Below are 71,775 nucleotides of genomic sequence, written 5' to 3' on the forward strand. Positions count from 1 at the left end.
AGAGAGCAGCCAGTCAGTTCACATTTTATAGTTTATTTTGGTACCAATTAAATACATTTAAAATTTCAAATGATTTGAAATACAAAAAACCCATAAACACACATATATAAGTAGATAACTGTATGAGAAAATTTCAAAGCCACTTTCATGTAGCTTATGAACTGAGACACGTTAAGCAGTTTTACTCATAGGCCTTTCATCAATGTTTGACCAGATTTTGAATTGCAGATGTCAGAAAAAAACACCACAGGTGATGTGAATGGTTTTGGGAATTTATATCAAATATAAAGCTTGGGTATGAACAGCTGATATGTTTGAACATTAAACCAGATTTTGCGAGGTCCTCTGAGGTTCTGCGCACTTCGTACTGCGTATTTAACGTGCATTTGATATTGATTGTGTTCAGTTAAGTGCCTGCTCTTTTGGGACTGGTAGGTGTGGGTCTTGTCATAAGAAAAGTTAGGATCCAATTGCATAGTAGCAGAGGCGATTCTAGGGTATGTGAGAGCGGGGTGGGCGGCGGAGTTTTCTCCCGTGAGAGCGGGGGAGGCGGCAGACCGAGGGTGGGGTTCCCATTTGCCTAGGATGCCTACCACCTTGCGACGCCCCTGGTTAGTAGTGTAAACCACGTTAAGCTATTCCCACATTCACCCCATTTAACATTAAGCACAATTCACCTTGGTTACAATAGGGATTAACACGTGGTTACGTTTTAACCACCTTAAGCCCTTTCCACATTAAGCGATATTCACATATATGCAGCGCTTAACGTCATACTCGTATTGTGTTACTTAAATACCAGTTTGATGTGCTAAGAACAGCAATCAATAAACTGTCAGACGATCTCAGGTGATGTTAATGGTTTGATGGGAAATTGTGCTTATTGATGAAGTCTGGGATGATGGTCCCAAATCAGTGTTACATTTTCCCTGTTGTCAGACACGCAGCAATGCGCTGTTGAAAGTCGCCCTGGATAAGAGCGTCTGCTATTATTATTTTTTTTATTATTATTTATTTATTTATTGGCAGTCGCCCTTATCCAGGGCGACTTACAACATAAGTGCAAAAATACAGAGAAGTACAAGGCATCAATCATTACAAATTCAAATAATACATTTTACAAATTCCAATTACAATTTACACAAGTACAGTAAGAGACTTCCTACATCCTGGACGGTGAAAGCTAAGTGCTGTCAAGATGTCGGGTCACAGACGAGGGCTACGGAGGGCTACTGGAGGGGATGTATGGAGAGACGAGTGACTGAAGGTATCTTGGTGCAGTGTGGTCGAGACAGCGGTAGGTGAGGGTCAATGTCTTGAACTGAATGCGTGCCGCTATCGGGAGCCAGTGGAGGGAGCGCAGCAGTGGAGTAGCATGTGCGAATCGTGGCAGAGAGACACCAGACGAGCCGCAGAGTTCTGGATGAGCTGGTGCGGCGGGTAGTGGATGCAGGCAGGCCGGCCAGGAGGGAGTTGCAGTAGTCCAGGCGGGAGAGGACCAGTGACTGTACGAGTAGCTGAGTTGAGTAGTCGGTGAAGAAGGGACGGATCCGGCGTATGTTGCTCAGGAAGAATCTGCAGGTGCGCGTCAGCGTGGTGATGTGCTGGGTGTAGGAGAGCGCAGGATCGAGGGTGACTCCTAGATTTTTAGCAGAAGAAGAAGGAGAGAGTGTGGTGGATTCCAAGGGGATCGAGATGGGGAGGTCAGCAGAAGGTGAGGAAGATTGGGTGAAAAAGAGGAGATTCGATTTGGAGAGGTTGAGCTTGAGGTGGTGCGAGTGCATCCAGGCGGAAATGGCAAACAAGCAGGAAGAGATGCGTGAGGGGATGAGAGGGTCAGAAGAGGGAAAAGACAGGAAGATCTGGGCATTATCAGCGTAGAAGTGGTAGGAGAAACCATGGGAAGCAATGAGGGGGCCCAGGGAGCGAGTGTAGAGAGAGAACAGGAGCGGGCCCAGGACGGAGCCTTGGGGAATGTCACTTGGTAGGACCGGTCGCTGAGGTAGGAGGAGAACCAGGTGAGAGCAGTCCCAGAGATTCCAAGGTCAGTGAGGCAGGAGAGGAGGATGGAGTGATCAATGGTGTCAAATGCTGCAGAGAGGTCAAGGAGGATGAGGACTGAGGAGAGGGAGAGCACAGCTGATGGAGTCAGTGACTGCCAAGATAGCCATCTCAGTGGAGTGAGCTGTGCGGAAGCCGGATTGCAGGGGATCAAGGAGTGAGTGTTGGGACAGAAAGTCCGAGAGCTGACGGTGGACCGCCTGCTCGAGAGTCTTGGAGAAGAAGGGAAGTAGGGAGACAGGGCGGTAGTTCTGAGGAGAGGTGGCATCAAGGGTTGGTTTCTTGAGCAGTGGGATGACAGCAGCTTGTTTAAATGCAGAGGGGAAACAGCCAGAGAGGAGTGAGGAGTTGAGGAGGGAGGAGATGAAGGGGAGAAGATCAGGAGCGGTTACTTGGAAGAGACGAGAAGGGAGAGGGTCCAGGTCGCATGTTGTGGGTTTGTGACGTAGGAGGAGAGCAGAAACTTCAGCATCTGAGAGAGGTGAGAATGAAGAAAAGGAAGCTTGGTCGGTGGGAGGTTTCGGTGTGATGGGAGATGAGGGTGGAGTATTGAAGAGCCTGCGGATGTCTGCAATCTTGGAGGAGAAGAAGGAGGCAAAATCAGCAGCAGTGAGAGATGGGGGAGGAGGAGGGGGAGGGGGGGCAAGGAGGGAGGAGAAGGTGGAGAAGAGTTTGCGGGGGTTGTTGATAGTGGATTCGAAGAGAGATTGGAAGTAAGACTTCTTGGCTGAGGTGAGAGAGGACGAGAATGTGGACAGTATGGAGCGGTAGAGTTCGAGGGCGGCTGGGAATTTGGTCCTTTTCCACTTTTGTTCGGCGGCACGCAGACTAGTTCGGGTTGCACGGAGAACAGCAGAGATCCAAGGCTGAGGAGGGGAGGGACGGGCAGGACGAGACGTGAGAGGACAGAGAGAGTTAAGGGAGGAGGTGAGGGAGGAGAACAAAGAGGACGTAGCACAGTTGACAGATAGATTTGAAAAACAATCAATGGAAGGCAAGAGAGTGAGGGCAGTGGAGGCAAGGGTGGAGGGGGAGACAGAGCGGAGATTACGGCGGAAGGTGACAGAGGGAGTGGGTGGAGTGGGGAGGGAGGGAAGGGAAAGGGAGAAGGAAATGAAGTGGTGGTCCGAGATGTCCATGGGTGTCACAGAGAGTGTCGAAGGGGAGCAGCCTCTTGAGAAGATGAGGTCTAGCTGGCGGCCAGCCCTGTGAGTTGGGGGAGATGGGGAGAGAGAGAAGTTAAAGGAGTGAAGGAGAGGAAGAAATCCGGCACAGTGGGAAGGGTTAGAGAGGTGGATGTTGAAGTCTCCCAGGAGGATGGTAGGTGAGGACAGCGAGGGGAGAGAGGAGAGAAGAAAGTCGAGTTCATCCAGGAAGGAGGTGAGTGGACCAGGTGGACAGTAGAGAACTAGAAGGAAGAGGTGAGAGGGAGAGGTGATTTCCACTGCATGGAATTCAAAGCTGTGGGTTGAGATAGAGGAGAGAGAGGGGGGGACAGAGAAGAGGAGAGAAGGGGAGAGCAGGAGCCGTGTTCCTCCTCCCCGCCCAGCAAGACGAGGGGAGTGGGACAGGACAAAGAGAGAGGATAAGGCAGCAGGGGTGGTAGAGTTGTCCGGGGAGATCCATGTCTCGGTGAGAGCGAGGAAATCCAGAGACTGGTGGGAGGCGAAGGCGGAGATGAAGTCGGCCTTATTGGAAGCTGAGTGGCAGTTCCACAGGCCCCCAGAGAGTGGAGTAGAGGAGAGGGAGGAGGACGGGAGAGGCAGAGAGATGAGGTTAGAGGGATTAGGGAAACATCCAGCTGGATAGTGAGTATGGGGCGAAAAGAGCAGGAGAGATGGAAGAGAAACCAGGCAGCAGCGTCATTGTCGCACAATATTGAACATATGTTCAAAAACACTACCAAACAGGGTAAGGTTGTTATATTTACTACCTAACTTAACAGTTGAGATAGCTAATGCTAGCTACGTGCTAGCTAACAGTCGTCAACTCCACGCAGGAGGTAGCTAATGTTTTTACTCATGTGTGTCTGTGTCTGTCAGGATTACACAAAAACTACAAGACTGATTTTCACAAAACTCAGTGGAGGGGTGTAGCATGGGTCACGGAAGAACACAGTGAATTCTGACAATTTTCTGTCCAGTGGAACTAGCTAGCTACAGTGACCAATTCAGAAGGTTTTTACCCTGAATATGTGTGATGTGTGTTCCTCTGTGTGTGTGTGTGTTTGTGTGTGTGCTTGGACTGAAAAAAGTGGTACATGATCTTGGTAAGCAATTTGACAACATTGTATTGTATAACATTAAATATTTTCAGTGCATCAAAAAGCGTGCTCATTAAGATACCAGCAGACAAGCTAATCCAGCAAAAATTAGTGCAAAAAAGTCACCAAAATGAAATATTTGAACCTCATAATTAAACACAAAATGAGGGGAAAAACTGCAAAAAGGTCCACTTTTTGAAAAAAAGAACCCCCCCCCTTCCCCCCCCCTTCCACTAGGCTGGCTATGGGCCTGAGTAATAAATAAATACATAAATAAGAATTTATTTTAACAACAACAGCAATATTAATATTAATAACATTACTATTATTAATAATAATAATAATAATAATAATAATAATAATATGCTTTAAATAAGACCTATGCAATACTTTTCTTGATTGCATTAGGGTTCATTATAAATCACTTCAAAGGACAGGAAAGTACAGGATATATATTTTTTAAAAGAACACATTACACATCTGTAAACATTTAATATAAAAAAATACTGAGAAAACTTCAAATTGTGAGTTTGCACGGCATTTTACACTCCTAAGAGTCTGTATTAACTTCATTGTATCAGTAAATAGGGAAATAAAAAAAGCTACTTTTAAGTGCCTGCTTAATTTGAACGATGACAATACCCACAGTCCACTGCGTCGTGCATCTCATATGCATAATCCCGCACAGTCAAGCGCAACGCGGAGACAGCCCTTCTGGCGGGAGAAAGAGAGGCGGTGCTCTGAGGTAAACTGAGAGCCTGTGTTTTCAACATCAATATGGATTAGGAATCCAGAGCTGAGGAAGAAAATACAGTGTATATAGAGTTTCTTCACTAAAAAGGGAAATTTTAAAACTATATGAGCATGTGTGTTATAGGCTACAGTATATATACGGTTATATTTCAATAAGAAAAGTAACCTAAATTACCATATCAGTAGAAAAGTTAAGTTTAAAATACAATTTTAACATAAAAAATAAATAAGACCCTGTAATACGATATAAATAATATCCTACTTTAGTTGGTTAATTAAACTTGACATCTGAAACCATTTCACCGACTGACATTGAACTTAATAACCATAAATAGTATTAATTATAATGATAATAAGATAACAACACTTTTTTAGTTTCTCCATTTATTTAGTTTTGTTTTAATCATGGTATCTACACCGATGAGCCATAACATTATGAGCACTGACAGGTGAAGTGAATAACACTGATAATCTCGTTATCATACCTGTCAGTGGGTGGGATATATTAGGCAGCAAGTGAACATTTTGTCCTCAAAGTTGATGTGTTAGAAGCAGGAAAAAAGGGCAGCGTAAGGATCTGAGCGACCTTGACAAGGGCCAAATTGTGATGGCTAGACGACTGGGTCAGAGCATCTCCAAAACTGCAGCTCTTGTGGGGTCTTCCTGTGGCTGGCCCGTGTGGTCCGATCCAACAGACGAGCTGCTGTAGCTCAAATTGCTGAAAAAGTGAATGCTGGTTCTGATAGAAAGGCGTCAGAACACACAGTGCATCACAGTTTGTTGCGTATGGGGCTGCGTAGCCGCAGACCAGTCAGGATGCCCATGCTGACCCCTGTCCACTGCCGAAAGCACCTACAATGGGCACAAGAGCATCAGAACTGGACCACGGAGCAATGGAAGAAGGTGGCCTGGTCTGATGAATCACGAGTTCAAGGTGTTGACTTGGCCTCCAAATTCCCCAGATCTCAATCCAATCGAGCATCTGTGGGATGTGCTGGACAAACAAGTCCGATCCATGGAGGCCCCACCTTGCAACTTACAGGACTTAAAGGATCTGCTGCTAACGTCTTGCTGCCAGATACCACAGCACACCTTCAGAGGTCTAGTGGAGTCCATGCCTCGACGGGTCAGGGCTGTTTTTGCGGCAAAACGGGGACCTACACAATATTAGGCAGGTTATGGCTGATCGGTGTATTTTTATTTTGAATACTGTATAGTTTCTTGTAGAGTTGTCTGATGAGCCCTATTAAGCATTATCTTCATTAACAATTGTAAAACAGACTCAAATATAACTGAAGATTATTAATATATTACCAATCTATTTTATGAAGTAATAATGTGGACCCACCTCAGTTGGGACTCTTGTTGTTGTGATGAAGCTTTTCTGTCTCAACAAGGTGAAGCACCTGTCTCCAGGTGTTCAGGGTGCCCTGGCAGCTGAGTGGTTGATGTGGTACCCTATGTTGCTGGGTTTATGGAAAGGGTTCCATAAAGAACCATTTGTTGTATAAAGAACCCTTTATTCACTTATTAAAATAGTTCTATGAAACCATTGAATGTAGCCAAGAACCCTTTAAGAACCTTTTTTTATAAGAGTGTAATACCCATTGATTAACCGATCAAATATTTTAATCGATCGACTGTCAGCCCTAATATATCTATATATGTGTGTGTGTGTGCTATTGTAATGAAATGTATGGTTTGTATTATTATTAATAGCAACTGTATGCTATCCAAAACGGAGACATTGAATGTTTTGCTTTTGACAACTTAAAAAGAAAAAGACGTGAACAAAGACTAATCAAGGCTAACTTGTTCTGGGCCTTGATGCTAATGTTTAAAGAGATAAGTGGCAATACAACATTCCTGTGGTGCTTTATTACAGTTTTTCTTGATTGCTTTAACACTATAACCAGGCTTTTGAACTAAAATTTCAAAATCAGAACACCATTTATCAGAAAGCACACCCATATCCCTAAACTATAAACACTATTCCCCTGTTTTGACACATGAGTCAGATTTGTTGAACTGTCACTGCAAAACTCTACACACAAATCCCTTCATTTCTCATTGCCTACACCATGTGGTCATTTAGAAAGCACTAGCATTCAATATTGTTCACTCAAGTCAGCACAGCTTGAGCACAATTAGCACACAATTACCCAGGTGGAAGCACTAAAAGTCAAAATTGATCACACACCAATCAGAACCTTCAATAGATAGATAAAACAGCCCAAGTCAGTTCATTCAGTTTTGGAACAATGGATCCAGAGAGACGTGAAGGAAGAGGTCGAGGACACCAGAGAGGAGGAGGAAAAGGAGGAAGAGCAGTAGGGAGTGGAGGAAGAGGTGAAGGAAGAGTAGGAGGTGGAGGATGAGTAGGGAGAGGTGGAGGGGGAGTAGGGAGAGGTAGAGGAGGAGAAGGAGGAAGAGCAGTAGGGAGTGGAGGAAGAGGTGAAGGAAGAGGAAGAGTAGGAGGTGGAGGAGGAGTAGAGAGAGGAGGTGGAGGAGGAGGAGGAGGAGGAGGAGGATGACGACAAGGAAGGGGAAGGGCAAGAAGACAAACAGTCATGGTATGTCTATGAGGGAGGCTGAGCAACAAGTACAGCCAAACTTGAGTCGCTTCACCGTCGCCTCGATCATAAGAACCTTCAGGGAGGAAAACAGGTAGGTGAACTTCAGACTGCTCTCTACTTTCTCCAGGGAGTAATAAGTAGAGTAACAACATACGCCGAATCCGCAGCTGCTCGTCCAGTCCCTGGTCCTCTCCCGCCTGGACTACTGCAACTCCCTCCTGGCCGGCCTGCCTGCATCCACTACCCGCCGCTCCAGCTCATCCAGAACTCTGCGGCTCGTCTGGTGTCTCTCTGCCCCGATTCACACGCTACTCCACTGCTCCGCTCCCTCCACTGGCTCCCGATAGCGGCACACATTCAGTTCAAGACTTTGACCCTCACCTACCGCTGTCTCGACCACACTGCACCAAGATACCTTCAGACACTCGTCTCTCCATACATCCCCTCCAGACCACTGCGCTCCTCCAGTGCCAGAAGACTAACTCTGCCTCCTCTCCACTCTCCCTCCTCCAGAGCCGCTCCTTCTCATCCCTGGCCCCTAAATGGTGGAACGACCTGCCCACCGAAGTCAAAACAGCAGCGTCCCTGACCTCATTCCGGCGCTTACTCAAGACACATCTTTTCAGACAGTACTTATAATATTAGTCTTTTTAATCCCTGTTAGGTAGCACTTCACAGAGTTTTATTATGCTTCTTGCGTTATTGATTAATTTCCCTCTTTACTCCCTTTCTCGTAGCCCTTGACTGTACCTTACATCTTGACAGCACTTAGCTTTACTTTCCAGGATGTATGTCTGCACTTACTGTGCTTAACTGTATAAATTGGAAGTTGTAATGTTTGATGCCTTAACTGTATTTTTGCACTTACGTTGTAAGTCGCCCTGGATAATAATAATAATAATAATAATAATAATAATAATAATAATAATTAAGTATTTCATTACTTTTTATATGAGTAAAGAGTAAAATGTAATATATATTTTTTGTGAGTAACGATCCCAACACTGGTGTTGGGTTTAGCATAAACAGATTAATGATTCTGAAATTTGTTTGAGGTGAATAATGGTGAAATAGTCTTTCTTTTGTTACCTAAATAGAGCCAGTTTCTGTGTGTAAATGATTGTGAAAAACTTTGTAAATGTTGACTCAGAAGTAACTTTGTCTTCTGAAATGTGATCAGCTGGAGTTTAGTGATGCACATTGAGGCTTTCCAGGCCCCGTATTTAAATAACCTTTAAATAACATTGGTGTTTCACCATGAGGTGCCAATAAATATTTCAGTGTTTGCTTTTGAGTCAGGAGGTTTATGTGACGAGGCACTTTTACTTTGCAAACTGGGGACAAAATTACGTCAAACTTCGGTTGTCAAACAAAATCTTTGCCAAATGAGCATAATTAAACTTTTTCTGAAATGTATTTTTTCTCCTCCCTCTCCTTCTCCTCAATGTTATTAAGCTTCATATGTAGTATACAGCATTGTTGAATAAGTTACTTTAAATAAGGTCCCATTTTGATATCCAGACAACGTTATTTGGTCAAGAATCTTTTCATATTATGGTTATCAATAAAAACACTAACTTATACATTGAAAAGGCAGAGCATAGATATATTTACTGATCACTTTGTGTTGAATGAATGGCATTCCTCTGTTCTTTGAGTGTTTATCACTACATCTGATTTCATGCGGAAAGTATAAAACTATTCACAGGCAATACCTTGATAGATTCTGCTTTTATCCAGTCATTTCAGATACTTTCATATTGTATTAACTCAAGATGTGTCTCAAAACAGTAAAATGAAGTCCTACAGGATGTTATTAACGCTGGGACATGGATACTGTCTAGTCCTGCATATGTTTATATGTAGTCCTGCACAGCAGCTAATTTAGAGCATCTGACAAGAATCCTTGTGTAAATATGTTGTTCATCAGAGTAAGTCATTGAAACACTGGTGCAATAACATTAGCATGTGCACATGTGTCTAAATACATTTAACATCATGATTTACTGTGGTGGCAAGATATCACACTGTCAGATGTGCTGGTTTTAATGGTGATCAGTATCTAAGATGTCTAAAGTATTCAACTTTTGCAGTACCGTGTGTGTTCCAGGTGTACAGATACATACATAGTGGTAAATGTACATTAAAGATCAAAAGAAGTGAAACACCTTGGTGAGGCATTCATCCACTCTAAAACTGGCTGAGGATCACATTGACAATATATATATATATATATACTGTATATAATTTTAAATACGCAATAACAATGAAAGCTCTTATTAGTTTACAAATATAATCCAGGATTCAGGATTTCCTGGTCCTTATTTATAGAAAATTAACAAAAGGAAGCAAATGTTTGACTTGAGGTCTGGTTCCCAAGCAGGAAGAAATCCGGTCTGTGTGGGTTTTTCACCTCCTGACAGCTGGAACCACCAGGAGTCTTCCTTCTGCGCAATAATGCCGATCTGCCATCAAGCACTGTTTTAACAATCTGGACCTGGAGAGGAGCGTGCTTTTATATATTGGTATATTCGTATATAGGTTTCTCTCCCCCACTGTAACTGATTGTTCAATCATTTGAACATGAACGAAGATGCACTGGAGGAATGTCATTTGATAGCGTGTGGTTTTGACATTTCCTCTCTTGGTCCCTTTAATAACTGGGTGTCACTGACCAACAGTGTCTCACTGTGACAGCGCAAACAACTCCATTGTTTCATATTGCAGGGTTTCTTTACAACAGAGCCCTTGGTGGACTGCACTACTAAAATCCTTTACATTTCATTACAGTATTTGTCATTTAGCAGACGCTATTATCCAGGGCGACTTACATTTGTACCGATTTATACAGCTGGGTGTTTTACTAGAGCAATCTAAGTGAAATACCTTGCTCAAGGGTACAACAGCACTGCCCCACCTGGGATTCATAGTTTGTGTTAGGAAAGGGGCACTATTGAGATTTACATGACATGATGTTTTCCTGAAATAAATGTATTTGGGAAAACTGATTCAGAACATGTTTTTTCTGAAGAGGACTGACATAACAGGTAAAGGTCTGACCCACCTCTTTGTCTTAGCATTGCTTTGGTAGCTTTTGCACACATTCAGTCACTTTCGAAAGAGATTTTTAAAAGAGCCAGTGTACATAACATGCATTTTGTCAGGAATATAACCAGAAATGTCTAGGTGCTGAAAATGTCTATGTATTGTTTAATATCATAGTTACTTATTTGGAAAGCAGTTAGAGACGGTCATTTGACTCAATGAAGGAAGAGACATTATCTTTCACTGAGTCATATTCTGCTGCACTGTTTAATCCCACTAGTGTGTTAGATAATCAGTAATCACTAATTTCAGGGGCTGCAATCAGATCTGCATTAAGCAGTATTTAGAGTTCACCCAAAGTGCAGCTTCTTAAATGTACAACTTCATAATTGACATATCTGTGTAGATGGTTTTGTAAGTGGTTAAGGGTGTGTATGTAAGGAGATTTAATGTACATGTTTGTTTTTTTGTTTGTTGTTTTGTTTGATTTGTGCTCTGTTTCTTTAACTTCCCTGTTTTATTCAAAATAGCCCAGGATGCCAGAGAATATATACTGGGTTCAGTCAGAAGGAACTCATTCAGCTGCGCTGGCTTCACCGCTGATATCGGTCCAATATGACACAGCATGCCGGCCTGAGCATCGTGGGTGTGCTGGTTCTGCTCTTAGGTATGACTGCACGTCCTTCATTGATATTAATTGTAATGTTTGTTTATGGAAAGATAATGTTTATCATGTAAACTAATTTTGATGATAAATATATATTTCATTTTTTAATATAGATTTCTTCATTTTCGTCTTACTATTGGCAGTAAAATGGAGAAATGTATTTTAAATTTAACATCTCTATTGGTTTCAGTGGATAATTGCTTAAATCATAATTAGAAATACTAGCTTTGTCACTGTTGAATGCAATTCATTGTGTAAGACTAATCATACTAATCTGGCTCATGAAGAGAGGTGAACCCCATATTTTCACCTATTTATATATTAATATGACTTGATTGGGTGGCACAGTGGTTTGGTGGTTAGTACTGCTACCTCACAGTGCTGGGGTCCTGGGTTTGAGTCTGGGCTTGGGGTGCCTGTCTGTGTGGGGTTTGCATGTTCTCCCTGTATCTGTGGGCACTCTGGTTTCCTCCCACCGTCCAAAGACATGTGGGCTAGGTTAATTGGCCTCTCTAAATTTCCCTCTGTGTGTTGACCAGAAATGTGACCCTCACCAGGATAAGCAGTTTTGAAGATGGATGGATGGATATGATTTGATTATTTCAATAATTGTTTACTGTTATCTTATTTAAAGGCAAGAACAACTTGGTCCAAGGTAGCACTGAACAGCCTCCAGGTAAGTGTCCTGGCACTGCAACATGAGATACAACGCCCTGATCCACCAGAGAAACAAATTAACTCAGAGAAATAAAGAAATGACGTTTCTTGAAACAGTTATCTGATCCTGGACAGATCCCACTACAGTACACTTCGTTATTATAAATGCCTTTGGAAATGATTTAAAAATGGGCCGGCAGATCATAGTTCTACACATGCCTTCAATAGTCAGTCAGTTGATTGAACATATACGTGAAGGTCATCAATATACTAAGTTAATAAATATAGTGTTCTTTTATTTTAATGTGATTGATCAAATGTACCTGCAGATGTGTGCAAAACATTTGGGAGTGGAATAATCCGCACTTTCAGAGGCAATGTGCAGTTCGTGAAAACCACCTGCCCAATGACCTTCAGCAAGGGTTCGAACTATGAGATAAAGGTACAGAGAGGGAGCGATGGGCTGCTGGTGAAAGTTACAATATACATCAATGACATCCAGATCGTTCTGGAAAATGGTGACATTGCTGTCGTCAATGAAAAGTAAGGACTGTTTTTTTTATTTCAAAAGAGGTGGAGTTGAATTGAACTGTAATTTGATGATTCATTTAGTTTTCCAATACCAACCCTGTTTACTGTGAACACCTGAAAGCATAATGGTCTCATTTGTGGTTCAAAGTTGGTAAGGAAATGGTATAGGCCTGCATACCATAATAATGACAGCCGTAACTAAGAGATAATAAACCACTTAGTCAGTGGTTCCTGTATGTTATCAGAAGAAAATCATTCATCCATTTTTGCACTTAATCTGCACTTATTTGCTATTCTTACTTTCAGAAAAACAATATGGTGCTCAAATATGGGGCGGACAGTCTGTAAGGAATCTGTACAATAATTTGGTAACTGGTTGTTTGTATTAATTCGAGAAGGTACCAAATCCAGTGCAGTCATCCTGTCTGGAGTGGGCGTGCATGTTAAAAAGCTGAAAGTCTCTTGGCTTAAACTTCTGCACCACACGGCTCTCTGTTTACATGCTCTTTGCCTGTGTGGGGTATTTTGTACATTTTTGGGGGTAAATGTCAAGTCTTGGCTTCTGCACTGCTGTAGTATTGTATTCAGTCAGGGACAGTCCATGCAGTCGCAGTGCGAGGCTCTTGTATCTGACTGATGGGCGCTGTTGTGTAATCCTTTGTGTGACTGTTTTCAGGGTCACACTTCCGTACGATCACCAACACGTGCATATCCATCAGTATGGCATCTACACGCAGCTGAAGGGCAGGAATGTAAAGCTGTCTGTGTTTTGGCAGAACGATAATATAAATAACCATTTACTCTGGGTAAGGGGCCGCACATTCGTGTCATTACAGCCTTGGAGTCAGTACAAATAGTAGATTGCAGAGCATGGTGTGAAGAAGCACCTACATATGATAGTTTAATGTGAATGTAAAAGGGAGCATAATTTAAGACACTGATAGTGATACAGATGATACAATTACAGACCTCTTGACTCTTTGCTCCTGGACATTTACATCATTACATATCTGTCATATTCTGCCCATTAAGTCTGGAGTCTCAGCAAACACCTAAGGGTTCATCAGAGTTTCCTATTCTTTGATATACAAATCATATTATCTTCCAAATATGAGAGACATGTAACATTTACAGAATATTAATAAGAAGCGTTCAGATTACCATTGGTTTATCCACATACACAGCTGCGAAATTACAATTGCAAAACCATAAGGGAAATATTAAAAATCAGTACACATACTTGGCCTGTTTCTTTTGTTTTTGTTTTGTAGCTTCCTACAGAATTCAATGTTGATTTCGAGAGTTTGTTTGTGCCTTGTGTTCAACAGGTGGAGCAGGACCAGAGTCTCCGCAATGACACTACAGGCTTCTGTGCTGATGATGGGATTATAGGTAAACAGGTCTTTTTGAGGAATTCATTGATTTTGAACATGAAATACATGTATGTTTTTCTGCTGTGTGTTGGACTGACAGGATCACTTTTCACTCTCCCAAACCAGAAACAAATGAATATCCCTGTGTGAAGACAGAGCCAGAAAGTTCATGTCCAGATGTTGACAGTGTAAGTCCACTCTGAAATGCTCCAGTTGTTTTGTGTTTTCTGATTTGTTGTTGTGTTTTGCACATCAGGGCCACTGTAGATTTGTTACTATGTGCATCTACAAAGTGTGGGGAAGGAAGTTATTAGAAACGTTATCAGAGTGCTTGGATTTATAGTGGAAAGTGTTTCATTTAAATACACTCAAAGTCTGGAGGAACCCATCGAGTCCTGTAGTTGAATCTCTGGCTTCAATCAGACGTGGCTGTATGAAATGAGTCGGTCAAGGAGCTCCTGCAGTCCATCTGCGCAGGATGGGGATGTGTGTTTGTGGCCTTTCTCACTTTCTGGTGCACACAGGGTTCCGGCTGTGAGGGAAGCCAGTCTGTGGATTGTATTGTCATTATCTGCATCCTGATTTTGAATCCAACTACATTTCTTTTGCAATGTTGGTTTCATTGCAGCAGGAGTGTGCCCTGACAGGTGTCTGTATGACATCAGTTCCAGTACCTCAATAAATACCAAACTCAAACCCTGGGGCTGTGAGGCAGCACACCACAGACAAACACACAAACAACAACAACCAAAACTTTCATACTGAACCTGTAATGTGTCTGTTTTTGTTTTTTAGGTGTGCACTGATGTTATAGCAAATTTGTCTGGACGATGTGCGGATCACAGTTACATCAATGCCTGCAATAATAATTTCTGCAGTTTCACAAACACAACGCTATTTCTATGTGCATTTTATGAAGACATGGTGAGCCAGTGTAGAGAAGATAACATCTCCCTGAGTAATCTGCCAATTGAATCATGCCGTGAGTAATAAACTTTCAATTTCTTTCTCTTTACGTTGAGCAGACAAACAAAGCTGAACCCAGACCCTTCAAATGGGACAAGTCTATAATTTCCCAGCAGACACACACACGCAATTTATAGCAAAGTCACAGACTGGGCAGCATTCAGGTCATTAGGACATGTCATTTCTGTTTGTAAAAGGGTGTGCAATCAAATCAAATGTGTGGTTTTAGTTACATCTCCCTGTATGTGAATCCAACACATGTAACTCTATATAAATAGGCAGGTTCTTGTTTATTGCTTCTCCAAACTGTCTGTATTAGAACATGAAAGTATCAACATCAGAATATACTTGTCCTGTTCATGGTTTGGCTACAATTCCACACACTATGTATAATGTATATGAAGGTGTGTATATTCACAATGGGGATCACAGCAACGGTTAGTGTAATTGTATGATTTCTCCTCAATGTTAAAATGTACAATATCATAACATTAGAGTTATGTTAGGATTCTGGTATCTCAGTTCGACAGAGGAGCAACAGATGATGACACTAAGGTGTTTATGTAGGCTACTTTTCCTAAAACTTAATCTCTTCATTTCATATTTCTACATGGTCTCCTTTGTTTACATCACTACTATTTTTATCTATCTGTTAATTTGGGCTCAAGCTGATTAACAGCTGATGTGTAGTTTCTGAACTTAGTTTTTCCCTCCTTGAATGCAGCCGAGCCGACCTGTCCAGGAGACCTTATATTTGAAATCGATGGCAAAGCCTTCATGGAGACCTGCTCAAACCCAGTGTTACCATCCAGTGTGCCGAACACAAAGACCTGTATATGCCCAGAAGGTACCCTGTGGCTGCTTTTATTACAGTGCTGCTGAGGTCCAATGTGTTCACTTCCTTCACATCTGAAACAACACGCCAGTTTAATTACTTTTTATATAGAAAACAACAAACAACAAACATACAAAGTCCATACTTTGTAGTGCAATTATAGTCTCACAGCAACACAATTTTTTAAAGAATTTAGAAAGATAAATTAGTCTTCCATATTAATAATAAATCATATTTTGGAGGATTTCTTTAAATATCGTTGGACGCCCAACAATTCACTCTGGCGTCTTAGTTTGTAATTTGTAATTTGCAATCATGAGGATGATATCTTTTTTTTTCTCTAGTATTGTTTTCCTCCCCAGGACCCACAGGTTACCTAAGTGATAGGCCGTCACTGGTTAGACCTGAATATCTTTAAACATATATACAAGGATGTGCTTTCAATAGACAGGCTGTATTAGAAACTCAATTTGAACTGGAAATGTTGTCTTTCTCTCCATGGCAGGTAAAGTCCTGAATGACCTTGAAGGAGAAAACAAATGTGTGGCCCTTGAGGACTGCCCCTGTGCATACGCTGGGACGCTGTATTCAGCGGGGAGTGAACACTCGACAAACTGCCAGTCATGGTGAGTTTTGTCAGCGAACGGTGATGAAACAGATATCGATGGCCACCCATATGTATGACAGATGTGTTATCTAGTTTAAAATCATGTTGGAATAACTGAATTATCTTTATACAGTCAATGTACAAATGGGAAATGGAACTGCATTGAAAAGAAATGCTCTTCAACATGCTCCATCGAGGGAGGAATGTTTATGACCACATTTGATGGGAAAATGTACCAACTGCCAGGCAAATGCAAGTACGTAGCTGCTCAGGTAAGGTTCATCGCTGAGGTTTTTATTTAACTGACACTTGCATTTCTACATATGTAACTCATTAAGCAATATCTTTACAATCACGCTATTCACACTTACAGTCAGATACCAAGACTAGTGAGCTAGTTAATTTGTTTCTGAAGCTAGAAGTTTTCATGTTTTTAATATTGACATCTCAGAGTTGTGTGGCACACATTGTCTTTCCTGGTACAATTCCTGGCAATGAGTTTTCAGAAGGATTCCCGAAGCAGGCAGAAGAGTTTAATTTTAAAGCTTCTGTCAATACATTAAACAACAATAGAGTTCAAGTGTAGGAAGCAATCAGCTGGTAGGTCAACATTTTAATTTGGTCTTGGCTTAATACTTCCAAAAAGGGGAGCAGAATTTTCTTCCATTAAGAAATTAAAGAAAATCATCTGGTACAACTGTATCGCTTAACACAGAGTAGGTGTGGCAGCAATACTGTCAATATACTGTTGGTATATTTGTTTAAAATACTTGCATTTTATGCTCCTTGTACAACAGCGCACACAGACAGGAGATAACAAACTCTATCATATTTTTCAAACAGGGGCTGAACTGGACTGTAACTATTGAATTAGCTGAGTATGACATTGCCCTACAAAGTGTTAAACTCCAGGTCTTCCAGGTAAGCAGCTTTCCATTCTAATGAAAACACGTTAAAGATATTAATACATGCAGACCAGAGTGTTTGGACAAAATAAACATTTTGACAAAGGTGAGTGTGTGAGTGAGAGAGAGAGAGAGAGGCACGTATGTGAGCAATCAATCAATCAATCAATCAATTAAGCAAGCAAGCAAGCAAGATGTTGGTCTGAACTTTTGCTTTGGCAACTCAGCTGCAATCACGGACTATGATTTTACCTGTTGCTTAATGTGCCTCATGTTTGTCTTTATTAGTGCATGTGTAGAGAGGGGCCTGGGACTTCAAAGGAGGGTTAGGTTTAGTTTTGTTTTTTGTTATTTATTTATTTATTTATTTATGTATTATTTTCAAACTAATTTTACTTCCACAGTAAAAATATAAATTATTCTAATTTAGCCCACTGCTTTTGGAAGATCACTTACTCATTCAGATACTTATACAATTACAGAAAACCTACAAGTTTCTAAAGGAGGAAATACAACTTGACAATATAGTGCTTGATGACTTCTACCAGTCAGGTCAGTACAAAACATCATTAAAAGCGATAACATCTTAATAGTGTCAAAAAGACAAATAATTTATAAAGCAACATTATAAATGTTCTTCTGGCTTTTCACATATATTACATTCCTCATGGTTTGATTGACAAGCTTGTTCTTAATGTCTTTAATACAGAGTGAGATTCAACAGGAAAGTATGTTTAGTGTTGGACAATTAACTGGATTTTCACAGATGTCATAATCTAGCAGGGATGATGTTGAGTTTCGTCACAGTGACAGTGAGTCAGGATCACCTTGGATCAAACCCCTGCTAAACATGTACAAGTTCTTTTGATGTCAATACCATTTGTTTGGTCCATTTTCAATTCCCTCAGAACACGTGACAATTTTCTGGCAGTCTTCAATGTACGTCCAGGTAGTGACATCTTTTGGGGTGAAGATGCAAATTCAGATGGATCCTTTAATACAGTTATACTTGATGCTGCCGGCAGAAAAGAAAGGCAGCACAAAAGGTAGGACTCACCCTTAATCTGCATATCAAATACAACCACCCATCCACTGAGCATTTTCAATACCTGCTGCCTGCAGTACAGTGTTGCGGTTGTGGTGTTGTCTAACCTGGCAGATGACTCGGCGCAATGCAGGGCAACCCTGGACTGGCACCAGTCTCTGTTAAATACACTGGAGGACAATTAGAGTTAGAGAAGAGAAGGATCAGCATGCATCGGCTGTAATCCTGACATTCATTTATTTCAAGTGTCTCAAGGAAAAAACGACAAATCGCAAGATTCGTCAATTCAAATTTGAGGTCAATCATTCTCCCAAATGGAAAAATAAGAATTACCTCCATGTATTGTGATGAAGACAGGCTGTATTTAATTTACTGCATGTATGTTTGTATAAGAATGACCCTTGTGGTACCATTGTTTAGTGTGACCTAAGGATGCTGTGACGTTTCAATCTGCTGCCTACAAAATCCAGGGTGCTATTCACCATATTCACCAAGTGCTTATGAGGAGAGTTTAAAGGGCAATAATGTAAACCTGCAGTAAACTAAATAGTGGATTTTATTTTCAGTTATTGACCCTGTTCGTGTTTTGGGTTGTGTTTTTAATTTGTGTTATTGTGTTTGTGTTATTGTGTTTGTTTTGATCTCATCAGGACTGTGCGGTAACTACAATGACGACATTACAGACGAGTTCACAACGAGCAGTGGCATCATAGAAAACCTTGCTGAGCCCTTCGCCCGTTCGTGGGAGACGGAGGAGTGTACAGACGAAATAGCGATGTGCAGTAACACCGCCCGTGGTAATGTTGAGCTCTGGGTCACTGTCTATCTCTGTAGATCTATGGGATGGTCTGGAGCTCTAGGACACCGTAGATCCTGGAGTCTCAGGATGGAGAGAGTGCACGTACAATTTCAGTTCAACAACATAACAGAGATGTACAATTACATTCATATATATAATTTATATGGAGATGTACAACATTGTTAAACATTAATTCAACTTTGAATTTTTAGTTTGCCTGTTTGACAATATTAAAAAAAAGCTTATATTATTAAAAACTAAATGCACATTTGTTTCATACAACAGAGATCTATGCGAGAGAAAAGTGTGATTACATCAGAGACCCCATTGGCATATTTAAGGCGTGCCATCACCTTGTCCGCTACGACAGCTATATCCAGGTGAGTTGCTGGAATAATATCTGCACAGAGAGTGATGCTGTGTTCAGGTCTTTAACCTGTCAAAACACAAGAACTAATATTGTTTTAAACCATCTCTACTTCAGTTGTCACCATTCTGTGCAAGGCATTGTGGGTAATGCCTGTTTCCTGTCAGAACTCTGAGACACCACGTCACAGCAATTATATTTTTAAAAAGTCAAATAAAACCATGGTTAAATATAAAATGTTCACCTGCAGGTTCTGATATAAACATGATAACGAATCTCATTTTGTGTCAGGTTTGTCAGGAAAGCATATGCCAGTGCAGCACCAATGTTGGTGACTGTCTGTGTGCCGCCCTCGGGAATTACGCGAAGGCCTGCGCCGCTCAGGGCGTCATGGTGGGAGACTGGAGACGGGACGAGTGCAGTGAGTTTCAGCTGTTTTTTTGCAGATGTATTTGTGTTGATCTATAACCCATCTCTACTGTGCAGGACGGCTTACTTCAGACATCAGCTTTAAATAGGTTAGTTACCCAGTGGATTGGCAGTAGATTTTAACATTGTTTTGGCCCATTCAAATACACAAATGTCTTTCAAATTTCAATTGATCATCACTTTTAATAAATAAATACATAATTGGTAATCATCATTCCACTTTTACCCTTAAGATTGGATATAGAGGACAGATATTAAATATAAATGGAAACATTTTTGAATTAAACCATTTGCATTTTTGTTTTCACATCAAAGAAAGATGTTCTTCTCCTCTTGACCTGAAGTCGCGTTGTTTTTCCCAAATATAAATCCACTTTAGCGCTGATGACTGTCTGGTCACTCCAGGACTGGCACTAATAACTGCAGCGCTACAGCCTGAGAGCTCTACTGGTCCACGAGAGGGTCAGTCATGTATAACAGGGGTGTCCCATCCCAAGACTCAGGACTCAATCATTTGTATATATCATCCCAGGTGTGCTCTGTGCCAATAACCAGACGTTCGAGTACAACATGATGGCCTGTAACCGCAGCTGCCGCGCCCTCTCGGGGTATGACGTTAGCTGCGATGCGGACGATGTGCCAGTAGATGGGTGTGGCTGTGCCGACACAACCTACATGAACAGCGATGGTGTCTGCACGGCAAAGGCACAGTGTCTGTGTTACTATAAAGGTGGAGTTTCCCCCCCAGGGCTCGTTATTATTGAAGGGCAATCATGGTGAGTTTCTGCAGCATGGTAGACAAATGCCACCGCATTCAGAAGTTGTGTAGATGTGTAACTGGATTATCTAGAAAACACAAACAGTGATGAACAAAGACCACAGTGCAGTAAAAGTCCATGGCTTTGGCAAGCATGACTGCACAGGCTTTGGATTAACATTGGACTTTCTAATGTGATAAGATATCAACCCTTAACAGCCAACAACAACACACTGACACATGAACACTGCACTGCACACTATAGCTGACCACACAACGTTGTGGCAACATTGCAATAAAGTGAAATGCAAGTGAAACTTCAGCTGTAGAAATGTGTCGACTGTAGGGGGTGTGGTTTACATGCTGTTAGAAATTTACATAAAACTACACTGAAGAAAAAATCACAAACACCAAAATCAAAATGCACAGAGTAAACAATTTAAGTCAAATAAATAATTAAAATTGAACACAATATACTGTTTCTATGCATCCAAGATGATAATGTTGTGCTTGATATGTATTGTTCTAGAGAGGGACATGTGACATGTGTAGACAACATTATTGTGCAACAAACACACAACATTAATGATTGACCAGTGTGCTCAAGGCAGTATGTTTGGTCTTTGTCAGATGCAAAATACAACCAAATTACAATCTGACACATCCTTGCCAGAACTAAATATTTGTGCTGGGTAATTACTGAAGCAACTCATTTTTACCAGCAGGAAAATGTTTCCTTTCGAACATTTCTATTTGTGCAAATTCTACAACAGCATTTTAATAATACAAAATATGCTCTAGCCAAAATATTTTTAGGAGATATTCAAAAATTTGGGTTTTGTTAATGCTGTAAAACAGGGAGTACTATTATTATTATTATTATTATTATTATTATTATTATATTTGTTATTGTTATCCAGGGCGACTTGACAATATATCACTTTTTTTTTTTCATGCAGTTACTCATGTATGCAGCTGGGTTTAGTGGTGTGATCTGGGTACAGTGTCTTGCTCAAGGGTACAGCACTGCCCCTCACCTGGGATTGAACCCACACCGCCCCCACGCAGGAGCCAAGAGCCCTGAACACTCCTCCACACTGCTATTATTTAAAGTTACAATTTACATTCAATTCCAATCCCAAATAAACACAACATTACGTAATATTTTTTATTTCAGCAACTGTGAAGATGGAAAACTGGAATGCACTATGAGAAACAGTAAGTTACATTTGTTTGAGTTTGTCATGCATAATATTTATATGAAATTGAATGTGCATCATTATTAGGATCCCATTTCCTTTAAAATCAAATGAGTTTAAAGCATGTATTTTATTTTCACTGGGTTGCAGCTCCTCAGTGGGTATTGATTCTGTCAAACATTCGATGCACAATTAAAATGGTTGTAACTTTACACGACTGAGTAATACTGTGAAAACTATAACCCAGTAACTCGGCAGCGGAAGAGTAGAGCCCGGTTCTGATTAAAACGACAGGGAATAACAGCGTTCCCATGGACACGTCCCAGCCATGTTCCTCGTCATGTCGGGCCGCATCTGTCAGGACACTGTGCCAATACTGCATTCATCATGTATTGAGGAGGAGATATTTAAATGTCCTGCCCTCTGATTTATGAAGCTTTTACACTTACTGTGATATATCCAATACATCTGACACTTTATGTATTAAGAAAGTAATTCCATTATTCCTATTTAATTTTACATTACATTTAAAAGCTTTAATGTTTAAGGTGAGAAAATCAACTGCCCTGCAATAACATACACTGTCATTGTGTTTTATGGTGAGGAACTTGCCTGTCTTTACATCCTGACTGAGGAGCTGCTTTTCAGGTGCATGTAAACACAGCCAGTGTTTGTGACGACCATTGTCTCCCTTCTGTGTTCCTCCAGACTGCACAGAAGAGGGAAAAGTGTTAATCTATTGCTCTCAATCATTAGTCAGCACAACGAAGCGGACATGTGAAGGTTTAAACAAGCCGGAAGTAAGCAAAGACAAAGAAAATGCAGCTTGTGTGTTTTTAAATGTCTCTATGTTGCTCTATACTCTTGTCCTTACATTGTCTGTTGTTGTTGCTGTAGTTTTATGAGTTTTAGGGTTCAGAGAACATTTCATTACCTGTAGATATGATAAACCTTATGGCCACTTTCCCCCAAACCTTTAGATTATATTATTATTATTATTATTATTATTATTATTATTATTATTATTATTATTATTATTATTATACAGGGTGACTATAGAGTCTAGAATTACTGATCAAAGCATAGTACAAACTACAACTTCAAAATTACATAAGTGCATAAGAGAAATATACAGTTAATACAAGTCCTACATCCTAGATTTGTGAGCTAATAATTGCAGACAAGATGTGGCGTCACAGTTAATAGCTCAACAATATAAACAACACGAGTAGTAGCAATGTACCATATCAATGTACTAGATATGATGACTAACATATTGACTTAAAATACTTCACATTTCATATTCTTATCTTCTTTTATTCATGTTCTGGGGTTCAGCACAGGCTGATGATGTCACTCACACATGCTGTATTGTGACCCCAGAGGTCAGCAAAGTGTCCGGGCATGTCTAGGGCTGAACAGGCCACTGAGCCTAGACGAGCAAAAAAAGAGCCTCTGCCTTACAAATCTCAGAGGACACTGCGGCAGTCAGAGCAGTGTTTAAAGTGGCGGTAAAGAGCTAACTGGGTAATTCCCCCTGTCCTGGCAGATTTTCAGTGAAAACTGTAAGAGTGGCTGTTACTGCCCAGAAGGACGCTATGAGGATCACAACGGGGTCTGTGTCTCTGAAGAAGATTGCACATGCATGTTTGGGGGCAAGGTGTACCAACGTGGGGACACAGTGATCAACAACTGCCAAGACTGGTGAGTATTGGACACAGAGCCATGAGATCCCGGCACAAAGTCACACATGAGCAACAGGAAGCACTGAGATCTCTGTTTAAAACACACACCTATTGATCATAGTCTATGAACAGCATTCATAGTAAATATGACCATGTCACAATAGAGGACATACAGGTTATATTTTACTATTCGATTAGATTAGCGATATTTACAATATAAGGACAGGCATTAGAATAACATGAAAAGGATTATATATTTACTGAGGCATCCAGGTGCCTGTAATTATTATAACTAATATGTGGATATGCTATGAACTATGTACCGCCTACAGCTTCAAGGTGAATGTGTTGACTAAACTCCTGCGTCTAATAGTGCAATAAATCATCTAAATTACAGGCTGTTGATAAACTAGAGAGAAGGTGGATATATTTGAGTACAAATTACAATGGTGATGTTGATGGTTATTGTTCCAAGAAGAGGAGGAGGATGAGATGAAACTGTCCCTTCATCGGGGACGGCGTCCATCAATCAGCACTAAACTGACAGGAAGACATGAGTCTGAATGATGCCTGAATTGCATGGCGCCACCGCTGTTGGAAAGCTCTCCAATACGTCACCACAGATATTTAAATCCCTATCATTGCACTGCTCTCCATTTTACTCACATCTCTAGTACATCCACAAGTAAGAATACAGACGCAATTGGCTTTATTCGTGCTGCTATTGACAGCTACAGCCCCCCCACCCCAGACCGTAAAAATATATCACAACGTCAGTGTTTCTCATTGCATAACAGTCGCTGTGGAGATGGAAAGTGGAACTGCACTGGAACGGCCTGTCCCGGGAAATGCCAGGTGTATGGAGACGGGCACTATCAGACATTTGATTTAAACTGGTACCGTTACGATGGGAATTGTCCATATACTCTGGTAGAGGTGAGTTGACAAGCCATTCAGACTGTAGTTGTAGGCAGGAGAGTTTACACCCTATCGACTTTGGGATAATTGAGGTTTTGCCTGTGAAATGTGTAGTGGTTGACATTTTTCTTTATACTTGATATAAAATTGATTTCCGCCGTGAAAACCATGCGTCCCTCTGTCTGTGTCCTTCAGGACGACTGTGGCTACGGCAACGGGAGTTTCCATATATGGGCAGAAAGCGTGCCCTGCTGCGACGAGGCGCTGACGTGCTCCCGGACTCTTACACTGGATCTCGTGGTGTGAACTCTTAGTTTCTTCATCATCAGTTCACAGCCTTGACTGAAACCTGTTTATTCCTGTTACCCAATGTGTGCCTTTATATTCCTACAGGGTCAGGTGACACTAACGTTAGTAGACATGACGGTGAAAGTAAAGCCATTAACCCGCACCTGTGAGGCCAAACCCATGTACTCGGTGCACACAGTGGGTCTGTACATCATCATCTCAGCTCCAGAGCTCGGCATTACTTTGATATGGGACAAGCACACACGAGCCACCATTATTCTGGATGCAAAGTGGAAAGTAAGTGAACCTATAACATTGTATACATTCAAAGTTATATACAAAGGAAATATTTCTTCATCTTCATCTTTATCATTATGATTTAATTTCTAGAACAAAGTGTGTGGCCTCTGTGGAAACTTTGACTCCAATGCGAAGAATGACCTGCTGACCCGAGCAAAGTCGTCGGTGACCGATGTGCTGGAGTTTGGGAACAGCTGGAAGACGCCCGGTGCGCTCTGCTCCGACACGGTGAACCAGACATTCCCCTGCCAGAGGCACTCGTACTGCTCCACATGGGCGGTCCGCAGGTGCCGGATCATTCTAGACCCAACATTTGAACCATGTCACGGAAAGGTAAGACACGGACTCCTGTGGCACTTTTCAAATAAGAGGCCTACAAGTTTTCCAAAAATAATGTTGAAAAATTCATAAACACATGCTCACTTCATATGCATTGAAAATGAACCATATAGGCCCAATGAGAGCATTTACAGGCAACACCGCCATGACTTGAGCATCACTTTAGGCAACTCCTTCAGGTGAAATTTTACACAATGACAAATGTATGACATTCTCGAAAAGATTACTTATTCCTCACATCATTAACTGTTTACTTTTTTGTTTTGTTTTCTTGCTTCTACATATAATTTGTGTAAATGACAAATAAGAACATAAGAAAGTGTGCAATCGAGAGGAGCCCATTCGCCCCATAGTGCTCGTTTGGTGTCCATTAATAACTGAGTCATCCAAGGATCTTATCCAGTCTATTTTTAAATGTTCCCAAACTTTCAGCTTCTACCACATTGGTGGTGAGTTTGTTCCAGATTGTGACAACTCTCTATGTGAAGAAGTGTCACTGGTCTCTCTGAGTAGGACATTCCCTTCAGACCTGGAATAAGTCTGGTTGTTCTCCTCTGAACTGCCTCTAGAGCAGCGATATACTTCTTGAAGTGTGGAAATGATGTCCTTATGCAAACCAATGTGTAAATGATTTCTCTTGTTTGAATATTTTTTTAAGTGCTGTATAACCACCTTTAAAATAAAAGATTGAATTGTAATTAGACATTTAGTTAAGTGCCTAAAGCCTGGTCAGTGGATATACACTCACCTAAAGGATTATTAGGAACACCTGTTCAATTTCTCATTAATGCAATTATTTAACCAACCAATCACATAGCAGTTGCTTCAATGCATTTAGGGGTGTGGTCCTGGTCAAGACAATCTCCTGAACTCCAAACTGAATGTCTGATAGAATGGCTGATAGAAGAGCAACTTTGACTGAAATAACCACTCGTTACAACCGAGGTATGCAGCAAAGCATTTGTGAAGCCACAACACGTACAACCTTGAGGCGGATGGGCTACAACAGCAGAAGACCCCACCGGGTACCACTCATCTCCACTACAAATAGGAAAAAGAGGCTACAATTTGCACAAGCTCACCAAAATTGGACAGTTGAAGACTGGAAAAATGTTGCCTGGTCTGATGAGTCTCGATTTCTGTTGAGACATTCAGATGGTAGAGTCAGAATTTGGCGTAAACAGAATGAGAACATGGATCCATCATGCCTTGTTACCACTGTGCAGGCTGCTGGTGGTGGTGTAATGGTGTGGGGGATGTTTTCTTGGCACACTTTAGGCCCCTTAGTGCCAATTGGGCATTGTTTAAATCCCACGGCCTACCTGAGCATTGTTTCTGACCATGTCCATCCCTTTATGACCACCATGTACCCATCCTCTGATGGCTACTTCCAGCAGGATAATGCACCATGTCACAAAGGTCGAATCATTTCAAATTGGTTTCTTGAACATGACAATGAGTTCACTGTACTAAACTGGCCCCCACAGTCACCAGATCTCAACCCAATAGAGCATCTTTGGGATGTGGTGGAACGGGAGCTTCGTGCCCTGGATGTGCATCCCACAAATCTCCATCAACTGCAAGATGCTATCCTATCAATATGGGCCAACATTTCTAAAGAATGCTTTCAGCACCTTGTTGAATCAATGCCACGTAGAATTAAGGCAGTTCTGAAGGTGAAAGGGGGTCAAACACAGTATTAGTATGGTGTTCCTAATAATCCTTTAGGTGAGTGTATTTTGTACTGCACTGTTTGGTAGTGTTTTGTAGGGCTTCAAAGAATTGAAAAGGTTGGGCAGTTTCTTTACATTTGAGACTCTCTCTTTCACAGTTTTGCCAAATGGAATACGTTTGCTTTCACATTTGCAAAACAAAATGGTGGAGCAATGCTGCAAACATACTGAGTTTGCTTTCAATGGAACTGAGAGCACCCATTCCTAGTGGTCTCAGTCCATTGGTTTGGCCTTTGTCCTGGTGCGATTGGACACTATCAGAGTTTCACATAGTGCTTCACAATATAGGTGTAAAAGGCCCCTTAAAGTACAGGCTATTGTCACATTGTCTGTTATACTGCATAGAGATTAACTCAAAAAGACATGAAACAGTTTTGTGTTTGAATCTGTTATAAAATCCATGCAGTAAAACATGTTTTAATCAAATCCACTGTCTCTCCAGATTTTCCTGCCTGATGCTCTGTGTCATTATAATTACATGCTTAACATTTTTTATTTAATATTTTTAACAAAATGCCTATAATATAGATAGATAGACAGAGGTAGAAACAGTATTTTTGTTAGAACAGTTAACATACAGAGCAGTTTTTTTCAGACCACACATCTGTACAGTTCACACATGAAGATGTTTCTCTCTCGTGTCAGGTGGAAGCGCGTCCCTATTACGATGCCTGCGTAGAAGAGTCGTGCTCTTGTGAAATGGAAGGCAAATTCCTTGGCTTCTGCACAGCTGTGGCTGCGTACGCTGAAGCTTGCAGTGAGATGGGAGTTTGTATCAAATGGCGGACCCCCGACTTGTGCCGTATGTATGACAGATCATGCACGTCCAAACTATCACTTGGACTAAATTAAAGCTTTCACCCAGTTGCCAGTAGCTAATTACAATTACAAGTACAATTCTTGAGAGTGGATTTCAGTTTGTCAGGGGTTTGTTCCTTCTACTTAATGCAGACCCCTCATCACATTGTCTGCTTGCTTTTTGCAGGTAGTGGGATGGGTTAATGTTTTTGCTTTGGGCTACAATGGATCCCAGATAGCACATATAATTACACAATTTCCATACTCTGCAAAAGAACAAGAAACAATTGTTACATGCAACCTTTGTTTTGGAATTACACTGATCTTTATTTATGGGAGTAATTGTAATCTACTGATAACCACATTAGTTGTCCTGTCTTTGCAGCGGTGTACTGTGACTATTACAACGAGGCCGAAGAGTGCAGCTGGCATTACGACCCCTGCGGGAGTGTCCAGACATGTGGCAAGAACAACAGGTTCCCTGGGAAGCTTGAAGGTGGGTATGGCTTTCGTGATCATAGGCCAGAAAGCTCCACCATTCGTGTGTAGGAAGAGAGCACCCACTCTGCTGCACTGGCTGCTTGGGTGAGAGTTAAAGGAGAAAAAATGAAGAGACCCTGGTGTCCACAGAGCCAAGACTGCCTCCAGTTTAACCTCCCTGCATCTGGAGTAAGCTGGTGGCTGAAATAGTTTCACTACTTGACTCTAGGCTCATGAAACCACCATTTGGACCCCTTGACATTTGGTGGTCATTCTTGGTGTCTGCATCATTGATATCTGTCCCATTTTCCACTTATAGTTTTCACATGCCTCTTCACAGCCTGAATGGATCTGTTGGATAAAAGCATCCATAGTGTGGATAAACAAAGATCATGTTTCTTCCTTTCATCTGACTGATCGCTGTGTTAGGAGACAGCAGGAAAACCTTGTGTCTGAGAAATGTCCCTCTGGTATCTACCAGACTCCAAACAGGTCCAGCCTCTGGTGTGAGCCTCATGGCCCGTCAGTCTACAGTCTGAGGTGTCCCTTAGTCTCACCTGCTTACAGATATCAATAAAGTGCTGATCATGTCACTGTAAGGAAATTCATTGATATACATGTTGGAGAATGTAAAGCCTCACAGGTAACTACAGCTTGCTTTGATATATAACAAGACAGTGGCCTCCCTAGTTACATAGTACAACTTAGTTACTCATAAGAACAGGAACAGTGTATTTATGCATTTGTTATATGTATAAATGATTAAAAGTGTAGGTACACATTTGTCTGTTAAGGATGCCACTGGAGCTACACCGGGCATCATAGGCGTAGGTTTAGGCGGGGATGGGGGGAACACATCCCCACCAATTTTGGGAGAACCTTACATTGTCCCCCCCAACATTGTATACCTGGCTCCATAGGCGTAGGGGACTTATCCCCCCCCCAATTTTGACAGCGTCTCCCCCCGCACCCCCCCAAACCGCCCCACCCCCACACAGTTCTGAAACGAAACCTACGCCCCTGCATACTTTTGGACCACTTTTTATACATTAAGTACATGTTAACAAATGCATAATTACACTGTTCTTATGAGTAACTAAGATAGTAGTACCTACTATCTACCTACTGAGTACCTACTATGTTAATAAACTGTAATTAGAGAGACCTACTGTAAAGTGTTACCAAGACTGTTAATGACAGGATAGCAGACATGATTTGCATCAGTATATAAGTAACAGCGCTCTGTTCATGTTCACACAGGCTGCTATCCAAGATGTCCTACAGAGACTCCATATTTTGATGAGAACACGGGTAAATGTTCCACTTTGGGAAAATGCAGCTGTTGGTATAACGAAGAAGTACTGAAAGCTGGAGACATTGTAATTATCTGTGATCAGTATTGGTAAGATCTTCAGATTTATTCATTCAAATCATTATAAAATGTCATGAACATTCAGATTGGTCCTAAACGTGCACATACTGAAGCATAGATATAGATATAGATATAGATATAGATATAGATATAGATATATATATATATAGTAGCAATCTGGGACTGTTGTGTGGAGGGACTGCAGTCTGTTGTGAGTCAGTCAGTTGTGTGTTTGTGTGGGGCATGTTCATTTGGGGATCTGATTATTAAGGGGAATTATTGTAGTTTCCGGCGTCGAAGGTTAACCCTGTGTAGGAACAGGGTGGGCGCTGTGACTGGAGGAGCCGGACACAGGGTGCAAGGGGATATATAGGGAAAGAATATGTATTTATTATAATATATATATATGTACAAATAATATATTTAGTGAAAACTGAAATATGTTGCTTTGCATAAGTATTCAACCCCCACACATTAATATTTGGTATTATTTATTTTATTTATTTATTTAACCTTAATTCTACCAGGCATGTTATTTAAGAACAAATTGGTAGAGCCACCTTTCACTCCAATAACAGCTTTAAGTATTTTGGGGTAGGTATGGACCAGGTTTGCACACAGTGGCCACTCCAATTTTGCTTTGGCCTTTGATCATTGTCCTGCTCAAATATGAATGTCCTCCATGGCTTTTTTTTTTGTGAAGCAGGTTCTCTTGCAGTATTTCCCTGTATTTTGCTCCATCCATCCATCCTTCAGTTTTAAGAAGATGCCCAGTTAATGCAGATAGGTAGGGTAAAGGCATAGGCAGTGTTAGGTTTGCGCCACACAAAATCCTTTGAGTTTTGACCAAATATTGGTCTCATCTGACCACAAAACCTTGTGCCACATCGCAGCTGGGTCACTCTCATGCTTTCTTGCAAAGTCCAGATGTGTTTTCAGGTGGTATGATTTGAGTAACAGCTTCTTTCTTGCCACCCTCCCATACAGGCCAGTGTTATACAGAGCTCTAGATCTTGACTGGTGCACCATTACTCCACTCCCAGTCACTGAACTCTGTAGCTCCTTCAAAGTGATTGTTGGCCTCTCTGTGGCTTCTTTCTCATGTATCCTTCTTGTTTAAGCAATGAGTTTTGAGGGATGGCATTTCTTGGCAGTGCCTGGGTGGTGTGATGCAGCTTTCACTGGGATATCCATACACTTGGATATTATGTTGTATTCTTTTCCTAATCTATGCATTTGTATTAATTAATTCTTAACTTCTGTAGAAGGCTCTTTGGTCTTAATTGCCTGATTGACAGCCTGATCAATTATCCTTCAAAGGCCAATGGTAGGTAATTGTGTCCTCATTAGGGCAATTGGGAGCTTCCATAGCACAGGGGTTGAATATTTATGCAAGATCCAAATTTCATTTTTGTATTTTTCTTTAATAAAAATCCCAACATAAAACGAATGTCACCTTACAATAATTGATTTTGAGTGTATTAAAATAAAATATCCAACAGAATGCAATTTCAATGCACCATCTGGAATTCAGTAATATGACAGAATTGGTAAGGAGTCAGAATACCTATTTTCATCCCTAATTATGAACTATATGTCATTACAGATTTTACATCTGAGTAAGACGTAGTATTTTCTGTTTTAAGATTAAGTAATGTCTCAAGTTTATACTTTCAGTATTTGCCAAGATGGATTGATGCTTTGTCAACGTAAGTAAAAGACAATCTACTTTCTCTTAAATAATCCTATTGAAATAGGAATAGGACATGTAATTCAATACTTTTCTTACTGTAACTTCCTGTTGTTTTGAATTGCATGATATGAGGGAGAGTTACAGCTCATAAGGCTAATTGTTTAATACTGCCTGACTGTATAGAGTAAACAATTCAGATGTCAATGATAAAGGGATTATTCTTGCTTGTGTGGAATTATAGACAAAGGGTGTCAAAATGTTAATGTGACAATGCAAAATTTGATCATGTTTAAATGTAACTCTTCTCACTTAACAGCCACCACAACAACTGTCACCCCAACAACAGCAACTGGATCAACAACAACTGTGATTCAAACAACAACAACTGGATCAACGACAACAGTCACCCCAACAACAGCAACTGGATCAACAACTACAGTGATTCCAACAACAACTGGATTAACGACATCAGTCACTCCAACAACAGCCAATGCATCAACAACAACATTCAGTGCAGCAACAGCAACTGGATCAACAACAACTGTCATCCCAACAACAACACCTGTATCAACGACAACACTCACCCCAACCAAAACTGTCACCCCGACAACAGGAACTGAATCAACTACATCAACAGTCACACCAACAACAGCAACTGGATCAACATCAACTTTGATTCCAACAACAGCAACTGGATCAACAACTACAGTCACCCCGACAACAAGTACTGAATCAACTACAACAGTCACACTGAAAACAGCCACTGCATCAACAACAACAATCACTGCAGCAACAGCAACTGGATCAACTACAACTCTCATCCCAACTACAGGAACTGGATCAACAACAACTGTAATTCAAACAACAACACCTGGATCAATGACATCAGTCACTCCAACAACAACTGTCACCCCGACAAGTACTGAATCATCTACAACAGTCACCCCAACAACAACTGTCACCCCGACAACAGGTACTGGATCAACAACTACAGTCACCCCAACAACAAATGTCACTCAGACAACAGGTACTGAATCAACTATATCAACAGTCACCCCCTCAACAGCCACTGCAACAACAACAACAACAACCACCCCAACAACAGCAACTGGATCAACTCCAACTCTCATCCCAACAACAGTAACTGGAACAACAACAACTGTGATTCCAACAACAACACCTGGATCAACGACAACAGTCACCCCAACAACAACTGTCACCCCGGCAACAGGTACTGAATCAACTACATCAACAGTCACACCAACAACAGCCACTGCATCAACAACAACAGCAACTGGATCAACAACAACTGTGATTCCAACAACAACAACTGGATCAACGACATCAGTCACTCCAACAACAACTGTCACCCCGGCAACAAGTACTGAATCAATTACAACAGCCACACCAACAACAGCCACTGCATCAACAACAACAACCACCCCAACAACAGCAACTGGATCAACAACTACAGTCACCCCAACAACAACTGTCACCCCGACAACAGGTACTGAATCAACAACAACAACAATCACTGCAGCAACAGCAAATGGATCAAGCACAACTGTAATTCCAACAACACCTGGATCAACGAGAACAGTCACCCCAACAACAACTGTCACCCCGACAACAGGTACTGAATCAACTACAACAGCCACACCAACAACAGCCACTGCATCAACAACTTCAGTCACCCCAACAACAGCAACTGGATCAACTACAACTGTCATCCCAACAACAGCAACCGGATCAACAACAACTGTGATTCCAACAACAGTAACTGGATCAACAACTACAGTCACCCCAACAACAACTGTCACCCCGACAACAAATACTGAATCAACTACAACAGTCACACCAACAACAACCACCCCAACAACAGTAACTGGATCAACAATAACTGTGATTCCAACAATAGCAACTGGATCAACGACAACAGTCACCCCAACAACAACAACTGTCACCCCGACAACAGGTACTGAATCAACTACATCAACAGTCACACCAACAAGAGCCACTGCATCAACAGCAACAGCCACTACATCAACAACAACAGTTACATCATCAAAAGCAACTACTGGAATTATATGTGTATTAAAATATTTTTTACACAGATATAACATTACAAAATAGCAGCCATGCCACAAATTTAAATTGTATCTGGGTGTGTTACAGATTACACAAAATAATATTTTTAACCAAGGAAATGTTTCACTCTTCTAGTGTAGATTCCAGTGCAGATTACAATCTGAATCACAGAAAAACTGACATTTCCCGTTGGAATTTTAGTTTTAATTAATTGAATAAATATTGACCCAAAACTGCAAAACGTTAGTTACTTATTTCTTTATTTCTTGCTTTATTTGTCCCATAATTAAAAAAAATATATATATTTAAAATGTGATATTGTAGTCAATGTTTCACTTATATTAAAATATTGTTAGTAGCACAACATGTGTTGACCTATAAATTGACAGGAATATTTCACTCTTGTCTTACTTTTGTTTTCCTTTTACAACAGGAGAAACAACGTTCAGTATCATTACAGGTAATTATTTACAATAACATGCTGACTATTTAGTGTATTTTAGTGCTATATATACTAATTTGTACTAATAAATTGAATAAATGATATTGCCATTGAGCAATGCCTGGATATTAACATTAATGTATATGTTTAAAAAATATTGTGCTAATAACTTGAAACAGAAATAGTTTTAATGTGCCTACATCTACGAATAAAGATAATTAACAATATTTATTTCTGCATCTTAATACACATTATTATAGAAGCATGAAGCCTTTGTCTTTAACATGAGGAACATTTTCAATTTCCAATAATTGTATTAGTATAAATACTGAAAATATTTTTATTCCCACAGGTGCACCTCGAACTACAAATATAGGTATCTGGTTAGTTTATTCAATTACACAAGTAGCAAGTACACAATTATGGTAAACACCATTTCTCCACACCTTTGCCATGGAAATTGCATTATATTATTCTTGATAAATGACTGGTTCAGCAGGAATTCCCCACACACACTGGTTTGTAAGGTTCAGTGGTTTAGATTTGATTTGTTCCTCAGACTCAACAAAGTAACGCTGACTTCTGTAGACTTTGCACAGTGATGTCTAAGGATGGACTTACAGTACAGTCATCTGATTTTGTGTTAAATATGCATCGTGACAGGGAGTGTGCACACATTTTTGTGTGTGTTTCAATTACTTAATTTATTGTTTTACAAAACGTTTTTTTACTATGCATATTGGGAAGCACTTGGCTAACTCCTCTTGTTTAATTATAAATAGTGACTTTTGTCGCCATATATTTTTAAGTGTTTTCCTTGTTCAAATACTAATATTTAATTGCGAACTAATGTTTCTTATATGACAGGAAGTAATGATATAAACATAAATATCAAGATGTATAGTTAATTAAAACAACTTACAAAATGTATGTCTTTTTTTTTTTAGTTGTCACCCAGTCTCAGATAAGTAAGACCATTTTCATATTTGTTCATATAAAAATGTTTAATGAAATAGAATTATATATATATAAGTGTCTTTTGTAATGGTGTATGGATCACAATCAACAGAAAGAAAAACTGGTAGCTTTATGATATATTCTAAATATTAATGAAAATATCAAAATATGTAATTTAACTCCTTCAAAGATCATTTTAATATTTCTGTATGACTTCATCCTTCTGTAATAGTCAATACAACAACTGTCATCCCAACAACAACCATTGCATCAACTACAACAACCACCCCAACAACAGCAACTGGATCAACAACAACTATCATCCCAACAACAGCAACCGGATCAACAACAACTGTGATTCCAACAACAACACCTGGATCAACGACAACAGTCACCCCAACAACAACTGTCACCCTGACAACAGGTACTGAATCAACTACATCAACAGTCACACCAACAACAGCCACTGCATCAACAACAACAGCCACTGCATCAACAACAACAATCACTGCAGCAACAGCAACTGGATCAACAACAACTGTCATCTCAACAACAACACCTGGATCAACGACAACAGTCACCCCAACAACAAGTTCTGAATCAACTACAACAGTCACACCAACAACAACCACCCCAACAACAGCAACTGGATCAACTACAACTCTCATCCCAAAAACAGTAACTGGATCAACGACAACTGTGATTCCAACAACAACACCTGGATCAACGACAACAGTCACCCCAACAACAACTGTCACCCCGACAACAGGTACTGAATCAACTACATCAACAGTCACACCAACAATAACCACCCCAACAACAGCAACTGGATCAACAACAACTATCATCCCAACAACAGCAACCGGATCAACAACAACTGTGATTCCAACAACAACACCTGGATCAACGACAACAGTCACCCCAACAACAACTGTCACCCTGACAACAGGTACTGAATCAACTACATCAACAGTCACACTAACAACAGCAACTGCATCAACAACAACAGCCACTGCATCAACAACAACAATCACTGCAGCAACAGCAACTGGATCAACAACACCTGTCATCTCAACAACAACACCTGGATCAACGACAACAGTCACCCCAAAAACAAGTACTGAATTAACTACAACAGTCACACCAACAACAACCACCCCAACAACAGCAACTGGATCAACTACAACTCTCATCCCAACAACAGTAACTGGATCAACAACAACTGTGATTCCAAAAACAGCAACTACAGTCACTCCAACAACAACTGTTACCCCGACAACAAGTTCTGAATCAACTACATCAACAGTCACACCAACAACAGCAACTGCATCAACAACTACAGCCACTGCATCAACAACAACAATCACTGCAGCAACAGTAACTGGATCAACAACAACAGTCACACCAACAACAGCCACTGCATCAACAACAACAACCACCCCAACAACAGCAACTGGATCAACTACAACTCTCATCCCAACAACAGTAACTGGATCAACAAATACAGTCACCCCAACAACAGCAACTGGATCAACAAATACAGTCACCCCAACAACTACTGTCACCCCAACAACAGTAACTGGTTCAACAACAACAACAATCACAGCAGCATCAGCAACTGGATCAACAACAACAGTCACACCAACAACAACCACTGCATCAACAACAACAACCACCCCAGCAACAGTAACTGGATCAACAACAACAACAATCACTGCAGCAACAGCAACTGGATCAATATCAACAGTCACACCGACAACAGCCACTGCATCAACAACAACAACCACCCCAACAACAGCAACTGGATCAACAACAACTGTGATTCCAACAACAACACCTGGATCAACGACAACAGTCACCCCAACAACAACTGTCACCCTGACAACAGGTACTGAATCAACTACAACAACAGTCACACCGACAACAGCCACTGCATCAAAAACAACAACCACCCCAACAACAGCAACTGGATCAACAACAACTGTGATTCCAACATCAACACCTGGATCAACGACAACAGTCACCCCAACAACAACTGTCACCCTGACAACAAATACTGAATCAACTACATCAACAGTCACACCAACAACAGCAACTGGATCAACAACAATGGTCATCCCAACAACAGTAACTGGATCAACAACAACTGTGATTCCAAAAACAGCAACTACAGTCACTCCAACAACAACTGTTACCCCGACAACAAGTTCTGAATCAACTACATCAACAGTCACACCAACAACAGCAACTGGATCAACAACAACAGCCTCTGCATCAACAACAACAATCACTGCAGCAACAGCAACTGGATCAACAACAACTGTCATCTCAACAACAGCAACCGGATCAACAACAACTGTGATTCCAACAACAACACTTGGATCAACGACAACAGTCACCCCAACAACAACTGTCACCCCGACAACAAGTACTGAATCAACTACATCAACAGTCACACCAACAACAGAAACTGGATCAACAACAACAGCCTCTGCATCAACAACAACAATCACTGCAGCAACAGCAACTGGTACAACAACAACTGTCATCTCAACAACAGCAACCGGATCAACAACAACTGTGATTTCAACAACAACACTTGGATCAACGACAACAGTCACCCCAACAACAACTGTCACCCCGACAACAGGTACTGGTTCAACTACAACAGTCACACCGACAACAGCCACTGCATCAACAACAGCAACCACCCCAACAACAGGAACTGGATCAACGAGAACAGTCACCCCAACAACAACTGTAACTCCAACAACAGTAACTGGATCAACAACAACAACAATCACTGCAGCAACAGCAACTGGATCAACATCAACAGTCACACCAACAACAGCCACTGCATCAGCAACAACAACCACCCCAACAACAGCCACTGCATCAGCAACAACAACCACCCCAACAACAGGAACTGGATCAACGAGAACAGTCACCCCAACAACAACTGTAACTCCAACAACAGGTACTGGTTCAACTACAACAGTCACACCAACAACAGCCACTGCATCAGCATCAACAACCACCCCAACAACAGCAACTGGATCGACTACAACAGTCACCCCAACAACAGCAACCGGATCAACAACTACTGTCACCCCAACAACAACTGTCACCCCAACAACAGTAACTGGTTCAACAACAACAACAATCACTGCAGCATCAGCAACTGGATCAACAACAACAGTCACACCAACAACAACCACTGCATCAACAACAACAACCACCCCAGCAACAGTAACTGGATCAACAACAACAACAATCACTGCAGCAACAGCAACTGGATCAATATCAACAGTCACACCGACAACAGCCACTGCATCAACAACAACAACCACCCCAACAACAGCAACTGGATCAACTACAACCGTCACCCCAACAACAGCAACTGGATCAACAACAACTGTGATTCCAACAACAACACCTGGATCAACGACAACAGTCACCCCAACAACAACTGTCACCCTGACAACAGGTACTGAATCAACTACATCAACAGTCACACCGACAACAGCCACTGCATCAACAACAACAACCACCCCAACAACAGCAACTGGATCAACAACAACTGTGATTCCAACAACAACACCTGGATCAACGACAACAGTCACCCCAACAACAACTGTCACCCTGACAACAGGTACTGAATCAACAACATCAACAGTCACACCAACAACAGCAACTGGATCAACAACAATGGTCATCCCAACAACAGTAACTGGATCAACAACAACTGTGATTCCAAAAACAGCAACTACAGTCACTCCAACAACAACTGTTACCCCGACAACAAGTTCTGAATCAACTACATCAACAGTCACACCAACAACAGCAACTGCATCAACAACTACAGCCACTGCATCAACAACAACAATCACTGCAGCAACAGTAACTGGATCAACAACAACAGTCACACCAACAACAGCCACTGCATCAACAACAACAACCACCCCAACAACAGCAACTGGATCAACTACAACTCTCATCCCAACAACAGTAACTGGATCAACAACTACAGTCACCCCAACAACAGCAACTGCATCAACAAATACAGTCACCCCAACAACAGCAACTGGATCAACAAATACAGTCACCCCAACAACAACTGTCACCCCGACAACAAGTACTGAATCAACTACATCAACAGTCACACCAACAACAGCAACTGGATCAACAACAACAGCCTCTGCATCAACAACAACAATCACTGCAGCAACAGCAACTGGATCAACAACAACTGTCATCTCAACAACAGCAACCGGATCAACAACAACTGTGATTCCAACAACAACACTTGGATCAACGACAACAGTCACCCCAACAACAACTGTCACCCCGACAACAGGTACTGGTTCAACTACAACAGTCACACCGACAACAGCCACTGCATCAACAACAGCAACCACCCCAACAACAGGAACTGGATCAACGAGAACAGTCACCCCAACAATAACTGTAACTCCAACAACAGTAACTGGATCAACAACAACAACAATCACTGCAGCAACAGCAACTGGATCAACAACAACTGTCATCTCAACAACAGCAACCGGATCAACAACAACTGTGATTCCAACAACAACACTTGGATCAACGACAAAAGTCACCCCAACAACAACTGTCACCCCGACAACAGGTACTGGTTCAACTACAACAGTCACACCAACAACAGCCACTGCATCAGCATCAACAACCACCCCAACAACAGCAACTGGATCGACTACAACAGTCACCCCAACAACAGCAACCGGATCAACAACTACTGTCACCCCAACAACAACTGTCACCCCAACAACAGTAACTGGTTCAACAACAACAACAATCACTGCAGCATCAGCAACTGGATCAACAACAACAGTCACACCAACAACAGCCACTGCATCAGCAACAACAACCACCCCAACAACAGCCACTGCATCAGCAACAACAACCACCCCAACAACAGGAACTGGATCAACGAGAACAGTCACCCCAACAACAACTGTAACTCCAACAACAGGTACTGGTTCAACTACAACAGTCACACCAACAACAGCCACTGCATCAGCATCAACAACCACCCCAACAACAGCAACTGGATCGACTGCAACAGTCACCCCAACAACAGCAACCGGATCAACAACTACTGTCACCCCAACAACAACTGTCACCCCAACAACAGTAACTGGTTCAACAACAACAACAATCACTGCAGCATCAGCAACTGGATCAACAACAACAGTCACACCAACAACAACCACTGCATCAACAACAACAACCACCCCAGCAACAGTAACTGGATCAACAACAACAACAATCACTGCAGCAACAGCAACTGGATCAATATCAACAGTCACACCGACAACAGCCACTGCATCAACAACAACAACCACCCCAACAACAGCAACTGGATCAACTACAACCGTCACCCCAACAACAGCAACTGGATCAACAACAACTGTGATTCCAACAACAACACCTGGATCAACGACAACAGTCACCCCAACAACAACTGTCACCCTGACAACAGGTACTGAATCAACTACATCAACAGTCACACCGACAACAGCCACTGCATCAAAAACAACAACCACCCCAACAACAGCAACTGGATCAACAACAACTGTGATTCCAACAACAACACCTGGATCAACGACAACAGTCACCCCAACAACAACTGTCACCCTGACAACAGGTACTGAATCAACAACATCAACAGTCACACCAACAACAGCAACTGGATCAACAACAATGGTCATCCCAACAACAGTAACTGGATCAACAACAACAGTCACACCAACAACAGCCACTGCATCAACAACAACAACCACCCCAACAACAGCAACTGGATCAACTACAACTCTCATCCCAACAACAGTAACTGGATCAACAACTACAGTCACCCCAACAACAGCAACTGCATCAACAAATACAGTCACCCCAACAACAGCAACTGGATCAACAAATACAGTCACCCCAACAACAACTGTCACCCCGACAACAAGTACTGAATCAACTACATCAACAGTCACACCAACAACAGCAACTGGATCAACAACAACAGCCTCTGCTTCAACAACAACAATCACTGCAGCAACAGCAACTGGATCAACAACAACTGTCATCTCAACAACAGCAACCGGATCAACAACAACTGTGATTCCAACAACAACACTTGGATCAACGACAACAGTCACCCCAACAACAACTGTCACCCCGACAACAGGTACTGGTTCAACTACAACAGTCACACCGACAACAGCCACTGCATCAACAACAGCAACCACCCCAACAACAGGAACTGGATCAACGAGAACAGTCACCCCAACAATAACTGTAACTCCAACAACAGTAACTGGATCAACAACAACAACAATCACTGCAGCAACAGCAACTGGATCAACAACAACTGTCATCTCAACAACAGCAACCGGATCAACAACAACTGTGATTCCAACAACAACACTTGGATCAACGACAAAAGTCACCCCAACAACAACTGTCACCCCGACAACAGGTACTGGTTCAACTACAACAGTCACACCAACAACAGCCACTGCATCAGCATCAACAACCACCCCAACAACAGCAACTGGATCGACTACAACAGTCACCCCAACAACAGCAACCGGATCAACAACTACTGTCACCCCAACAACAACTGTCACCCCAACAACAGTAACTGGTTCAACAACAACAACAATCACTGCAGCATCAGCAACTGGATCAACAACAACAGTCACACCAACAACAACCACTGCATCAACAACAACAACCACCCCAGCAACAGTAACTGGATCAACAACAACAACAATCACTGCAGCAACAGCAACTGGATCAATATCAACAGTCACACCGACAACAGCCACTGCATCAAAAACAACAACCACCCCAACAACAGCAACTGGATCAACAACAACTGTGATTCCAACAACAACACCTGGATCAACGATAACAGTCACCCCAACAACAACTGTCACCCCGACAACAAAAATTGAATCAACTACATCAACAGTCACACCAACAACAGCAACTGGATCAACAACAATGGTCATCCCAACAACAGTAACTGGATCAACAACAACTGTGATTCCAAAAACAGCAACTACAGTCACTCCAACAACAACTGTTACCCCGACAACAAGTTCTGAATCAACTACATCAACAGTCACACCAACAACAGCAACTGCATCAACAACTACAGCCACTGCATCAACAACAACAATCACTGCAGCAACAGTAACTGGATCAACAACAACAGTCACACCAACAACAGCCACTGCATCAACAACAACAACCACCCCAACAACAGCAACTGGATCAACTACAACTCTCATCCCAACAACAGTAACTGGATCAACAACTACAGTCACCCCAACAACAGCAACTGGATCAACAAATACAGTCACCCCAACAACAGCAACTGGATCAACAAATACAGTCACCCCAACAACAACTGTCACCCCGACAACAAGTACTGAATCAACTACATCAACAGTCACACCAACAACAGCAACTGGATCAACAACAACAGCCTCTGCATCAACAACAACAATCACTGCAGCAACAGCAACTGGATCAACAACAACTGTCATCTCAACAACAGCAACCGGATCAACAACAACTGTGATTCCAACAACAACACTTGGATCAACAACTACAGTCACCCCAACAACAACTGTCACCCCGACAACAGATACTGGTTCAACAACAACAACAATCACTGCAGCATCAGCAACTGGATCAACAACAACAGTCACACCAACAACAACCACTGCATCAACAACAACAACCACCCCAGCAACAGTAACTGGATCAACAACAACAACAATCACTGCAGCAACAGCAACTGGATCAATATCAACAGTCACACCGACAACAGCCACTGCATCAACAACAACAAGCACCCCAACAACAGCAACTGGATCAACTACAACTGTCACCCCAACAACAGCAACTGGATCAACAACAACTGTGATTCCAACAACAACACCTGGATCAACGACAACAGTCACCCCAACAACAACTGTCACCCTGACAACAGGTACTGAATCAACTACATCAACAGTCACACCGACAACAGCCACTGCATCAACAACAACAACCACCCCAACAACAGTAACTGGATCAACAACAACAATCACTGCAGCAACAGCAACTGGATCAACATCAACAGTCACACCAACAACAGCCACTGCATCAACAACAACAAGCACCCCAGCAACAGCAACTGGATCAACAACAACTGTGATTCCAACAACAACACCTGGATCAACGACAAAAGTCACCCCAACAACAACTGTCACCCTGACAACAGGTACTGAATCAACTATATCAACAGTCACACCAACAACAGCAACTGGATCAACAACAATGGTCATCCCAACAACAGTAACTGGATCAACAACAACTGTGATTTTAAAAACAGCAACTACAGTCACTTCAACAACAACTGTTACCCCGACAACAAGTTCTGAATCAACTACATCAACAGTCACACCAACAACAGCAACTGCATCAACAACTACAGCCACTGCATCAACAACAACAATCACTGCAGCAACAGTAACTGGATCAACAACAACAGTCACACCAACAACAGCCACTGCATCAACAACAACAACCACCCCAACAACAGCAACTGGATCAACTACAACTCTCATCCCAACAACAGTAACTGGATCAACAACTACAGTCACCCCAACAACAGCAACTGGATCAACAAATACAGTCACCCCAACAACAGCAACTGGATCAACAAATACAGTCACCCCAACAACAACTGTCACCCCGACAACAAGTACTGAATCAACTACATCAACAGTCACACCAACAACAGCAACTGGATCAACAACAATGGTCATCCCAACAACAGCAACTGGATCGACTACAACAGTCACCCCAACAACAGCAACCGGATCAACAACTACAGTCACCCCAACAACAACTGTCACCCCAACAACAGTAACTGGATCAACAACAACAACAATCACTGCAGCAACAGCAACTGGATCAACAACAACAGTCACACCAACAACAACCACTGCATCAACAACAACAACCACCCCAACAACAGCAACTGGATCAACTACAACAGTCACCCCAACAACAGCAACTGGATTAACAACAACTGTGATTCCAACAACAACACCTGGATCAACGAGAACAGTCACCCTAAAAACAACTGTCACCCCGACAACAGGTACTGGATCAACTACAACAACCACCCCAACAACAGCAACTGGATCAACAACAACTGTGATTCCAACAACAGCAACCGGATCAACAACAACTGTGATTCCAACAACAACACCTGGATCAACAGTCACCCCAACAACAACTGTCACCCTGACAACAGGTACTGAATCAACTACATCAACAGTCACACCGACAACAGCCACTGCATCAACAACAACAACCACCCCAACAACAGTAACTGGATCAACAACAACAACAATCACTGCAGCAACAGCAACTGGATCAACATCAACAGTCACACCAACAACAGCCACTGCATCAACAACAACAACCACCCCAGCAACAGCAACTGGATCAACTACAACTGTGATTCCAACAACAACACCTGGATCAACGACAACAGTCACCCCAACAACAACTGTCACCCTGACAACAGGTACTGAATCAACTACATCAACAGTCACACTAACAACAGAAACTGGATCAACAACAATGGTCATCCCAACAACAGCAACCGGATCAACAACAACTGTGATTCCAACAACAACACCTGGATCAACGAGAACAGTCACCACAACAACAACTATCACCCCAACAACAGGTACTGGATCAACTACAACAGTCACACCGACAACAGCCACTGCATCAACAACAACAACCACCCCAACAACAGCAACTGGATCAACTTCAACAGTCACACCGACAACAGCCACTGCATCAACAACAACAATCACCCCAACAACAGCAACTGGATCAACTACAACTTTCATCCCAACAACAGCAACCAGATCAATAACAATTGTGATTCCAACAACAACACTTGGATCAGCAACATCAGTCACTCCAACAACAGCAACTGGATCAACAACTAGAGTCACCCCAACAACATCTGCCACCCCGACAACAAGTACTGAATCAACTACAACAGTCACACCTACAACAGCAACTGCATCGACAACAGCAGTCACCCGAATAACAATTGTCACCCCATCAAGAGGTACTTTGTTATTACCCTCCCTTAACTCAATGCAATGCCAGTGAGTAGTAGTACACTTCTCGTTTAGTTTATCTTGGTCCTACCATGTAATATCATAACTCAACACACAACATCACAGTTAGGGGAAATGCATGAGAACATAAGAAAGTTTACAAATGAGAGGAGGCTATTCGACCCATCATGCTCGTTTGGTGTCCATTAGTATCAAAGTGAATTAAGGATCCTATCCAGTCTGATTTTAAATGTTCAGAAATTTTCAGCATGAATACCTCTGAGGGGTCGTAAAACCTTGTTTTAAGCTAAGAGTTTGTTCTAATGTGATTCCTTGTATTTTCTTTACACCGTCAACAGTCCCGTGTTTTTGTGAAGACTGTAAAGTAAATAAGGTGTGGCAATGCAACGACACGTGGGAGGAAGACTGCTGGATCAATGTTTGTGTTCAGAATAACACAGTGAGGCGGACACCGCAAGCCTGTGAACAAGTACAGAAACCTACATGTCCAAAGAGCTTAGAGCCCAAGAACGTAGCAGGCTGCTGTGAAAGCTGGGATTGTGACTGTAAGTTTAAACATATCAAATAAAAAAATTCAAATTATTCTTAGTTTTTCTAGCACAACCAATCAGTCTAAATGTATGCGCCTCAATGTGCTTAACTTAAAACAAATGCAAAACCCAACAAGGAGGCCTACTTATGGCCCTGATAGAGCACAACGATTTGTATCTGGGTGTGAAAGAGCTAATGCAGAAATACCCTTCGAACAGACCCTGGACATGAGATGGGTCACACAAAGTTAATCAGGGAAGGAGACACCAATACTGCATTTGGAGATATAGCTTTGAAGTCATTCAGAGAGCTAGGAGAGTATTAGTCACATAGTACCTATACCTTATTGATGTCTTATTGCTTCCTTATGTGTGTGTGTGTGCTCTGTGTCCACTTCTTAGGTCAATGTAAAGTGTATGGAGACTCCCACTATGAGACTTTCAATGGAAAAACATATAACTTCTTTGAAAACTGCACGTACATTCTCATGGAGGAGAAGATCCCAAAACACAACTTCACTGTTGCAGTGGACAATTACTTCTGTACCAGCACGGCATCATGTACAAAAAGGATTATATTACAATATGGCAACAATGTTGTGACTCTCAGCAGAGGAATAGACACCATTGTGGTAAGTCATTTAGATAATGTTGCTAGAATTTATATAGAAATAAACAGTTAATACATTGTATAATCTACTATGCTTCAAGATCAATGATAATTAAAATGGCTCTATGAAGCAATGACCTATCAAATATATCCCATAAGCATTCACTTGTTATCTATTGACAGAGTGTAGGAGCCAAATGCGTTTTGATTTATGTTTACAAATAATTATTTATATATATATAGTGTTGTTATGAACTATATTTTCATGGGCTTTTGCTTCCCATTTGTTGATTAATTATTATCTGGACACTCGCTGCTGGAGATGAGTGACAGCTTGGCTGCCCACTATTTTGGGAAGCCAAGCCCAAGTAATGGGGAGAAGTGAAACATGGCAGTCCTAGCAGTAGTGGAAGCTATACAGTTTTTCAACCTCTTGTCTCCTACTCTAAAACTCTATCCTTCTCCTTCTCCTCTTATCTTTATTTATATATTTATTTACGTTTTCTACAATTACATCACAATGAATTACGGATTGTACAAATTAATTGCAAGTGATGTTTAGTAAAAGAAAGACAGTGTCTCCAGGAATGGAACACTGACTGAGCCACGAAAGGAAGAACAACGGGACCGGTGCGTTGAACATTTACCAACTATTGCTGGGGCTGTAGTGGTTTAAATTGGCTTAGAAGCCACTACACAGAGTATGGTCTCAATATATAACACCTATAATCACCCACCACCTGACAGCAAATCTGGTTTCCAAAACCTTGTTTCACAGAGACATTTTACATTCACCTGAAGCAAACCTGCCATCAAGGTTTAGGTGTGTGAGTTTGAGTGTCAGCCTGACTGAGGTTTCAGATGTTGTCTATCAACCTTTCAAAGTGTAGGAGTGTATTCTGCAAATCAAGCACACTGCTGAGGTATATCAGTTAGTGTCATCAGTTTGATTAGGTTCTGACTTGGATCTTGAGGACACCAGACAGCTCTTCACACAATACCTCAGGGCAAAACAGAGATACAGTATCTCCCCTTTAATCACCATTAGCAGTACAATGGTATCAGTATGCAATGCTGAATAAAATAGGATACATATACAATCAAAGAAACACTGAGTTTGTGGACATAACATATTTATTTGTTTTACCTTTTTGTTTTCCAGTCCACATTCAACCACAATGTTGTGAAACCTCCCTTTAACCAGAATGGAATACAAATTGATACAACAACACAAAAGGTTATAGTATCCATTCAGGAGATTCGAGCGAAGGTGTCTCTAACAACATATAATACAATTGAAGTCTCCGTGGCAATGCAGTACTTTAAGGACAATACTCAAGGACAGTGCGGTATGTTAAAATAATTGTTCTCAAAGACCAGCAATTATTAGGACACTAACAGGATATATACAATACATATAAGTAATTACTGTGAACATAACACATGTACTGTATATTTAAACACATCATTAAATGTTCCCCAGGGTGTTTTAAGATATTAAAATAATGACGCACAAGAAGATAAATGTCTTGAAAATCAAATATAACTGGAAATACCAATAGTGGTTGAAAACTCAATACAAATTAAGCACAAGATTGTATCAACAGTATCAATAATTTCGGTCATGCTGCAGCTACACTAGGCTATGTCGTGACAACCTCTCCATTGTCTAGGTGTGTGCGGTGGAAGCGCCTGTGTCCGCAGAAATGGGTCAACAGAGAGCGAGGCTTGCTGTGAGGAGACCGCACACGACTGGCTGTACAACGACCCAGACAAGCCTTATTGCAAACCTGCCCCTAGTAACATCTCCTGCTCTGGTCCTTCTCCACCTCCACCTGGATGTGAACTTCCTGACATATGCAAGATAATAGATCAGCCGTGAGTTCAGTTTTCTTCCTTCCTTGTTTGTTGTGTTACAAGTATAACTACCTGTTCACTGCTGCCTCCGTGTCAAAATTCAACTGCTGAGTTTGCCGATTATTTCAGGGTTTTCCAAAAATGTGCAAAGAAAGTCAGTTTAAAAGAGTACCAAGAAGGCTGCAGATTGGACACCTGTGCATCAGGCCCCGAGCAAGCCTGCTCCTCACTTGAGCAAGCGGCCCAGCGATGTAGGGAGGTGAATATCTGCGTGGAGTGGAAACATCTCACTGGTGGCGCCTGTGGTGAGCTTCTTTAAGATTAGTATTTAAAGGAAAAGCTCTTTCGATGCCAAGCCTTGCCTTACATGCTACATGTTCTTAGGGAGCTTATTTGTGATTTCAGGAACAAACTGTCCAGAAGGAATGTTTTACAGGGAATGTCATAATAAAACCAATGATTACTGTGAAGGAGGGTAAGTACGTGCTTTTTGACACTATATATAATGAATGAGCGTCCTGTTTGAATGTCACCTATGAATGACTGAGAGAGAGTTCTTCAGTTCTGCTCAAATACTCCATATGAGCTGGGGAACCTTAGCAAACCTTATTTCTTAAGAACTACAGTAGAACGTATCCAATACACACTTCGCCTGAAACAAGCTGGCAACTGTCTTTTGTACCGTGACACATTGTGGGTAAGAGGTTTTAAATCCATTAGTTTTATATCAATTATCAATGTTACATAACACTGAACACAGACTGCAGTCCCTATCACAGGTCCATAGAGGCTCGTGACACAGGACACACACACGTGTTTTAGACTACACTTTCCGAATCAGCTTCAGATGTATTTTCATTTGTTTTCTAATAAGCTAACTAATATATTGATCTTTCAGGAACCGTATACCAGGTTATGAATTGGGGGCTCTTGAATCCGGATGTTTCTGCCCAGACAATGAGCTCCTTGCAGAGAAATATAAAGACATATGTGTTCCCAAATGCACCAGTAAGTGGAGCACATTATCCAAATGTTTATCTAATTGTCAAATATATATTTATACATCTGCTAATTTTCATGTGAACCAACATGTAATATAAAGAATGTATACCTTCTATATATATATATATATATATATATATATATATATATATATATATATATATATTAAAGATCTAAACCCTTTTCTCCATTTTGTAGACTGCAAAGGACCTCTTGGGGAACCCAAACAGGTTACCTGAATTGAAATTTTCCTTCTGAATTACATTTTGAGGGCTTCTGGATACTTTCACCTTGTTTAACTCTGTGTTTTCTTGTCCTTTAGCTTGGTGAGACTTGGGAATCCAAATGCCATGTCTGTACCTGTAGCAGCAGCTCGCTGACCGAGGAGTGTTCACCCAAACCGGCCCAGCCAGCGCCCAACTGCACGGACAGTGAGATACTGGTCACCTACAACATAAGTGACTGCTGCGAGACCAAGATCTGCGGTGAGCAACATCACAAGCAGACTCAACATTTAGCCATCAGTTGGTACACAGTTTCTCAGTGTAATTATAGTGCCAATGTAAAATTATATATAAAACATTTTTAATCTTAGGATACATTTTCCAATTCATCTTTCAATACAAATAAATCACAGTGTGCTGTGGACACATGTTAAGCTGGAACAAAACTCTGTGGAAAGTGTGAGTTTGAGCATCTTGACAGTGCGCCACGTTATTTGCTAATGTTAATGTTATCAGCCATAGAATTGTTTACTATAGACCTGCGTTTTCCAGCTAAATCAGCTGTTACACTTCAACAAGGGTATGTTGTGTATGTTTTATTGTAAGCCACTTTTTAATCTGTATGTAAGTGAATGTCTCAAAAAAACAAGTTAAATTTTAATAGTAAAATGTTTGAGTGTGAGTGTAGTGAGTATAGTTAGTGTCCGTCAAGGATTGGAGGTGATCCTCAACAATTAGACAATTAGACCAAAATGCAAAATAAATCATCATTAAAATTAACCCAAATTAGATATTATTTTTATCCATCACACAGTTCTCACAATTCCTAGTCCTGACCCAGGTGTGGTACAGTTTTCCCCAGTCCAGGGTCCTACCTAGACCCTTAACGTCTGTGCCTTGTGGCTGCCAATGGAATCAGTGCTCGCTTTACCTCCTCTCTGAGCCCCTGAGCTACAAAGCAGGATGAAGCCTGGAGGCAGGATTTGAACTGAATTGTTGAATCCTGTACCAAAATGTGCCTCCGGTCACAGATTTACCAATAAGGTTACAAACACTAACATAAACGAGGTACGTGAGATCATAACATGAGAACAGCAATACATGTGACTATAGGATGTGGTGCAGTAAAAATGAAAAACAATGAGTTTACCAGCAATATCTAAACCATTTCAGTAACTAATTCAGTCTTTTGTAGTTGAGAAGACCTGCGAATACAAAGAAAAGGCATACAAGGTAAGAAAAGACAGTTAAACGCACATTTTCTGAAAGCAGTGATACCTTGCTGTTATAGGACACGTCTTCCATTGATGATTGAGCTTAACTCTTTAAGAATGAAAGCAGAAGTAGGTTTTGAAGAAATAATGCAAGAGAGCACTATGGAGAACGAGCTGTTTTTGTAAAGGCTTTGTGTTCCTACCCGCATATATTTCTGTATTGGATCAAACAAATGATCCACTAATTTATAGTTCATTACATTTCTGTTAAATCGGCATGATGTTAAATGTTGCCATGATGCTGGCTGCCTATGAAGAAGTATTTAGAGATGTTTGTTCAATTATACAAATTACACAAAATACTTGGCAGGAGGGATCACATTTCCTGCAGGTTTAGAGACAAAGTATCTAATAAAGGAGAAACCCCACAATCCACAATGTGAATGGTCTATGTGGATCTCAAAAATATTCAACCCCCTTGGACGTTTCCACATACCATTGTTTTACAACATGAAATTAGATGTCAAAGTGAAAAATATTATCTGAATATTGTTCTAAATTAATTACAAATACAAACACAGCCATGAGTCTATGTGGATAAGTCTCTACCAGCTTTGCACATCTGGACACAGCAATTTGTGCCCATTCTTCTTTGCAGAATTCTCCCATAAAGGCCACTTTTGTGAAACACCAGGCTGTTGTAGCAGTCTGCGCTGTGTTTCGTAGCTCAGCCTTGGAAGACTGTAACTCCTTTAGAGTGGCCATAGGTCTCTTGGTGGCCTCCCTGACTAGTGCCCTTCTCCCCCGGATACTCAGTTTTTGAGGACGGCCAGATCTAGGCAGATTCACAGTTGTGCCATATTCTCTCCATTTCTTAATTATGGACTTTACTGTGCTCCGGGGTATTTCAATGCCTTGGAAATGCTCTTATATCCGACCCGATTGGTGCTTTTGAAGAACCTTATTTCAGATTTGATTTGAATGTTCCTTCGTCTTCGTGATGTAGTTTCTTGTGAGGAATTGTACTAACCAGTTGTGGGACCTCCCAGAGACATCATGTGACACACCTTAATTGGAGGTGGACTCCATTCAACTAATTACGTGACTTCTAAAGACAAAAAGACTAAACACAGTGGCAAAAACTACTGATTAAATCCATTCTGATTTCATGTTGTAATACAATGATATGTGGAAAAGTCCAAGGGGGGGTGAATATTTTTGAGAATCACTGTATATATTTAAACAGTACAGAACATGCCACAGTTTTCAAGTTAAATATGAGTCACTGTAACAATGCACTGGAAACTGCCTGAGCCAAGACGTGTGTATGTAGTTCTGCTGTGAACTGTTTCTATGTAGGTTGGAGACACATGGACAGATTCTTCCCAGCCCTGCCATTCCTACAGCTGTGCAAACTCTGGTATAATGGTGGAGAGGATAGTGTGCCCAGCAGCAAACTGTCCTGAGGTATTCCACTTTTACAGTCTGTCATTTTTTATTTTGAACTGATTTGTTTTTCCTGTAGTAATCAAGTTGTTTCTATATTTATTAATTCAAAGGAACACAAGATCTGGGATGAGGCCGGCTGCTGCTTCACGTGTAAGTTAGAAATGAAGGACGTCGGAGTAATCTCTGTGAAGCTCCAGAGTGTGTGCGTTAGTAGTGACTGCTCTTCTTGTCCTAGGCAATAACACATGTCAGCCAAAGATGTCCATTGTAAAAGTACAGGATGAAAATTGCACAGTGGAGTTAAAGATGTCTACCTGTGAAGGCCAGTGCGAATCTCCACCTGTGTAAGTCAGTCTTTTCACCTTTACTTTCCCCCTTATTTAAAGTGTAACTATAACAAATATACAACAGATTCCCAACAGACCTGGTACTGACTATTATCTATGATCCCCTCACCTGGCATTGACCATTACCTGTGATTCACACACCTGGGAATGTTCATTTCAAATTATGATCCCAACAAAAAGCCTGGAGATCTTACATTTAACAACATAACGGACAATATAGACAATGTACTTATAATAGGAGATTACTTTGAAATTATTGTGAATTATTTTTGATCAAATTAAGTGTATTTTAATTGTGTGTTTATTTTGTAAGGTTGGAGCAGTCTGGACAAGTCTTCACTCTTCAGAAGAAATGCCACTGCTGCCAAGAATTGACACACGAACTGAGAACTGTATCTTTGCAATGCAGCAACGATGTTTCCAAACAATATAGTTACCAGTACATAACCAGCTGTATGTGTTCGATCTGTGGAGGGAACGAATAGCAGCATTAGATGCTCCCTCTCGAACCCCAATTCCCCGTTACCTGTGGTCACCATGGTAGGCACAGAAAGTACCTGTGATTAACATTACTTCTGTTTCAGTTTCAAATTCAAACAGATCTACTCAAGTTTCTGTAACTGAGAATGGAAAGCTGACATACTGGAATCGTATATTGAAAAAGATTAATCGGGGCTAATCTGAAACCAACTGTGTTGAAGAAAAAGCCTCTTATATTTCACTCGGTCTTGTCTTTTTATATAATCCATCTCTCCTGGGGCATCTCTCCAATCACTTTTAAATTAAACTGTTTAAATCTCTTTCCTTAAAAATTAATAAATAAAATTTTCTTTGCAAGAATCAAATTGTCTGTTATTTCAGTAAAATTATTAAACTGTGTCTAAGAGCTGCTACAGCTTGTAAGAACTGCTACAGCGTGCCTGTAAGAGCTGCTACAGTTTGTAAGAACTGGTACAGCGTGCGTATAAGAGCTGCTACAGCGTGTAAGAATTGCTACAGTGTGTAAAATCTGCTACAGTGTGTAAGAGCTGCTACAGTGTGCATGTAGGAGCTGCTACAGCGTGTGTGTAAGAGCTGCTACTGCATGTAAGAGCTCCTACAGTGTGTGTGTAAGAGCTGCTACAGCATGTAAGAGCTGCTACAGCGTGCGTGTAAAAGCTGCTACAGTGTGTGTGTAAGAGCTACTACACCATATCAGAGTAGCTACAGTGTGCATGTAAGAGCTGCTACAGCGTGTGTGTCAGAGCTGCTACAGCGTGTGTGTAACAGCTGCTACTGCATGTAAGAGCTCCTACAGTGTGTGTGTAAGAGCTGCTACAGCGTGCATGTCAGAGCTGCTACAGTGTGCGTGTAAGAGCTGCTACAGTGTGTAAGAACTGGTACAGCGTGCGTGTAAAAGATGCTACAGTGTGCGTGTAAGAGCTGGTACAGTGTGCGTGTAAGAGCTGCTACACCGTGTCAGAGTAGCTACATTGTGCATATAAGAGCCGCTACAGCGTGCGTGTCAGAGCCGCTACAGTGTGCGTGTAAGAGCTGCTGCAGCGTGCGTGTCAGAGCTGCTACAGTGTGCGTGTAAGAGCTGCTACAGTGTGCGTGTAAGAGCTGCTACAGTGTGTAAGAGCTGCTACAGTGTGTGTGTAAGAGCTGCTACAGCATGTAAGACCTGCTGCAGCATGTAAGAGCTGCTACAGTGTGTAAGACCTGCTGCAGCATGTAAGAGCTGCTACAGTGTGTAAGAGCTGCTACAGCATGTAAGAGCTGCTACAGTGTGTGTGTCAGAGCTGCTACAGCGTGCGTGTCAAAGCTACTACAGTGTGCGTGTAAGAGCTGCTACAGCATGTAAGATCTGCTACATTGTGCATGTAAGAGTTGCTACAGCGTGTGTGTAAGAGCTGCTACTGCATGTAAGAGCTGCTACAGCGTGTGTATAAGAGCTGCTACAGCATTTAAGAGCTGCTACAGCGTGCGTGTAAGAGCTGCTACAGTGTGTAAGAGCTGCTACAGTGTGTTTTTAAGAGCTGCTACAGTGTGCGTGTAAGAGCTGCTACACCATGTAAGAGCTGCTACAGTGTGTGTGTAAGAGCTGCTACAATGTGTAAGAGCTCCTTCAGCGTTTGTGTCAGAGCTCCTACAGCGTAGTGTAAGAGCTGCTACAGCATGTTAGAGCTGCTACAGCGTGCGTGTAAGAGCTGCTACAGCATGTAAGAGCTGCTATAGCATGTAAGAGCTGCTACAGCGTGTAAGAGCTTCTACAGTGTGTCAGAGCTGATACAGCATGAAAGAGCTGCTACAATGTGTAAGAGCTGATACAGCATGTAAGAGCTGCTACAGTGTGCGTGTAGGAGCTGCTACAGCATGTAAGATCGGCTACAGTGTGTAAGAGCTGCTACAGTGTGTGTGTCAGAGCTGCTACAGTGTGCGTGTAAGAGCTGCTACAGCGTGTGTGTAAGAGCTGCTACAATGTATAAGAACTGCTACAGTGTGTGTGTAAGAGCTTCTACAGTGTCCATATCAGAGCTGCTACAGCATGTTTGTAAGAGCTGCTACAGTGTGTGTGTAAGAGCTGCTACAACGTGTAAGAGCTGCTATAGTAAGCGTATCAGAGCTGCTACTGCGCATGTGTAAGAGCTGCTACAGCATGTAAGAGCTGCTACAGTGTGTAAGAGCTGCTACAGCATGTAAGGGCTGCTACAGTGTGTCAGAGCTGCTACAGCGTGTAAGAGCTGCTACAGTGTGTAAGAGCTGATACAGCATGTAAGAGCTGCTACAGTGTGTGTGTCAGAGTTTCTACAGCATGTAAGAGCTGCTACAGTGTGTGTGTAAGAGCTGCTACAGTGTGTAAGAGCTGCTACAGCGTGTGTGTGAGAGCTGCTACAGTGTGTGTGTCAGAGCTGCTACAGCATGTAAGAGCTGCTTCAGCGTGCGTGTAAGAGCTGCTACAGTGTGTAAGAACTGGTACAGTGTGCGTGTAAGAGCTGCTACAGCGTGTAAGAGCTGCTACACCATGTCAGAGTAGCTACAGTGTGCGTGTCAGAACTGCTACAGCGTGTGTGTAAGAGCTGCTACTACATGTAAGAGCTGCTAAAGCGTGTGTATAAGAGCTGCTACAGCGTGTAAGAGCTGCAACAGTGTGTGTGTAAGAGCTGCTACAGCGTGCGTGTTAGAGCTGCTAAAGCATGTTTGTAAGAGCTGCTACACTTTGTAAGAGCTACTACAGCATGTAAGAGCTGCTACATTGTGTAAGAGCTGCTACAGTGTGCGTGTCAGAGCTGCTACAGTGTGCATGTAAGATCTGCTACAGCGTGTGTGTAAGAGCTGCTACAATGTGTAAGAACTGGTACAGCGTGCGTGTAAGAGCTGCTACAGCGTGTAACAACTGCTACAGCGTGTAAGAGCTGCTACAGCGTGTGTGTCAGAGCTGCTACAGTGTGTAAGAGCTGCTACATTGTGCGTGTCAGAGCTGCAACAGCATGTTAGAGCTGCTACAGCATGTAAGAGCTGCTACAGCATGTAAGAGCTGCTACACCATGTCAGAGTAGCTACAGTGTGCATGTAAGAGCTGCTACAGCGTGCGTGTCAGAACTGCTACAGCGTGTGTGTAAGAGCTGCTACTGCATGTAAGAGCTGCTACAGTGTGTGTGTCAGAGCTGCTTCAGCGTGTAAGAGCTGCAACAGTGTGTGTGAAAGAGCTGCTACAGCGTGTGTATAAGAGCTGCTACAGCATGTAAGATCTGCTACAGCGTGTGTGTAAGAGCTGCTACAATGTGTAAGAACTGGTACAGCGTGCGTGTAAGAGCTCCTACAGCGTGTTACAACTGCTACAGTGTGTAAGAGCTGCTACATTGTGCGTGTCAGAGCTGCAACAGCATGTAAGAGCTGCTATAGCATGTAAGAGCTTCTACAGTGTCCATATCAGAGCTGCCACAGCATGTCTGTAAGAGCTGCTACAGTGTGTGTGTAAGAGCTGCTACAACGTGTAAGAGCTGCTACAGTGTGTAAGAGCTGCTACAGCATGTAAGAGCTGCTACAGTGTGTAAGAGCTGCTTCAGCATGTAAGGGCTGCTACAGTGTGTAAGAGCTGCTACAGCGTGTAAGAGCTGCTACAGTGTGCGTGTCAGAGTTTCTACAGCATGTAAGAGCTGCTACAGTGTGTGTGTAAGAGCTGCTACAGTGTGTAAGAGCTGCTACAGCGTGTGTGTGAGAGCTGCTACATTGTGCGTGTCAGAGCTGCTACAGCGTGTAAGAGCTGCTACACCATGTCAGAGTAGCTACAGTGTGCATGTAAGAGCTGCTACAGCGTGCGTGTCAGAGCTGCTACTGCATGTAAGAGCTGCTACAGTGTGTGTGTCAGAGCTGCTACAGCGTGCATGTCAGAGCTGCTACAGTGTGCGTGTAAGAGCTGATACACCATGTAAGATCTGCTACAGTGTGTGTGTAAGAGCTGCTACAACGTGTAAGAGCTGCTACAGTGTGTGTATCAGAGCTGCTACAGCATGTCTGTAAGAGCTGCTACAGTGTGTGTGTAAGAGCTGCTACAACGTGTAAGAGCTGCTATAGTGTGCGTATCAGAGCTGCTACTGCGTGTGTGTAAGAGCTGCTACAGTGTGAAAGAGCTGCTACAGCATGTTAGAGCTGCTACAGCGTGCGTGTAAGAGCTGCTACAGCATGTAAGAGCTGCTATAGCATGTAAGAGCTGCTACAGTGTGTAAGAGCTGCTACAGCATGTAAGGGCTGCTACAGTGTGTCAGAGCTACTACAGTGTGTAAGAGCTTCTACAGTGTGTAAGAGCTGATACAGCATGAAAGAGCTGCTACAGTGTGTAAGAGCTGATACAGTGTGTGTGTAAGAGCTTCTACAGTGTGTAAGAGCTTCTACAGTGTGTAAGAGCTGATACAGCATGAAAGAGCTGCTACAGCGTGTAAGAGCTGCTACAGTGTGAAAGAGCTGCTACAGCGTGTGTGTAAGAGCTGCTACAGCGTGCGTGTCAGAACTGCTACAGCGTGTGTGTAAGAGCTGCTACTGCATGTAAGAGCTGCTACAGTGTGTGTGTCAGAGCTGCTACAGCGTGTAAGAGCTGCAACAGTGTGTGTGAAAGAGCTGCTAAAGCATGTAAGATCTGCTACAGCGTGTGTGTAAGAGCTGCTACAGCGTGCGTGTTAGAGCTGCTAAAGCGTGTTTGTAAGAGCTGCTACAGTTTGTAAGAGCCACTACAGCATGTAAGAGCTGCTACATTGTGTAGGAGCTGCTACACTGTGCGTGTAAGATCTGCTACAGCGTGTGTGTAAGAGCTACTACAATGTGTAAGAACTGGTACAGCGTGCGTGTAAGAGCTGCTACAGCGTGTAACAACTGCTACAGCGTGTAAGAGCTGCTACAGCGTGTGTGTCAGAGCTGCTACAGTGTGTAAGAGCTGCTACATTGTGCGTGTCAGAGCTGCAACAGCATTTAAGAGCTGCTATAGCATGTAAGAGCTGCTACAGTGTGTAAGAGCTTCTACAGTGTGTGTGTAAGAGCTGCTACAACGTGTAAGAGCTGCTATAGTGTGCGTATCAGAGCTGCTACTGCGTATGTGTAAGAGCTGCTACAGTGTGTAAGAGCTGCTACAGCATGTAAGAGCTGCTACAGTGTGTCAGAGCTGCTACAGCGTGTAAGAGCTGCTGCAGTGTGTAATAGCTGATACAGCATGTAAGAGCTGCTACAGTGTGCGTGTCAGAGTTTCTACAGCATGTAAGAGCTGCTACAGTGTGTCAGAGCTGCTACAGCGTTTAAGAGCTGCTACACCATGTCAGAGTAGCTACAGTGTGCATGTAAGAGCTGCTACAGCGTGCGTGTCAGAGCTGCTACTGCATGTAAGAGCTGCTACAGTGTGTGTGTCAGAGCTGCTACAGCGTGCATGTCAGAGCTGCTACAGTGTGCGTGTAAGAGCTGATACACCATGTAAGATCTGCTACAGTGTGTGTGTAAGAGCTGCTACAGTGTGTGTGTACGAGCTGCTACAACGTGTAAGAGCTGCTACAGTGTGTAAGAGCTGCTACAGCATGTCTGTAAGAGCTGCTACAGCGTGTGTGTAAGAGCTGCTACAGTGTGTAAGAGCTGCTACAGCATGTAAGAGCTGCTACAGCATGTAAGAGCTGCAACAGTGTGCGTGTCAGAGTTTCTACTGCATGTAAGAGCTGCTACAGTGTGTAAGAGCTGCTACAGCGTGTGTGTGAGAGCTGCTACATTGTGCGTGTCAGAGCTGGTACAGCGTGTAAGAGCTGCTACACCATGTCAGAGTAGCTACAGTGTGCATGTAAGAGCTGCTACAGCGTGCGTGTCAGAGCTGCTACTGCATGTAAGAGCTGCTACAGTGTGTGTGTCAGAGCTGCTACAGCGTGCATGTCAGAGCTGCTACAGTGTGCGTGTAAGAGCTGATACACCATGTAAGATCTGCTACAGTGTGTGTGTAAGAGCTGCTACAGTGTGTGTGTAAGAGCTGCTACAACGTGTAAGAGCTGCTATAGTGTGCGTATCAGAGCTGCTACTGCGTGTGTGTAAGAGCTGCTACAGTGTGAAAGAGCTGCTACAGCATGTAAGAGCTGCTACAGCATGTAAGAGCTGCTACAGTGTGCGTGTTAAAGCTGCTAAAGCGTGTTTGTAAGAGCTGCTACAGTGTGTAAGAGCTACTACAGCATGTAAGAGCTGCTACATTGTGTAAGAGCTGCTACAGTGTGCGTGTCAGAGCTGCTACAGTGTGCGTGTAAGAGCTGCTACAGCATGTAAGAACTGCTACAGTGTGTGTGTAAGAGCTGCTACAGCGTGTGTGTGAGAGCTGCTACATTGTGCATGTCAGAGCTGCTACAGCGTGTAAGAGCTGCTACACCATGTCAGAGTAGCTACAGTGTGCATGTAAGAGCTGCTACAGCGTGCGTGTCAGAGCTGCTAATGCATGTAAGAGCTGCTACAGCGTGCATGTCAGAGCTGCTACAGTGTGCGTGTAAGAGCTGATACACCATGTAAGATCTGCTACAGTGTGTGTGTAAGAGCTGCTACACTGTGCGTGTAAGAGCTGCTACACCATGTAAGAGCTGCTACAGTGTGTGAGTAAGAGCTGCTACAGTGTGTGTGTAAGAGCTGCTACAGTGTGTAAGAGCTGCTACAGCGTGTGTGTAAGAGCTGCTACAGCGTGTGTGTAAGAGCTGCTACAGCATGTAAGAATTGCTACAGCGTGTGTGTAAGAGCTGCTACAGCATGTAAGAGCTGCTACAGCGTGCGTGTTAAAGCTGCTAAAGCGTGTTTGTAAGAGCTGCTACAGTGTGTAAGAGCTACTACAGCATGTAAGAGCTGCTACATTGTGTAAGAGCTGCTACAGTGTGCGTGTCAGAGCTGCTACAGTGTGCGTGTAAGAGCTGCTACAGCATGTAAGAACTGCTACAGTGTGCATGTAAGATCTGCTACAGCGTGTGTGTAAGAGCTGCTACAATGTGTAAGAACTGCTACAGCGTGTAAGAGCTGCTACAGCGTGTGTGTCAGAGCTGCTACAGTGTGTAAGAGCTGCTACATTGTGCGTGTAAGAGCTGCAACAGCATGTAGGAGCTGCTATAGCATGTAAGAGCTGCTACAGTGTGTAAGAGCTTCTACAGTGTCCATATCAGAGCTGCTACAGCATGTCTGTAAGAGCTGCTACAGTGTGTGTGTAAGAGCTGCTACAACGTGTAAGAGCTGCAATAGTGTGCGTATCAGAGCTGCAACTGCGTATGTGTAAGAGCTGCTACAGTGTGTAAGAGCTGCTACAGCATGTAAGAGCTGCTACAGTGTGTAAGAGCTGCTACAGCATGTAAGAGCTGCTACAGTGTGTAAGAGCTGCTACAGCATGTAAGAGCTGCTACAGTGTGTAAGAGCTGCTACAGCATGTAAGGGCTGCTACAGTGTGTCAGAGCTGCTACAGCGTGTAAGAGCTGCTACAGTGTGCGTGTCAGAGCTGCTACAGTGTGTAAGAGCTGCTACAGTGTGTGTGTCAGAGCTGCTACAGCATGTAAGAGCTGCTACAGCATGTTAGAGCTGCTACAGTGTGTAAGAGCTGTTACAGAGTGTGTGTCAGAGCTGCTACAGTATGTAAGAACTGCTACAGCATGTAGGAGCTGCAACAGTGTGTGTGTAAGAGCTACAACATTGTGTAAGAGCTGCTGCAACATGAGAAAGCTGCTACAGCGTGTGTGTAAGAGCTGCTACAGCATGTAACAGCTGCTACAGTGTGTAAGAGCTGCTACAGTGTGTAAGAGCTGCTACAGTGTGCGTGTCAGAGCTGCTACAGCGTGTGTGTAAGAGCTTCTACAGTGTGTAAGAGCTGCTACAGTGTACGTGTCAGAACTGCTACAGCATTTAAGAGCTGCTACAACATACATGTAAGAGCTGCTACAGCATGCGTGTCAGAGCTGCTACAGTGTGTAAGAGCTGCTACAGTGTTTAAGAGCTGCTACAGTGTGCGTGTCAGAGCTGCTACAACTTGTGTGTAGGAGCTTCTACTGTGTGTAAGAGCTGCTACAGCGTGCGTGTGAGAGCAGCTGCAGTGTGTAAGAGCTGCTACAGCATGCGTGTCAGAGCTGCTACAGTGTGTAAGAGCTGCTACAGTGTGTAAGAGCTGCTACAGTGTGCGTGTCAGAGCTGCTACAGTATGTTAGAGCTGCTACAGTGTGTGTGAAAGAGTTGCTACAGCATGCATGTTAGAGCTGCTACAGCGTGAATGAAAGAGCTGCTACATCGTGCATGTAAGAGCTGCTACAGCGTGTGTTTAAGAGCTGCTACAGTGTGTCTGTAAGAGCTGCTACAGCGTGCGTAAAAGAGCTGCTACAGCGTGTGAGTAAGAGCTGCTACAAGTGTGTAAGAGCTGCTACAGTGTGCGTGTAAAAGCTGCTACACTGTGTCAGAGTAGCTACAGTGTGCATATAAGAGCTGCTACAGCGTGCGTGTAAGAGCTACTACAGCGTGCGTGTAAGAGCGGCTACAGTCTGTAAGAGCTGCTACAGCGTGCGTAAAAGAGCTGCTACAGCGTGTGAGTAAGAGCTGCTACAAGTGTGTAAGAGCTGCTACAGTGTGTGTGAAAGAGCTGCTACAGTGTGTAAGAGCTTCTACAGTGTGTGAGTCAGAGCTGCTATAGCATGTAAGAGCTGCAAAAGTGTGTAAGAGGTGCTTCAGTGTGCATGTCAGAGCTGCTACAGTGTGTTTGTCAGTGCTCCTTCAGCGTAGTGTAAGAGCTGCTACAGTGTGTAAGAGCTGCTACAGTGTGTGTGTCAGAGCTGCTACAGCATGTAAGAGCTGCTACAGCATGTTAGAGCTGCTACAGCGTGTGTGTGTAAGAGCTGCTACAGTGTGTAAGAGCTGTTACAGAGTGTGTGTCAGAGCTGCTACAGTATGTAAGAACCGCTACAGCATGTAGGAGCTGCAACAGTGTGTGTGTAAGAGCTGCAACATTGTGTAAGAGCTGCTACAACATGAGAAAGCTGCTACAGCGTGTGTGTAAGAGCTGCTACAGCATGTAACAGCTGCTACAGTGTGTAAGAGCTGCTACAGTGTGTAAGAGCTGCTACAGTGTGCGTGTCAGAGCTGCTTCAGTGTGTAAGAGCTGCTACAGTGTGTAAGAGCTGCTACAGTGTGCGTGTCAGAGCTGCTACAGTGTGTGTGTAAAAGCTTCTACAGTGTGTAAGAGCTGCTACAGTGTACGTGTCAGAGCTGCTACAGCATTTAAGAGCTGCTACAACATACATGTAAGAGCTGCTACAGCATGCGTGTCAGAGCTGCTACAGTGTGTAAGAGCTGCTACAGTGTTTAAGAGCTGCTACAGTGTGTGTGAAAGAGCTGCTACAGTGTGTAAGAGCTTCTACAGTGTGTGTGAAAGAGCTGCTACAGTGTGTAAGAGCTTCTACAGTGTGTGAGTCAGAGCTGCTATAGCATGTAAGAGCTGCAAAAGTGTGTAAGAGGTGCTTCAGTGTGCATGTCAGAGCTGCTACAGTGTGTTTGTCAGTGCTCCTTCAGCGTAGTGTAAGAGCTGCTACAGTGTGTAAAAGCTGCTACAGTGTGTGTGTCAGAGCTGCTACAGCATGTAAGAGCTGCTACAGTGTGTAAGAGCTGCTACAGTGTGTGTGTCAGAGCTGCTACAGCATGTAAGAGCTGCTACAGCATGTTAGAGCTGCTACAGTGTGTAAGAGCTGTTACAGAGTGTGTGTCAGAGCTGCTACAGTATGTAAGAACCGCTACAGCATGTAGGAGCTGCAACAGTGTGTGTGTAAGAGCTACAACATTGTGTAAGAGCTGCTGCAACATGAGAAAGCTGCTACAGCGTGTGTGTAAGAGCTGCTACAGTGTGTAAGAGCTGCTACAGTGTGTAAGAGCTGCTACAGTGTGCGTGTCAGAGCTGCTACAGCGTGTGTGTAAGAGCTTCTACAGTGTGTAAGAGCTGCTACAGTGTACGTGTCAGAACTGCTACAGCATTTAAGAGCTGCTACAACATACATGTAAGAGCTGCTACAGCATGCGTGTCAGAGCTGCTACAGTGTGTAAGAGCTGCTACAGTGTTTAAGAGCTGCTACAGTGTGCATGTCAGAGCTGCTACAACTTGTGTGTAGGAGCTTCTACTGTGTGTAAGAGCAGCTACAGCGTGCGTGTGAGAGCAGCTGCAGTGTGTAAGAGCTGCTACAGCATGCGTGTCAGAGCTGCTACAGTGTGTAAGAGCTGCTACAGTGTGTAAGAGCTGCTACAGTGTGCGTGTCAGAGCTGCTACAGTATGTTAGAGCTGCTACAGTGTGTGTGAAAGAGTTGCTACAGCATGCATGTTAGAGCTGCTACAGCGTGAATGAAAGAGCTGCTACATCGTGCATGTAAGAGCTGCTACAGCGTGTGTTTAAGAGCTGCTACAGTGTGTCTGTAAGAGCTGCTACAGCGTGCGTAAAAGAGCTGCTACAGCGTGTGAGTAAGAGCTGCTACAAGTGTGTAAGAGCTGCTACAGTGTGCGTGTAAAAGCTGCTACACTGTGTCAGAGTAGCTACAGTGTGCATATAAGAGCTGCTACAGCGTGCGTGTAAGAGCTACTACAGCGTGCGTGTAAGAGCGGCTACAGTCTGTAAGAGCTGCTACAGCGTGCGTAAAAGAGCTGCTACAGCGTGTGAGTAAGAGCTGCTACAAGTGTGTAAGAGCTGCTACAGTGTGTGTGAAAGAGCTGCTACAGTGTGTAAGAGCTTCTACAGTGTGTGAGTCAGAGCTGCTATAGCATGTAAGAGCTGCAACAGTGTGTAAGAGGTGCTTCAGTGTGCATGTCAGAGCTGCTACAGTGTGTGTGTCAGTGCTCCTTCAGCGTAGTGTAAGAGCTGCTACAGTGTGTAAGAGCTGCTACAGTGTGTGTGTAGGAGCTGCTACAGCATGTAAGAGCTGCTACAGCATGTTAGAGCTGCTACAGCGTGTGTGTGTAAGAGCTGCTACAGTGTGTAAGAGCTGTTACAGAGTGTGTGTCAGAGCTGCTACAGTATGTAAGAACCGCTACAGCATGTAGGAGCTGCAACAGTGTGTGTGTAAGAGCTGCAACATTGTGTAAGAGCTGCTACAACATGAGAAAGCTGCTACAGCGTGTGTGTAAGAGCTGCTACAGCATGTAACAGCTGCTACAGTGTGTAAGAGCTGCTACAGTGTGTAAGAGCTGCTACAGTGTGCGTGTCAGAGCTGCTTCAGTGTGTAAGAGATGCTACAGTGTGTAAGAGCTGCTACAGTGTGCGTGTCAGAGCTGCTACAGTGTGTGTGTAAAAGCTTCTACAGTGTGTAAGAGCTGCTACAGTGTACGTGTCAGAGCTGCTACAGCATTTAAGAGCTGCTACAACATACATGTAAGAGCTGCTACAGCATGCGTGTCAGAGCTGCTACAGTGTGTAAGAGCTGCTACAGTGTTTAAGAGCTGCTACAGTGTGCGTGTCAGAGCTGCAACAACGTGTGTGTAGGAGCTTCTACTGTGTGTAAGAGCTGCTACAGCGTGTGTGTAAGAGTTGCTACAGCGTGCGTGTGAGAGCTGCTGCAGTGTGTAAGAGCTGCTACAGCGTGGGAGAAAGAGCTCCTACAGCGTGTCAGAGCTGCTACAGTGTGTAAGAGCTGCTACAGCGTGCGTGTAAGAGCTGCTACAGTGTGCGTGTCAGAGCTGCTACTGTGTGTAAGAGCTGCTACAATGTGTGTGTAAGAGCTGCTACAGCGTTGTGTAAGAGCTGCTACAGTGTGTAAGAGCTGCTGCAGCGTGCATGTAATAGCTGTTACATCGTGTGTGTAAGAGCTGCTACTGTGTGTAAGAGCTGCTACAGCGTGCGTGTAAGAGCTGCTACAGTGTGCGTGTCAGAGCTGCCACATTGTGTACGAGCTGCTGCAGCATGTAAGAGCTGCTACAGTGTGTAAGAGCTGCTACAGCGTGTGTGTAAGAGCTGCTACAGCGTAGTGTAAGAGCTGCTACAGTGTGCGTGTAAGAAATGCGACAGCGTGCGTGTAAGAGCTGCTACAGTGTGCGTGTCAGAGCTGCTACAGTGTGTGTGAAAGAGCTGCTACAGTCTGTAAGAGCTGCTACAGTGTGTAAGAGCTGCTACAGTGTGTAAGAGCTGCTACAGCGTACGTGTAAGAGCTGCAACAGTGTGCGTGTCAGAGCTGCTACAGTGTGTAAGAGCTGCTACAGCATGTAAGAGCTGCTACAGTGTGTGAACGAGCTGCTACAAGTGTGTAAGAGCTGCTAAAGTGTGTGTGTACGAGCTGCTACAAGTGTGTAAGAGCTGCTACAGTGTGTGTGTAAGAGCTGCTACAGTGTGTGTGAAAGAGCTGCGACAGTGTGTGTGAGTTGCTACAGCGTGCATATAAGAGCTGCCACAGTGTGCGTGTCAGAGCTGCTACATTGTGTAAGAGCTGCTACAACATGTAAGAGCTGGCACAGTATGCGTGTAAGAGCAGCTACAGCGTGCGTGTCAGAGCTGCTACAGCATGTAAGAGCTGTTACAGTGTGTGTGTCAGAGCTGCTACAGTAAGTAAGAGCTGCTACAGCATGTAGGAGCTGCTACAGTGTGTGTGTAAGAGCTGCAACATTGTGTAAGATTTGCTACAACATGAGAAAGCTGCTACAGCGTGTGTGTAAGAGCTGCTACAGCACGTAAGAGCGGCTACAGTGTGTAAGAGCTTCTACAGTGTGTAAGAGCTTCTAAAGTGTGTAAGAGCTGCTACAGTGTGTAAGAGCTGCTACAGTATACGTGTCAGAGCTGCTTCAGCATGTAAGAGCTGCTACAACATACGTGTAAGAGCTGCTACAGCATGTAAGAGCTGCTACAGTGTGTAAGAGTTGCTACAGCGTGCATGTTAGAGCTGCTACAGCGTGTGTGTAAGAGCTGCTACAGTGTGTCAGTGCTGCTACAGCATGTAAGAGCTGCAACAGCGTGTAAGAGCTGCAACAGTGTGTATGAGCTGCTACAGTGTGTCAGAGCTGCTACATCGTGTAAGAGCAGCTACAGCGTGCGTGTCAGAGCTGCTACAGCATGTAAGAGCTGTTACAGTGTGTGTGTCAGAGCTGCTACAGTATGTAAGAGCTGCTACAGCATGTAGGAGCTGCTACAGTGTGTGTGTAAGAGCTGCAACATTGTGTAAGATTTGCTACAACATGAGAAAGCTGCTACAGCGTGTGTGTAAGAGCTGCTACAGCACGTAAGAGCAGCTACAGTGTGTAAGAGCTGCTACAGTGTGCGTGTCAGAGCTGCTACAGCATGTGTCTAAGAGCTTCTAAAGTGTGTAAGAGCTGCTACAGTGTGTAAGAGCTGCTACAGTATACGTGTCAGAGCTGCTTCAGCATGTAAGAGCTGCTACAACATACGTGTAAGAGCTGCTACAGCATGTAAGAGCTGCTACAGTGTGTAAGAGTTGCTACAGCATGCATGTTAGAGCTGCTACAGCGTGTGTGTAAGAGCTGCTACAGTGTGTCAGTGCTGCTACAGCATGTAAGAGCTGCAACAGCGTGTAAGAGCTGCAACAGTGTGTATGAGCTGCTACAGCATGTAAGAGCTGCAACAGCATGAAACAGCTGCTACAGTGTGCGTGTCAGAGCTGCTACAGCATGTATTAGCTGCTACAGCATGCGTGTAAGAGCTGCTACAGCATGCGTGTAAGAGCTGCGACAGTGTGTAAGAGCTGCTACAGTGTGGGTGAAAGAGTTGCTACAGCGTGCATGTAAGAGCTGCTACAGTGTGTAAGAGCTGCTACAGTGTGTAAGAGCTGCTACAGTGTGTAAGAGTTGCTACAGCGTGCATGTAGGAGCTGCTACAGCGTGTGTGTAAGAGCTGATACAGTGTGTAAGAGCTGCTGCAGCATGCATGTAAGAGCTGCGACATCGTATGTGTTATAGCTGCTACAGCGTTTGTGTAAGAGCTGCTACAGTGTGTAAGAGCTGCTACAGCATGCGTGTAAGAGCTGCTACAGTGTGCATGAAAGAGCTGCTACTGTGTGTAAGAGCTGCTACAATGTGTGTGTAAGAGCTGCTACAGCGTTGTGTAAGAGCTGCTACAGTGTGTAAGAGCTGCTGCAGCGTGCATGTTATAGCTGCTACATCGTGTGTGTAAGAGCTGCTACAGTGTGTAAGAGCTGCAACAGTGTGCGTGTCAGAGCTGCCACATTGTGTAAGAGCTGCTGCAGCATGTAAGAGCTGCTACAGTGTGTAAGAGGTGCTACAGCATGCGTGTAAGAGCTGCTACAGTGTGTAAGGGCTGCTACAGCGTGTGTGTAAGAGCTGCTACAGCGTAGTGTAAGAGCTGGTACAGTGTGCGTGTAAGAACTGCGACAGCGTGCGTGTAAGAGCTGCTACAGTGTGCGTGTCAGAGCTGCTACAGTGTGTGTGAAAGAGCTGCTACAGTCTGTAAGAGCTGCTACAGTGTGTAAGAGCTGCTACAGCGTGCGTAAAAGAGCTGCTACAGCGTGTGAGTAAGAGCTGCTACAAGTGTGTAAGAGCTGCTACAGTGTGCGTGTAAGAGCTGCTACACCGTGTCAGAGTAGCTACAGTGTGCATATAAGAGCTGCTACAGCGTGCGTGTAAGAGCTGCTACAGCGTGCGTGTAAGAGCGGCTACAGTCTGTAAGAGCTGCTACAGCGTGCGTAAAAGAGCTGCTACAAGCGTGTGAGTAAGCGCTGCTACAAGTGTGTAAGAGCTGCTACAGTGTGTGTGAAAGAGCTGCTACAGTGTGTAAGAGCTTCTACAGTGTGTGAGTCAGAGCTGCTATAGCATGTTAGAGCTGCAACAGTGTGTAAGAGGTGCTTCAGTGTGCATGTCAGAGCTGCTACAGTGTGTGTGTCAGTGCTCCTTCAGCGTAGTGTAAGAGCTGCTACAGTGTGTAAGAGCTGCTACAGTGTGTGTGTCAGAGCTGCTACAGCATGTAAGAGCTGCTACAGCATGTTAGAGCTGCTACAGCGTGTGTGTGTAAGAGCTGCTACAGTGTGTAAGAGCTGTTACAGAGTGTGTGTCAGAGCTGCTACAGTATGTAAGAACCGCTACAGCATGTAGGAGCTGCAACAGTGTTTGTGTAAGAGCTGCAACATTGTGTAAGAGCTGCTACAACATGAGAAAGCTGCTACAGCGTGTGTGTAAGAGCTGCTACAGCATGTAACAGCTGCTACAGTGTGTAAGAGCTGCTACAGTGTGTAAGAGCTGCTACAGTGTGCGTGTCAGAGCTGCTACAGCGTGTGTGTAAGAGCTTCTACAGTGTGTAAGAGCTGCTACAGTGTACGTGTCAGAGCTGCTACAGCATTTAAGAGCTGCTACAACATACATGTAAGAGCTGCTACAGCATGCGTGTCAGAGTTGCTACAGTGTGTAAGAGCTGCTACAGTGTTTAAGAGCTGCTACAGTGTGCGTGTCAGAGCTGCTACAGCATGTTAGAGCTGCTACAGCGTGAATGAAAGAGCTGCTACAGTGTTTAAGAGCTGCTACAGCATGCGTGTCAGAGCTGCTACAGTGTGTAAGAGCTGCTACAGTGTTTAAGAGCTGCTACAGTGTGCGTGTCAGAGCTGCTACAGTGTGTAAGAGCTGCTACAGTGTTTAAGAGCTGCTACAGTGTTTAAGAGCTGCTACAGTGTGCGTGTAAGAGCTGCTACACCGTGTCAGAGTAGGTACAGTGTGCATATAAGAGCTGCTACAGCGTGCGTGTAAGAGCTGCTACAGCGTGCGTGTAAGAGCGGCTACAGTCTGTAAGAGCTGCTACAGCGTGCGTAAAAGAGCTGCTACAGCGTGTGAGTAAGAGCTGCTACAAGTGTGTAAGAGCTGCTACAGTGTGTGTGAAAGAGCTGCTACAGTGTGTAAGAGCTTCTACAGTGTGTGAGTCAGAGCTGCTATAGCATGTAAGAGCTGCAACAGTGTGTAAGAGGTGCTTCAGTGTGCATGTCAGAGCTGCTACAGTGTGTGTGTCAGTGCTCCTTCAGCGTAGTGTAAGAGCTGCTACAGTGTGTGAGTCAGAGCTGCTACAGCATGTTAGAGCTGCTACAGCGTGTGTGTGTAAGAGCTGCTACAGTGTGTAAGAGCTGTTACAGAGTGTGTGTCAGAGCTGCTACAGTATGTAAGAACCGCTACAGCATGTAGGAGCTGCAACAGTGTTTGTGTAAGAGCTGCAACATTGTGTAAGAGCTGCTACAACATGAGAAAGCTGCTACAGCGTGTGTGTAAGAGCTGCTACAGCATGTAACAGCTGCTACAGTGTGTAAGAGCTGCTACAGTGTGTAAGAGCTGCTACAGTGTGCGTGTCAGAGCTGCTACAGCGTGTGTGTAAGAGCTTCTACAGTGTGTAAGAGCTGCTACAGTGTGCGTGTCAGAGCTGCTACAGCGAGTGTGTAAGAGCTTCTATAGTGTGTAAGCGCTGCTACAGCATGCGTGTCAGAGCTGCTACAGTGTGTAAGAGCTGCTACAGTGTTTAAGAGCTGCTACAGTGTGCGTGTCAGAGCTGCTACAACGTGTGTGTAGGAGCTTCTACTGTGTGTAAGAGCTGCTACAGCGTGTGTGTAAGAGTTGCTACAGCGTGCGTGTGAGAGCTGCTGCAGTGTGTAAGAGCTGCTGCAGTGTGTAAGAGCTGCTACAGTGTGCGTGTCAGAGCTGCTACAGCATGTTAGAGCTGCTACAGTGTGTGTGAAAGAGTTGCTACAGCATGCATGTTAGAGCTGCTACAGCGTGAATGTAAGAGCTGCTACAGTGTGCGTGTAAGAGCTGCTACAGTGTGCGTGTAAGAGCGGCTACAGTCTGTAAGAGCAGCTACAGCGTGCGTGTAAGAGCTGCTACAGTGTGTAAGAGCTGCTACAGTGTGTGTGAAAGAGCTGCTACAAGTGTGTTAGAGCTGCTACAGTGTGCATGAAAGAGCTGCTACAAGTGTGTAAGAGCTGCTACAGTGTGTGTGAAAGAGCTGCTACAAGTGTGTAAGAGCTGATACAGTGTGTGAATGAGCTGCTACAAGTGTGTAAGAGCTGCTACAGTGTGTGTGAAAGAGCTGCTACAGCATGTTAGAGCTGCCACAGCGTGTGTGTGTAAGAGCTGCTACAGTGTGTAAGAGCTGTTACAGAGTGTGTGTAAGAGCTGCTACAGTGTGTAAGAGCTGCTACAGCGTGTGTGTAAGAGCTGCTACAGTGTGTAAGAGCTGCTACAGTGTGTGTGAAAGAGCTGCTACAACGTGTGTGTAATAGCTGCTACAGCGTGAGTGAAGGAGCTGCTACAGCGTGCATGTACTTGCTGCTACAGCGTGCGTGTAAGAGCGGCTACAGTCTGTAAGAGCAGCTACAGCGTGCGTGTAAGAGCTGCTACAGTGTGTAAGAGCTGCTACAGTGTGTGTGAAAGAGCTGCTACAAGTGTGTTAGAGCTGCTACAGTGTGCATGAAAGAGCTGCTACAAGTGTGTAAGAGATGCTACAAGTGTGTAAGAGCTGATACAGTGTGTGAATGAGCTGCTACAAGTGTGTAAGAGCTGCTACAGTGTGTGTGAAAGAGCTGCTACAGCATGTTAGAGCTGCCACAGCGTGTGTGTGTAAGAGCTGCTACAGTGTGTAAGAGCTGTTACAGTGTGTGTGTAAGAGCTGCTACAGTGTGTAAGAGCTGCTACAGCGTGTGTGTAAGAGCTGCTACAGTGTGTAAGAGCTGCTACAGTGTGTGTGAAAGAGCTGCTACAGCGTGTGTAAGAGCTGCTACAGTGTGTGTGAAAGAGCTGCTACAACGTGTGTGTAATAGCTGCTACAGCGTGAGTGAAGGAGCTGCTACAGCGTGCATGTACTTGCTGCTACAGCGTGCGTGTAAGAGCGGCTACAGTGTGTAAGAGCTGCTACAGCGTTTAAGAGCTGCTACAGTGTATGTGTCAGAGCTGCTACAGTGTGTAAGAGCTGCTACAGTGTGTAAGAGCTGCTACACTGTGCATGTCAGAGCTGCTACAGTGTGTAAGAGTTGCTACAGCGTGCGTATCAGAGCTGCTACAACGTGTGTGTAAGAGCTTCTACTGTGTGTAAGAGTTGCTACAGCGTGCGTGTAAGAGCTGCTACAGTGTGTAAGAGCTGCTACAGCGTGCGTGTAAGAGCGGCTACAGCGTGCGTAAAAGAGCTGCTACAGCGTGTGAGTAAGAGCTGCTACAAGTATGTAAGAGCTGCTACAGTGTGTAAGAGGTGCTTCAGTGTGCATGTCAGAGCTGCTACAGTGTGTGTGTCAGTGCTCCTTCAGCGTAGTGTAAGAGCTGCTACAGTGTGTAAGAGCTGCTACAGTGTGTGTGTCAGAGCTGCTACAGCATGTTAGAGCTGCTACAGCGTGTGTGTGTAAGAGCTGCTACAGTGTGTAAGAGCTGTTACAGAGTGTGTGTCAGAGCTGCTACAGTATGTAAGAACCGCTACAGCATGTAGGAGCTGCAACAGTGTTTGTGTAAGAGCTGCAACATTGTGTAAGAGCTGCTAAAACATGAGAAAGCTGCTACAGCGTGTGTGTAAGAGCTGCTACAGCACGTAAGAGCTGCTACAGTGTGTAAGAGCTGCTACAGTGTGTAAGAGCTGCTACAGTGTGCGTGTCAGAGCTGCTACAACGTGTGTGTAGGAGCTTCTACTGTGTGTAAGAGCTGCTACAGCGTGTGTGTAAGAGTTGCTACAGCGTGCGTGTGAGAGCTGCTGCAGTGTGTAAGAGCTGCTACAGTGTGCGTGTCAGAGCTGCTACAGCATGTTAGAGCTGCTACAGTGTGTGTGAAAGAGTTGCTACAGCATGCATGTTAGAGCTGCTACAGCGTGAATGAAAGAGCTGCTACATCGTGCATGTAAGAGCTGCTACAGCGTGTGTTTAAGAGCTGCTACAGTGTGTAAGAGCTGCTACAGCGTACGTGTAAGAGCTGCAACAGTGTGCGTGTCAGAGCTGCTACAGTGTGTAAGAGCTGCTACAGCGTGGGTGAAAGC

The 71,775-nt window shown here is 43.2% G+C and overlaps 4 protein-coding genes and 2 long non-coding RNA genes across 6 annotated transcripts; all 6 read left to right on the top strand.

Moving 5' to 3' along the window:
* Positions 1-18,024: 18,024 nt before the first annotated feature.
* Positions 18,025-19,144, top strand: LOC136759506 (mucin-6-like). Its single transcript, XM_066714560.1, has 4 exons — positions 18,025-18,055; positions 18,148-18,285; positions 18,935-19,042; positions 19,119-19,144. The coding sequence occupies exons 1-4, from the start codon at positions 18,025-18,027 to the stop codon at positions 19,142-19,144; spliced, it is 303 nt and encodes a 100-aa protein (XP_066570657.1).
* A 1,305-nt stretch (positions 19,145-20,449) lies between these two features.
* On the top strand, positions 20,450-33,279 carry LOC136759522 (mucin-19-like). Its single transcript, XM_066714561.1, has 15 exons — positions 20,450-20,567; positions 22,544-22,635; positions 23,385-23,539; positions 24,318-24,456; positions 24,634-24,738; positions 24,832-25,023; positions 25,117-25,359; positions 27,744-27,900; positions 28,282-28,392; positions 29,637-29,778; positions 31,758-31,952; positions 32,079-32,165; positions 32,508-32,672; positions 32,844-32,948; positions 33,096-33,279. The coding sequence occupies exons 1-15, from the start codon at positions 20,450-20,452 to the stop codon at positions 33,277-33,279; spliced, it is 2,190 nt and encodes a 729-aa protein (XP_066570658.1).
* Positions 33,280-35,137: 1,858 nt separating this feature from the next.
* On the top strand, positions 35,138-41,917 carry LOC136759538 (homeobox protein 2-like). Its single transcript, XM_066714562.1, has 12 exons — positions 35,138-35,352; positions 35,542-35,697; positions 35,752-35,877; positions 36,235-36,816; positions 37,159-37,356; positions 37,489-37,889; positions 37,978-38,415; positions 38,656-38,828; positions 38,959-38,972; positions 39,088-40,449; positions 40,639-40,923; positions 41,056-41,917. Exons 1-12 carry the CDS (start codon positions 35,138-35,140, stop codon positions 41,915-41,917), a joined length of 4,812 nt encoding a protein of 1,603 aa, XP_066570659.1.
* Positions 41,918-41,966: 49 nt separating this feature from the next.
* Positions 41,967-44,989, top strand: LOC136759554 (probable cyclin-dependent serine/threonine-protein kinase DDB_G0292550). Its single transcript, XM_066714564.1, has 8 exons — positions 41,967-41,984; positions 42,088-42,158; positions 42,418-42,963; positions 43,069-43,236; positions 43,414-43,719; positions 43,945-44,277; positions 44,386-44,553; positions 44,629-44,989. Exons 1-8 carry the CDS (start codon positions 41,967-41,969, stop codon positions 44,987-44,989), a joined length of 1,971 nt encoding a protein of 656 aa, XP_066570661.1.
* Positions 44,990-48,259: 3,270 nt separating this feature from the next.
* On the top strand, positions 48,260-49,126 carry LOC136757689 (uncharacterized). The gene is made up of 3 exons (XR_010819587.1): positions 48,260-48,429; positions 48,530-48,599; positions 49,023-49,126. It is a non-coding gene; the product is annotated as an uncharacterized LOC136757689 (long non-coding RNA).
* A 198-nt stretch (positions 49,127-49,324) lies between these two features.
* On the top strand, positions 49,325-53,194 carry LOC136757678 (uncharacterized). The gene is made up of 7 exons (XR_010819586.1): positions 49,325-49,356; positions 49,449-49,611; positions 50,546-50,583; positions 51,924-52,031; positions 52,124-52,163; positions 52,249-52,357; positions 52,674-53,194. It is a non-coding gene; the product is annotated as an uncharacterized LOC136757678 (long non-coding RNA).
* Positions 53,195-71,775: the final 18,581 nt, after the last annotated feature.

This window comes from Amia ocellicauda, chromosome 1 (assembly GCF_036373705.1).
Source record: "Amia ocellicauda isolate fAmiCal2 chromosome 1, fAmiCal2.hap1, whole genome shotgun sequence".
NCBI classification, from domain to species: Eukaryota; Metazoa; Chordata; class Actinopteri; order Amiiformes; family Amiidae; genus Amia; species Amia ocellicauda.

Bases quoted from the DNA above. Each gene is read 5' to 3' on its own strand.
- LOC136759506 (XM_066714560.1), top strand. From the start codon at position 18,025: ATGATGTTGAGTTTCGTCACAGTGACAGTGA. The intron at 18,056-18,147 runs GTCAGGATCACC...CAATTCCCTCAG, and splicing joins TTTCGTCACAGTGACAGTGA to AACACGTGACAATTTTCTGG. The intron at 18,286-18,934 runs GTAGGACTCACC...TGATCTCATCAG, and splicing joins AAAGAAAGGCAGCACAAAAG to GACTGTGCGGTAACTACAAT.
- LOC136759522 (XM_066714561.1), top strand. From the start codon at position 20,450: ATGATGGCCTGTAACCGCAGCTGCCGCGCCCTCTCGGGGTATGACGTT. The intron at 20,568-22,543 runs GTGTCTGCACGG...GTGTTCCTCCAG, and splicing joins AACCTACATGAACAGCGATG to ACTGCACAGAAGAGGGAAAA. The intron at 25,360-27,743 runs GTAAGACACGGA...CTCTCGTGTCAG, and splicing joins TTGAACCATGTCACGGAAAG to GTGGAAGCGCGTCCCTATTA.
- LOC136759538 (XM_066714562.1), top strand. From the start codon at position 35,138: ATGACTTCATCCTTCTGTAATAGTCAATACAACAACTGTCATCCCAAC. The intron at 35,698-35,751 runs GTACTGAATCAA...CCCCAACAACAG, and splicing joins AACTGTCACCCCGACAACAG to CAACTGGATCAACAACAACT. The intron at 35,878-36,234 runs GTACTGAATCAA...CTACATCAACAG, and splicing joins AACTGTCACCCTGACAACAG to TCACACCAACAACAGCAACT.
- LOC136759554 (XM_066714564.1), top strand. The intron at 44,278-44,385 runs GTACTGAATCAA...CAATCACTGCAG, and splicing joins AACTGTCACCCTGACAACAG to CAACAGCAACTGGATCAACA. The intron at 44,554-44,628 runs GTACTGAATCAA...TCCCAACAACAG, and splicing joins AACTGTCACCCTGACAACAG to CAACCGGATCAACAACAACT.